Raw genomic sequence first — 72,089 nt, forward strand, 5'->3', positions numbered from 1 at the left:
ATCTCCTCTCCACATCCACTCTCTGTCTCTCATTAGAAGAGAATAGGCTTCTACAAGATGACTCCTATTACACAGTACACAGTCATTTTGTGACCTTTTTGTGGTAAGCCATTTCTCATTTTAAAAGTCTGTTTTACTTTCATGTATGTGTATCTGTTTATGTATGTGAATGACTGTGCCAGTGCCCGCAGGGCTGGATTGCAGGCAGTTGTGGGTCACCCAGTGTGAGTGTTGGGAACTGAAATCCAGCCCTCGACAAGAGCAGAAGCATGGTTAACTGCCGAGCCATTTCATCAACCCTGCATCTTTGCCAGATTCTTGGAAAACCACATAGTGGGTCATTTCCTGCTGCAGGTTCCGACACTAAAACCAGAAATGGAAGTGTCACAAAAGCTGTGGCGCTTAAGTGCTAAACTCTCTGATGTGCTAATGCAAATCTGCAAGGATGCTGGGTAGAAGTGTGTATTTGAATAGTGTTTCTTACAGAAGAGTTTCATTCTCACGTTTGGATTTAGATACGTGTTAGTTTCTTTCCTTTCGTTGTGAGAAAATACTCTGACAGAAAAGCAGCTTAAGGGAGAAACGCTTTTATTTGCGCTTACAGTTCCAGAGGGAAAGAGTCCGGTATAGCTGGCGTGGTGGTGAGTGTGCAAAGCTGCCTGTGACCTGGCAAGGGAAGACGGCTATTGGAGTTCAAAGCCCACTTTGTACTTCCGCCATCAAAGAGGCTCTGTCTCCTAAAGGACCAGCCTAGGACCAAGAGTTCAGACAGGAGCTGAGGGGGGTGTTTCACATTCTAGCCTAAAGTGGTACACCTCCAAAACACTTAACAGTCTTGTGTGACACTATAAGCTTCTTCTGGACTACTTTTTCATGAGAGAAACAGTGATTTAGGTCATCGACATAAACACACTATAAAATCCAAGCATTGGCTTCTGTCTTCCTCCAAACAACCTCCAACAGCATCAGAAAAAGTCTTTTTCCATAAATAACTCCAGTTTCTGAATAAACTAGGAAGCCGTGGACAGACAGTTATGGAACACTATGCAGTGTGGCTTAAATAAGTGGGGCATGTTGCACTTAGCAAATGAGGAAAGTTGAGGAGGCACATAAACTGGACAGGGATAGAGTTAGACCTTAATACTAGTCCCATTGATGGGCTCCAACATCTATAAATGAGCTTCTTTCAAAAGTGTGCTGATAAAAGCTACAAGGTAGCTTATAATAACTTTTAGGGAAAACTGTTTCCTCTCTGTATTGGCCGTGTGTGTGTGTGTGTGTGTGTGTGTGTGTGTGTGTGTGTGTGTCAACTTGACACAAACTAGAGTCATCAGAGAAAGGAGACTCAGTTGAGGAAATGCCTCCATGACATCCAGGTGTAAAGCGTTTTCTCAGTTAGTGATCAATGGGAGCAGGGGCAGCCCTGGGATGCTAGTTCTGGGTTCTGTAAGAAGGTGAACTGAGCAAGCCATTGGAAGTAAGCCAGTAAGCAGCTCTCCTTCATGGCCTCTGCCTTATCTCCTGCCTCTGGGGTCCTGCACTGCTTGAGTTCTTGTCCTGAGTTGCTTCTGTGATGAACAGCAATGCTGAAGTGCCTAATAAACCCTTTCCTTCCCAAATTGCTTTTTGGTCAAGGTGTTTAGTGGCAGCAATAGAAACCTTAACCAAGACACTCTCTGACAATCAGCAAGAAGAACGACTTTTGTTTGACAAAGGAAAGTTAGTTGCTAGTTTCACATTGATTAGTGCAGGCTAGAGTGGTATCCTATTCTTAAGAGAATCAAAGCATGTGAGCCAAGGCTAGAAAGCGAAGTATTCATAATCAAGAACAAGTTCATACTAATTGGGGCCCTTCCTGGAGTTGGAAGGACCACATTCACTTTTTCAGCTCCCATACCAGGAAGAGGAAGCAAAAAGCAAGATACACAGTCAGGTGCCAGGTCTGCCCACTACTGTCCCATCCACCTTTTTCTTGTATCCATGACTGGTTGCTTTCTTCTGTCTAAGCTGTGCTGAGTCCTAGACTTTCATCCTTTTTCTATAAATACCCTCTGGCAAGTCTCTCTATCTCCCATGACCCTAAACGTTATCAACTGGAATATAATTCTCAAAATAGTTTCCATGTTCTTGATCATGGATTCAGGCTCAGTTAGCCAGTTTGTTAAGCAGTGTATTCACTTCTATGTCTGATAGCAAATATCCCTTATTAGTACAATTTATTATCCCCACATTTGAATCCCACCCCTGTATTTTTTATTAACCCAAAATTTTAAACAGTAGTATCATCTCCACATGTTCCAAAATCCAAGAATTTACCCCTGATTCCTTTTCCTCCATTGCCTCACAATAAAATATATCATGAAACTTGGTCAGCATTTTCTTCAAAAAATTTCATAACTCATCAGTATTTCATGTTTTTTTTGTTGCTGTTGTTGTTTGCTTGTTTGTTTTTGTTTGGTTGGTTTTTTTGGAGGGGAGTACGATTTCCTTGGACCAAAAACTAAAGAAGATCGTCTCCTGTGTCTATTCCTGCTTCACGTGCATTCTCTTCCCAGGGAGAACCTTAAGTGAGTTTTCACCCTGAAATTTAAGTCATTTATCGATTTGGTCTGTTCAAAAGTTGACAATGGTCTCCCCAAACCTTGAAAATTCAAACAGTCCTTGACTTTCTCCACACTCTTCCCGGCACGATTCATCCCGCATTCACTTCCCACCCGGTTTCACTAATTTAGCTGGTTGTTATTCTTGAAAGGCTCTTCCTGCTGCTACTGGCTCAGCTGGCTCTTTCTTCCTTGAAACGTCACCCGTGCTGTCAGTCAGGTTCTCTAGAGGAAGGGCATAAATGATTGGATTACATGGTCAGAGCCTGCAGGGTCTCACAGTAACTATCTACACCTTAGAACGCCAAGAAAAACAAACAGTGCTTGGAGAATTCAAGCCCCAGAACAAGAGGGATGGATTCTACAGCCTCAGGATGGAGGCGTGGGCTCCTCAACAGTCGCTGGTGTTAGGTCTCAGATAGGGCGAGGGGGGAGGTGGGGAGGGGTGCAGCAACTGGCTAACTGAGGTGCTTATGTACCATATCAAATAGAACTGGCCACCAAGTTCTTCAAGCATCCCTCAGTCCCTACCTGTTACAGGTATGATTGGCATACCCTACCCGCTACCCTGAAATTTCCAGCCCAGGATCTGGGCTGCCCTCTCCTCTGTGGTTCTTCTTTACATAACCCAGCCATTGGGGCTACCCTTCCTCCTCTCCCCGTCTTGTTTTTCCTGCCTTTTTCTCTTTTTTACTCTTTACTATCCTGGCCTTTTGGATCCTGGTTTTCCTCCTCTCTTCCTCCTTCCATGGCCTGATTCAGGGTCATGTTCTCTGCAGGCTCACCCAGATGTCTCTGCCTCTGGCTTTGCTGTCTCTCGTATCTACAATAAGCTTTCTCCTCCACCATGTCTAGGAGCAGTCATGTCCTCCCGTTTTATCTCGTTTTTTCATTCCCCTGATATGGGCCGTGTTGAAAGGCTGAAGAACATGGAGTGTGCTGCCAATCATTCTATCCATCATGGAGGCATGCATCCCCTAAATTACTATCCCACATGCCAAGTCTCTCTGGGAGCCCTCACAAACTCAGCGTTTCACTAATCCCAGCCCTGGGCTCAAGTCTAGCTAACACTCCCTCTTGTGGGAGTGTCTGTTTCCCCGACCAGATCCTCTTAACTCTGTAGGTTTGCCTGCCTCTGGCTGCTAGGCACACTGGCTCATCCCTCACAGCCTCTGCCTTACTTGGCCTCCACCTCGAGAGGTGGTGTGTTTTCCTGCAATGACAAACTAAAAGGAAGCGACAAAGGCCAGCCCTCTTGTTTCAAGCTGGGACTACATGGTGAAACTCATTTTTTTTTTAGAGCTACTGGTGATGATACCAGCCTGAAAGGACCTGCATAAGGGACCAAATGCCTCCATTTGCTTTCATTTTTCCTTGTTAACTTTCCCTGAGAGCATCCCTCAACTCATTCAAAACTCACATTGGGTTCTACTTACCCCAATTAAGATTCCTGTCAGGGGTTAGAGACGTGGCTCAGAGAGTAAGAGCACCGCTTGTTGCTCTTGCAGAGGACCCAGATTTGATTCCTAGCACATGACAGCTCACAACCTTCGATTCCAATGGATCTGGGATAAGAGCTGAGAACGAGAGTCACGCTCATGCTCTCTGGGACCGTGGGGGAGGCGACAGAGCTAACGGGGCTTGGAGTTCCCCTTGGCCCCTGAGGAAGAAGTTTAAGTGTAGCAGTGGAGAGCTGGTTCCTCCGCAGGACAGGCAGAGTAGCTGGAGGTGTGACACTGGACTTCTGCTTTGAAATCACTGCGCACAGATTTGATTTAATCAGAGGTAAAACAGTCTTCAGGGTGCCCGCTTTAAATATGACCATGCTCCACAGAGTGTGTGGACAACACAAAATGAACTTGATATATTTTTTTCTTTCTTCTTTTTTTCTAGGAGGAGGTCTCAAGGGTGGTGGTGGAGTAGACCTGGGAGGACTGGGAAGCGAGAGTGATTAGGGTGTATTACATGAAATTTAATCAATAAAATGCTATGTTGGATTTAAAAAAAAAACATGAAGAGGTTCTGTTTGTGCTGTGCAGGTTAGAGTTTCTGTTTGTAGTTAAAGAATAAGTTCCTGTTTGTCCTGTGTTAAGTAAGTCCTTGCAAGTTAAGGGGTCTATTTGCAATTAGGAATAAGTTCCCATGCACACCTGTAATCCCAGCACTCAGGAGGCAGAGGCAGGAGGATCTCTGTGAGTTCAAGGCCAGCCTTGTCTACAAAGCAAATCCAGGACAGCCAGGGCTGTTACACAGAGAAACCATGTCTCAAAAAACCAAAAGGAAAAGAAAGGATTAAGTTCCTGTTTCTTAGATCTGTTATAAACTGTGAAACATGTTTCTCAAGTGACACTAAACTTGTAACCCCATTCACATGGTGCATAGCCTTATCCTTGTTCCTTCCCTGTCACTGTGTCTTTCTAACAGTGTAAGCAACCTTGCACCTGTGAACACCTTATCCCTCCTATAAAGGGAACTTCAAAAGGCCGGCAGGGACTGCTCTCTCAGATCTAGACTTAGGGCGAGATAGTTCCTGGTGCACCTCAAAATACTGCTAGCTTTTTTTCGACAACAGTGGATTTGGTCTTTTCTTCTTGCAGTTCTCAGGTTTAACAGTGCCAGGCATGCAGATGATATACTTACACATGCAGGCAACACAGTCATACACATAAAATAGTAAATAAAAACATTTTAAGATTGTTCTCAGAAGGCTCCATCACAAACCTGCTCTAACTGGGTCCTTAGTCCTCTGTCCAGTTTTATGCTATAATTTCTTTTATTTTGGTTTAATGGGCCATTGTGGCATTATCTTTTTTTAATTTCCTTTTTAAAATTTTTTTCTTCTAGACTTCAGACAGAAGTCTAGAAGTCACCTCCCAGAGTGCACACCCACCCATGTTTGCCCACAGACAGAGTAGAGTAGACTGGGGAGCAGTTTTAGACCGACAGGAAGTGTCCAAGCCTTCTCTGTGTGCGTGGTTTTCTCAGAATTGCTTCCTCAAGTGGGGAGGTTTTATTCTTAATAAGACAACCAATAAGAGGAGCAGGTGACCCACACCCCAGGGAGTTAGCCCCGAATCTCACCATAAAATCTGACTGACATTTATAAGAGATGCCTGAAGGAAGCCTAACAATGGAGCCCTTAAAATAATCAAGCAAGAGATTTCCAAGTGCTGACCCGAGGAAGGACTTGTCCTTGAGGCATTGGACATCTTGTGCTGTTTTTTTATCCACTGGGTGCCAATACAAAAAGGATGGCAAATGTCATACAAGTAACTCACTTTGGTGTCTCTGGGGGAAATGATCAAAAGTCAGTATCTAGCCTACATAGCCATGATTTGCTAGGACCAAGGAGCTGGATGCTGCTTCATCTGAGTGTGGGTTTTCCTCATGGCTACGCCTTCCACCAAGGCTTCTTTTGTGCAGTACACTTGGTTTCTGTAAACCTTTAAGTCTCTAATCCCCATAGAAAAAGGTGGGAGTTGCTTATACATCTGGATGCTGTCTGTAAAGACTGTTTTCTTTAGTTAAGGTTGCTATGATGAAACAACATGGCTAAGAGCAACCTGGGGAAAACAGGGTTTATTTTACTCACAGTTCCATATAACAGTTCATTCTCAAAAATAGTAAGGGCATGAACTCGTGCAAGGCAGGAACTGGAGGCAGGAGCTGATGTAGAGGCCATGGAAGGATGCTGCTTACTGACTTGCTCATGGCTTACTCAACCTGCTTTCTGACAGAACCCAGGATCACCAGCCCAGGGTGGCACCACTCACAGTGGCCTGGGCCCTCTTCCATCAACCACTAATTTTAAAAGTTTCCCTCTAGGCTTTCCTTTCGATATTAGAAAGGTAATTTCTTAACTGAAGTTTGCTTTTTTCAGATAACTCTAGCTTGGGCCAAGTTGTCGTGAAACTTGTCAGTCCACCTTTGTAAGAACTTTAGCTTGTCTTGAGCTCTGCTGTAACTGAAGATTATCTCAAGTATCCCCATACATGTGTGCAAAGTGAGGCCTATGCAAAAAGCAAGAAGGCTGAACCCCATGTAGAACTCTGTGTGCTGAACAGCGTTGCCTAGAATAAAGCAGCTTTAGTCAGAAGGGAAGTTATCCTCATCCAACTTCATCTGCCTCTTTGTAACACCCTGGCTACTGGTCCCATGTAGAAACTGTGTTGGTGGATGAAGACAACAAAGCCCAGAGCATCATGGGAGACTGGCTGAGTACCTGTTGTGACTTTAAACAATGGAGCAGGCAGTGGCCAGTGGGTGGATCAGCTCTCTGGCAACTAACAGGGCAGAGATACAGAGAATAATGAATTGTGGTTTGACTTGATTTTCAATTTTCTACACTTTGCTGATCTCAGATAGGGGTGTGTATGTATGGTTGTTTATTTCTTAAATAAACACTCTAATAATAAACACTCTTAAATAAACAACACTCTAAATAACAACCGCAGCATTGGCAATATTCAAAGTTGCTAATCACACTGAATGGCTTCCTTGAATTCTTTAAGTACATTAAGTATAGTAACAATCCCTGAATCCTGGAAAGCAGGCTCTTGAGTGATTTGGGATTCAGGTCATACTTCCAAGATTTGTTTCATGGTTTGTCTGCCATGCTCATCTTATTGCTTGCCCTTTGATACAGAATTTCTGCCAACTGATCCTGGAGGGAATCCACAGCATGCTTTTCAGGCAGCTTCTTGCCAGCCGGACCTCAGCGAGGCATCTCTGTGATGTCTTCCTTTCTATGTGGCATCTCCGTTCACTTGCCATTGATGACTGGCACTCTACATGCCCTGTTCTGGCGTTCGAATGGTGGGGTCAGATGGTCACATTCCTTCACATCTTGGAAGCAGTGCTGGGAGACCAATGCCTGTATTTAGCCAAGTCTGACTGTGTTGACCAAGAATCTCTTTGGCCTTAATAAAAGGAAGTGAAAGACTGACATTAAGAGTAGATGCTGTGGGATTGGCGAGATGGCTTAGTAGGTAATAATGCACACTGTTCTTTCAGAGGACTGGAGTTCAGTTCCTGTACACATGTGGGGGGCTTACAACTGCTTATACCGCCAGCTCCATGGGGTCCAGTGCCCTTTTTTGGTCACTTGGACTTGTATTCATGTACCCACACAAATACACATATTTTGAAATGAAAATTTTAAAAAATATTTTTAATAACAAAGTAGCTATAATTTGACTAACATATAATGGTGATGATGATGATGATGATGATGATGATGGTGGTGGTGATGATGATGATGATGATGATTTTAAAACTGAGAACTTCGTCATCTCTGAGACCAGAGGGAAGCTGTTATAAACGTGTTCATCTATGTCTTCCAGAAATTCTTATGTTGAAGAATTACTGCTTTAGAATGGAGATGATGGTCAATTGCAGAAAATAATTGCTGATATGAGGTCATAGTAGTTGTTAGAGATCATAATCAAATATGATTTGTATCTCCATGAAAAGAAAGCCATGTGTAGAGACAGAAACACTCACAGGGAGAATTCTGCATCAAGACTAGAGTGGGGGCTGAGGAGATGGCTCAGTGGTTAAAAGATTTGCCATGAACATGAAAGAATCAGAGTTCAGGCCACCAGAAACCCCATAAATGATGGGTGGGCTTTGCAGCCTACCTCTAATTCCAGTCTCAGATGGCAGAACCAGGGAAATCCCTAGAGCAAACTGACTAATATAACTAGCTTTATATTTGATTGGGAAATCCTACCTCAATGAATAAAGTGGAAGAGTGACCCAGAATGACTCTTGAGATCAACCTTAGGCCTTTGCATGCAAGTATACAGAGGGGCACACACAGCGAAAGCATGAACACACACACACACACACACACACACACAAACACACAAAGGTGAAAAAAAGAGTTGGAGGTTCCCTACTTCAAGCAAAGAAACTGCCCAGAAGATAGGAGCCAGGCCTACAACACAGCCTTCCCTTGAACCTGCTAATACCTCCATTCCAAAGCATGCTGTCCACAACTACAAGCCAACTGTCTGCTGTTCTGAGATATCTAATTTGTGGTGCATTGGGAGTTGTAGGAAACCCACATAATGCCATCTGGGTTATAGATTTTGAATCGTACATTACTCCGTTCTTGTCAATTGTGAATTTTTTTTTTTTTGTTGGAAAGTAAGAAGAGACATAGACGTAATTTCTGCCTTCACAACTTTGCTGATCAACATAGCTACTTGAGATTTGTCTTGGGGTTCATTTAACATTTAATGATAGTAAAACTCAAATGCAAACCTTCTATTTGCAATTGTGTTATATTGGGTTCTAGTTACAGCCAGGACAGATTTCTAAAGAGTATAGCATGAAGAGAGAGAGAGAGAGAGAGAGAGAGAGAGAGAGAGAGAGAGAGAGGTGTTGAGCTTGTGAGCTTTCTGTGGTGTGTGGAGTTTTCATATATGAATCTACCCTGATCATAAGGAGCCACGCCCTCTCCAGAGGAAAGAAAGCAATCAGCTGAGAAAGCATGACACACCTGGGAGGAACCACACTAGACACCATATGCTCTCTTCTTTTCTTGGTTGTTTTTTAAAAATAAGCTACAATGGGCTGGAGAGATGGCTCAGTGGTTAAGAGCATTGCCTGCTCTTCCAAAGGTCCTGAGTTCAATTCCCAGCAACCACATGGTGGCTCACAACCATCTGTAATGAGGTCTGGTGCCCTATTCTGGCCTTTAGGCATACACACAAACAGAATATTGTATATATAATAAATAAGTAAATATTAAAAAAAGAAAAGTATTGTCTTACTTATAAAAAAATAAGCTACAACAACAAAACTTACTCATAGCCTGTGTATAGCCCTCTCCCAGATCTGACCATCTCAGCCCTATTTAAAACTATTTATATATATATATATATATATATATATATATATATATATATATATATATATATATATAAATTATGAATCCTACACTTAAGAGAACGCCTTTCAGGCTCATCCTGTCCAGCTTACCTGCTCCCAAGAGCATGTGTACTGAAACTGTTCTTCAAACATACTCGAGTTCCCACACTTACACCACGGGTTCCTTGCTCTCTCCCCGTCCACTGTCTATGAGGTTTTCAGGGACTTGCCTCACCTTCAAATTCAGCTCTGCACCATCTCTGTATCTTCCTAAGTCCTCTTCAGGGACACAAATTCACTGTGCAGGTAGCCATGCTGGCCCTGCGCATTCTGAGTAAGTTAGTCTGGCTGCACATCCTTCCTTTCATTAATATTGTTGGTTCCTTTCATTAACATTTGTTGGTCAATATCTAGCCTCCCCCATGTGGTACCACTGACATACTGTATCTTTTGCATGTTAGTGGGAGATACAGCTCATTGATAGCTGTTATAAAGGGAATAGAAAAGGTAGAAAGTGCGCAACAGCCTGGCTGTTTCGAAAATGTTAATAGCGGTCCAAGGTGTGAAGAGTTCGCTGGCCAAGTATAAGATTGCTTGTTTGCAACGCTCCCTCTGCTTACTCCGGCCGATTCTTAACTATGTGTGGTTTCTTCTCCTATATTAGACTTCTTAATAGGTGAGAATACATCTCATTCATTCTCCCTTTTCATATTTCCAATGCAACTCTAGAAGCAATGCTCCAAGGGAAGGAGGGCAAGAATAGATGAAAAGCACATTCCCACTGCAGGACCTCAGTGAGCAAATGGCTTCGTGAGTTCTACAATGCAATGCTGTGGAACAATAAAAGATTTCTTCAGCAGAATTAGAAATAAGAACCCCAGAAAGAAGCCGGGCAGGACAAAAAGGACCTTCTCTGTGTTAACTACCTTTCCAGAGATGAAAAATAGGTGCTAATGTTTCTAAGGTAAAGGAATGCAGAAAGAAAACAGGCATCCATCTCTCATGGAATTCTGAGAATAATTTTAACAGTCAACTTGAGGACCTCAGTAATTTACCAGAAAGGCCAAAATAAAATCAGAAAACATTGGAGATAAGAATAATTTATAAACCATCTTGCAACATTTTTAGATGCCATTAAGACCGTCTAACTCTTTTATAGTACAAGCTGGGGCACTCAAGTCCAAGCAACCAGGCCTGGCTTATACTGGTGTCTGTAAAACAAGAAGCATATTCAGGCTAAAACCCAAACTGTTTTCATTTCCTCTGTTAATCCATTGCAATTAGAACTGAGAGTCATTGTGTTTTCACATTGATGATGATGGGCTAATTTGATTTGTTGTTTTATTACAAGACAAGTCTCAGTATGTAGCCCCTATTGGCCTGGAACTCAAATATCTGCCTCCTGCCTTTGCCTCTTGGGTGCCGAGATTAAATTTGTACTACTTTGTACACTGTGGTCTGGGGGTAGACATGGGCTCCATCATATCATCATAATTGTCCCTTTATTTTCAAATATTTGCAAGCAAACCTCAGACATGATGAGGTCTCCCATAAAGACTGACCTCACTCACCAGTGACATTGTCTCATGCATGCCTTGGTCGCCTTTGTGCCGAAGAATTTTGGAAATGTGTTCAATCTCTCTTTTGCCTTGACTTTATAAATCAGAAGCATTTCCCAGAACTGATTGCACTAATTTTTTTAGATTTATAAAAGTGTCAAATGTCCTTGTAGAACACTGTGTCTCCATTGGCAACTCAGATTGAAAAATAAATAAGGAAAAAGACTGGAGAGAAATAGGGCTTGTTTTCGAGAGGAAATGATATATCTAGCTTGATAATTCTTGCTTATAAAAATATTAGTCAAGAAAAATGTAATTAGATTTTTTATGTGAATTTCCAGACCAAATACTGACACTGTCATATTTCCTGGAGTTCTAATAAAAATGCCAAACATGAAATTTGATTTATGCCCTGTCTTCCTTCTCTCCAGATCCCACTCTGAATATCTGCAAGTCACATCTTTGTCTTCTTCCTGTACCTTGTGAAGATGGTTTAATGAATATTTATTATCTGGCATCAGTCATATTTTTTGGTTTATATATTGGCACATATGGGGAGATGAGAGAACAACTTGAGGGAATCAGTTTTATCCTGTTGGGAGGCTCCTTGTGTGGGATGGAGACTGTTTGTGGACTCAGTTCCGAGAGCTAGGGCTTCGGGTTTGAAGCAATCCTCTTGTCTCATGTTCCCAAGAGCTGGGATTTACAGGCTCGAGAAATTGCTTTGAACAATAACTGTTATGTTATAGTAAAAATGGTAATAAAGGGACTTTGAAGTTAAAAAGAATTTCTTGCAGTGGCCACAGTCTAAACTCTTGTGTAGAATCTTCAGGAAGTTAAGTACCATTATAAGCACAATTTCTTGCCTAAAAAATAGAAACACTAACAACAGAAAGATCCTTTCCAATTTCAGAAAGTACACATGAGCATGAAATGAGGGAAAGTGTGGGAAAGAAGATCAGATATGTAGAAGCCTGGCTGCGTATCATGATGATGAGTAAAATACAGAAAAGAATGGGGGACGAGGAGAAAGGAAGTGATGGGCTTCCTGACCAAGAGGAGAGAAATAAAGGCATCACAGGTGACACTTGCTTGGAGACAGCATTGGAACCATATCATTAAAGATAATATAAAGCTTGTGCCATTGGAACCATATCATTAAAGAAAATATAAAGCTTGTGCCATTGGAACCACATCATTAAAGATAATATAAAGCTTGTGCCATTGGAACCACATCATTAAAGATAATATAAAGCTTGTGCCATGAAATTGGGCTAATGTAGGTGCAAAAGTTGAGACATTGCTGTCTTCAAGGTATAAAGAGATGGTGTGTGAACCTCTACAAGCATCAGGCTAGGTTTGGTCTCTGTTTCCTCATGCAGATGATGCCAGGAGGGAAATCTATATCCTTTCGCTTCTAACACCCACACACTCAATCAGAGTTGGAGGGTTTGTAGTTAGCATTTGAACTGACAAATACCGATTTAACTAATCTGTGCAATAAAAAATGGCTAAAACATACCATTCAATTATAATTTATTTCAAAACATAAAACTTATAGCAATATCTACGCTGCCCTGACCAAGTCTGATCTTCCTTGCAGACTCCAGTGTCCTCATCTAATTAACAAGGAATGTCAGCTAACAAGTCACACAAGTCCTTTAAGAAGCACAGCATCAGAAGTCTGATTATATGTACCTTTTACACACATCTTAAAAATTTAATTGAAATTTGGGGTCTGTGTGTGTGTGTGTGCACGCGCGTGCACGCGCAGTGTGCACATGTGCACATGCACAGCCATTCTGACACGTGAGTGCAGTGCCTATAGATTCCAGAAGAGGGTGCCACAGCCCTAGATGGAGCTCAAGTTCCAGGCCATTGTGAGACACCCAACATGGGTGCCCGGAACAACACTCTGGCCTTCTGGAAGAGCAGGATGTACTCTTAGGCACTGAACCATCTCTCCAGTTCCCCCAGCTCCAACCCACCTCCACCAGGTTCCCTATAGGTTACAACTCATAGCACAGGTTTCTGTTTTCACAGCTGGGAAACACAGACTTTGAGCTCTGACAGCATATCCAGCGACAGACACATTCCGTCACTGTCACGCTTACTGCTAAATAGTTTGACTGACACATTTAATGTCATTGCTTTATTTTACTTTGGCTTTCCAAGCTTCTTTTTAAAAAAATTTCCAGACCTAGAATAAGTGGAGACCTGCTTTAGAGAGCGACTGTGGGTTTACATAACACCACTGACAGGCGCTATAAATGACTGGCAGTGTCTAGCCCAGGCCATGTGAGCAACGGAAAGGAGGCGGCAGTGTGGAACTGACAAGCGGAAGTTTATTTCCAAACTTTGCTTTAAATTTTGCAGCAGTTGTGATGACACAGTCTTGGAACGAGTTTGACTCAGAGACTTATTTCTCAGCTTTCACGCTCCCTATAGAATCAGGTCAATCAGGTCTCCCCATCTAAGGAAGAATATTGAATTAATCCCAAGGCACTAACCAGCAAGGGTTTGACTGTGGAGCCTATATTTGAATTCATTGAAACATCCATAAACTACATATGCCCTAAAGCTGAACCCCGAATCAACCCGAAATTAACGTATTCATTTTACAAAGGGGTAAATAGAACATTTTATTAACACTTGTTTTGTAGCAATGAAATGACAGTTCACATCTTTTTATTCAGCACGGCAAAGGTTATGGTCACATGGTCATACTTCGAGACACAAAGCAGAGGGAGTTTTAGACTCCTAAGGTCAGGAGTGGTTTGCATTTAGAAACAAACTTCATGTTTTATATTTGCAGTAGCAGGACCTCCAGTCAAGAGCACAGGACACGGAACAGATCAAATACCCAGAAGAGACACAGAAGCACACCGGGTGACATTTTGCGTTAGATTGGGATATGCATTCTTATCACTGCGGAATATCGTAAAGGATTCTGATGTTGACTTTTTTAAAAGGAAGAAATCATTGCTACCACAAGCAACACGGGGATAATTTACAAACGGGAGGTTTTATGCTTTGCACTTATTGCTTGGTACACAAATGTTGCAGTTCTTGTGGAAATATATTAAGAAATGATGAGCAAAATGCCTTTTTTTCCCATCTAAAATTCTATGACTCTATGAAAGTAGAAATTGCAATCCCCTAACCGAACATTAGGTGTATGCTGTTTTTGGTTCTGTGTGAAAAGTATTTGTTATGTTTGTGTGAGTGGATATGTATAAGATATACAGGGATATAGATATAATTTCAATATATTTTGTTCTATATACTCAAGACAAATATCTCGTAAATGGGACATTAGGTAATAAAATTGTCTATATATAGAATCTCTATTGTTTATCTTTTCATATATTATATAGCTTTGTGATATGAGTTTCATATAGTCTCTAGTTTCAAGGAAGATTATCTAAATCATTTTCTATATATTTTGTAATTAATATTGCATTTTAAGGGCTACAGCTTCATAGCAAATTTTATTAGATTCTTTATGATTTTATATATATCAATCATTTTTTCCTAATGCAAGTTACAACCAGTACAAAGTTGTGATAAAAAATACATTGAAGTCTATTTCTTCTTATTTTTTTTTTGCAAAAAAAGTTATGTGATATGTTACATGAAAGTTGAATGTTACTGAGATGTGAAGGGTTTGATACTGTCAGGTAGTGAGTGGGAGGGCATGGAGCATACCCCTCCCGTTACAAGCTCTCTTTCATAAAAAATAAGTGTTTGTGCCCAAGCATTTCACAAAACACTGTAAGATAAGCGCTTTGAAGATCACAAAATATCACACACTGTGTACTCTTAACAATAATTCGGTATGAGCTGCTAGTATACAATGTATTTCTTCAATTAAGAGATAAAGCCAATCCATGATAAACACATAATGATCATAGTTCATACCTGATCTAGTCAGCTTTCCAATTTCACCATGTCCGTAGACAGGATTTCCCTGGGATATTTTGCAGTCCAGTGTAATAAATAAATCAGTGCAGTTTGCATGATCAAGTAGCTTTGGCTTCCTAATATCTGTCGGATGACATGTGCCGACTGTCAGTTGTGCCCACTCCCAAGGCGGTGGGGCCAACGAATACCTACTTATTTCTACAGTAAACCTTTAAATCACAAATGAAAGGATGAACGACCTGGATGGAAATGACATAACGCGACAACTTCCACAGATTGCGCTTGATGGGATCTCATGGTCTGTTTTGAATTCATACTTTTTAAATAGCGAGACTTGCTAGGCTGATGTGTTTACATGTTTACACCACATTTTTTAAATTATTCTGTGCAATCACAATTAATTTAATCACAACACTAAAAATGTATCCAGTGACTAGCTTCGTTATGAATAATCATCTTGGCCCTTAAAGGTGTATGCGTCTTGTGCTCCTTCCTGAACAAATTCTTCCTTTTTCTCCCAGCCATTAGGCCAGCCTCCGTTCTCCTGGGTGGTGGCGCCGTAAGACTTGGTGGTACTGTAATTTATATAATTCTGCGTGATGTCCCCTGTTTCTTCATCCAGTTCATCTTCATGAATGAAGCCACATTTTTCTTCACTTGTCTCCTCGGGGTCTGCCCAAGGTTGCTTCTCTCCGGAGGCAAATATGGCATAAAATATGACTCCGCCATAGTGGACGAGCGCAGCGATGAGGAAGACGTACTGCCACTCTTCGCGGGACTGTGGTGAAAAAAGTGGGACTGTGAGAGCGAACTGCATGACTGGAAAGCCGCCCTGTGAGCATGCTCTACCGCCATGTTTCTCGTGATGCTTTCTTCGGGGTTACCTATGCCATGCAAACACTTTCGAATAAAACTATTTGCTTTGTTATTTAAGTTTTTAGGATAAAAGTTTGGAAATAAACTCTTGAATACATCTCTAGTCTGCTGAGTTCAAGAATATTCTCTTTTACATTTATTAATCATTCTTTCGCTTTTTATCTTTTTCTGGTTGGGGATATCCACTATGTAACTGAGGCTGACCTCAAACTTGGTTCTTTCTCCTCAACACTAGAGTAACAGGCATGTGCCATCCCAGCCAGCTCTCCATTGCTTTGTCTTTCTCATTCATTTCCTTCATGTCCATCTATAAAACCTTAAATTTGAAGCTCTATATGTATATTTCAGAACTGCTAAATAATAATATTCCTCATAAACTCCTCAATTCTGAATTGAGATTGATGAATAAAGTTGGGAAAGGCTGTTTGTCTATTCTATAATCTAGGGGCAAAGGGTTGAGGGGCTTGGGAACGACATTCTTGCCACAAAGGTGATATCAGTAATAGGCATTTTCTTGAATGTAGCTTGTGTCTCCTTAACATTCCTAAATAAAAAAACGATCTGTGGGCTATTGGAAGGGCTTGAGAAACACCTTGCTTGATGATTGGGGAGGTTGGACCTTCCAGAAGTTACTATAGAGATCTGTCTCTCTGTACTTCATTTTTGTGCTTCTTACTTAGAAGTGAATGGAACACCCCAAGAATAACAAAGCCCCTTCCCAACCATAAGAGAGAATGTTCTACAATGGAATTGCTCTCCTACCTTGTTCTTGGTCATGGCACCGACAATGATAGGGCAGACCATCCCCGACAGTGTACCAACGCCATTGGAAATGCCCATTAAGATACTGGCGTATCTTGGAGCAATGTCCAAGTGGTTCACATTGAATCCTGAGACAAACACAGAAACATTGGCTCAAGGTGGCATCAGCTTGAAGAAGCAAGGTAGAGAACATCGGAACACATCTTCCCAAAAGATACTGGGTGCACACCATGTGCTTTTCATAACTCCATTCAAAGGCATCAAGAGAAAGAAAGGATGTACCTTTTCCAATACTTATTATGGCTCACTGCAAACATTCTCTTAACAAACTGATCAAGTACAAAGAAAGAAACAGTCAGTCGGAGGAAAGGTGAGCAATAATAATTCTAAGTGATGTTTCTGAATGTTATAACCATTGTCCAACACATAGATAATTGCTAGCAAAATCAAGATGTAATATAGAGAGACAAAGAGGATAACTCTTACCAGAGATAGCAAATCCACTAAATCCTACTGCAAGCACCAAGAAGGAGATGGCCACTCCTCTAGTGTGAGAGTAGCCAACAACCAGAAGCAGGGTGGCTTCCATGCCAAAACCTTTGGAGGCAAGCACAGAAGAGTATTAGTTTTTTGAGAATTGTTTACAATGCATTTTGATCATATTCATCCCCCCCCAAATCCTCCTAGAACCACCTCGCTTTCTTACTCATCCAATTGTGTGTCCTTGTTTAAAAAAAAAACAAAGAAACAAAAAAAAAAAGCAATCAAGTGAAATTTGTGGTGTCCATATATTCTGGGGTATGTAGTCTTCCACTGGATTATGGTCAACTTATTAGGGGCTACACTCTTAAAGAACTAGTTCTCTTCTCATCAACTACCAATTGCCGATGGCTCCTTACCTCGTGGAGCCTCTCTTCCCAGTGCAACAGTGACATAAATATAATTGACTTAACAACCATTGATATGACTTTAATCCTACTCCACAAGATCAACCCATATGTGGCAGGCACCAGGCCAAGAACCTGAGGTTAGACAAGTCCTATGTGAGAACTTTCTAATATTCCTCTGCTAAATCAATATGCTATTAATGACGTACCTTTAAACACATTTATGAACTTATCTCTGAACCCACATCAGAGAAGTTTCTGCTTACAGGAGGTAGTGATCAACACAGAGACCCAAATTGGCCAAGGTTTAGAGAATAAGAGACTACAGAAGTCTTGACACCAAACAGAACATAGGTACTGCGTGTGTGTGTGTGCTCGCGCGTGTGCGCACACACACACACACACACACACACACACACACACACACACACACATCTTCAAATGCTCAGGGATCATTGTGGAACAGGGCACAGAGAGAGTGTAAGAAAGAGGCAGCAGATGACTAAAAGGAAACAGTGTCTTCTCGACACAGCAGGGCAGCTTCACATATGAACTCATAGCCACTGCGACAGTATGCATCAAACCTGTACAAGCCCAAGTCAGACTAAACCTAACAAAATTGCTGTAACTTTTAAAATTATACTAAAACTTTTTATATTATAAAATTATAGTATAATTTATAATTTTACAAAGAAACCAGGACTACTAGTATTTCTCATTTATACCAATATGGACTATATACCTCAGAAAGACATAAGGCTAATAATTTATGTCAAAGATTATTGAGGTATTCATCGTATGCTTCTTAAGTCCAAATTAACCTGAAATTTTAGTGATTAGAAGTTTAGTGACAATGTATACAAATGACTTTGTTAAGTGGGGGGTCTTAAAATGAGTGTTTAAAACCTTGGTTATGGGAAAATGATTTGAAATGAGCTATGAAGGTGCATATCTAACCACGTGTAGAAAATCAGATTCATGCATGTAGATCACAGAGCCCTCAAACAGGAACATATGCTTGCCACTCCACAGGTACTTACCACCACAATTCATGATCTTTCTCACTGTAGTTGTTGAAAGAATTTGTTTGCTTCTCAGAAAATCTGCAATTTGCCCCCCGATAGGCACAATGATTGTCATGACCAGGTGTGGGACCGCAGACAGCATGCCAACCTGACCAAAGCCAGAGGGAGAGAAAAGCAGGACAGAATAAATAGAGTGGGCAATTGAGTGACCCTGGCATTCCGAATCTGTCTTCATCTGCTCCTTGAGTCAAGGAAGGCAAAACACTGTTTCCAAATGCAAACTCGTTCTCCTAGAGTAAGCAGTAATGTCCACAGAGTAAATCGGGAAAGCTAAGTAAATTTACTTTGATCCTTTCTCTGTATTCTTAAGGAAGGAAAACTTTTATTGCTACGTTATGATTCAGTGTGTTCTGAATTCATGAATCAACCCTTCTGAATCTTGTCAGTGAGTCACGCTTGTTTATCATTTCACGTCCTTAAGTGTGTTCGCACAAATGCATCATTGATGAGAGGAAGAATGTGGAGGAAAAGATCTCGGGAGGAAAGAGATGCCTTCGGCCCTCAGCAAGACTGGATTCAAATTTTCCATTTTATTCAAAAGGTGAAAGACTACACATTTCCTTTAAGACATCTCTTCTAAATTTCATAGCACAGATTTCATTTATGAAAACCCCACGTGAGTTCTTCATTTTACTCATTTGTAGTCAAATGCAGTCACATGGTTATACTGTGGTATGCAGCCTTTAAACATTTCATGGAAATTAGGGCAACCCCAAATCTAGCACGCCTTCAATATACATTTTTTTTGTTTGTATTTTGAGACAGGGTTTCCTTGTGTAACAGTCCTAGCTGACCTGGAACTAGCTCTTGTACACCAGGCTGGCCTCGAACTCTGTGCCTCTGCCTCCCGAGTGCTGGGATTAAAGTCATGCGCTACCACTGCCTGGCTCAACACACATTTTACCAATCAACTATGAACAAGAGGCAGTTCCCTAGGTATTGAGGAAGAGGGTATGTGAAAAGAAAATAACACATTTAAATGGGCTATTATCACATGAATAGATGTCCTCACTTTGGACAACGCTGGGCAAGGGAAAGACTGGGATGTATTGTTTGTGTTTAAGCACATCTTCCATGTAGATTTTTGGAGTTATGAAAGGCAGATTCTGTTCTTTGTTTGGAAGTGGCACACAGAATGTTGTTCACATCCACAAATGAGGGTCATGCCCATGCCTAGTTGAGAGAGAAGTGCTCCAGGACAGATTAAACGTTTAAACTGTTGGGTTCTCTCTTCTGCTTAGGGTGGGAATTTTTATAATTTTATTATTGAATGAGGAAGCTGATATTGAAAGGGGCAATTTTTAAACAGTACTACACAGTTCTAAAGACCGAGCTCTTATTGTGCATATGCTCAGCAACTGGGCCACCTGTGGGGGGAAAAAGGAAATTAAAATAGGGCATTGCTGTATAAACTGCTTGTTTGCTTGCAAGTGGGTGTTCAGCAAACGTGGCATAAATAAAAATAAAAGGTAATTGAGTGAATGGAAAATATAATTGATTTTGAGAATAGCATGTTGGAAAACTACAGCGGTCCTCTATTCTCAGTCACCAGAAATATATGTCAGAATACAACATAAACCAGGAGGCTGCTGCAGAGAACACATCCCGGAGCACACAAGTAAAGGTTTTCCCAGAAACCCAGGTCATGCTTTCATTGCACAGATGCAGGCTACCTGCTTGAGAGTACGTTTCCTGTCCGTATGAAAGGTGTTGCATCTGAAAAGAGCCTTACACTGGGCAGCCTCAGATACCTACTGTCCATTCGGGTAAACATTTTTTCCACTTTGCATTAGCAAGGAGCAAAGATAAAAACCTTTGTTTATTACTCTTTCAGCAGAGTCATGAAGACAGATGCAAGAAACTAACAGTTAGAGACCACTGAGAGGTAAGTTTTGCTTTCTGCTTTAGTGCCTGGAAAGATGGGATCCTCCAGTTTCCTAGGCAAAATTTCCTGAGACTTATCCATGTTTAGGTCTTCTCAGCTCTGGTGACTTATTATTATGACTAATTCGTTCTTCACACAGCGTCCCACTCATCTGTCCCCTCTTGGATTGCCTTTAGTTTGCTCATTGTCCGAAGGTTTTAGGAGAGTAAGATGGGGAGTTATCACCTGCAACCTATTCCTCTTAGTAGGTCCTCGAACACTCCTCCTCCCTCTGCTGCGCCAACTGCATCTGAACCATTTTCTGAAGCTGTCAAGAGGCAGAGCGTGAAGCACAGCCTCTCCAGCTGAGGAACTCAAAGGAAACAAATGTGTCCTCTCATTTGATTGGCCCCTGTATTTTGAGGTTTAAAGATGCTCATTAAAATCCTGGAATTGACTGCACTCTGATTTGCCATCCTCAGAGGAGCTGAAAATACTTACGTACATACTATAGGGAAATACACACACACACACACACACACACACACACACACACACAAATGCACACACACAAATGCACACACAACCCATACACAAAGAGTTAACTAATATAGTTCACTTACATTTTTGTACAGTGTATGCATACATTCGGTCCTATATATAACTACACAATACTGTATACAGTGTGTGTGTGTGTGTGTGTGTGTGCATGTGTGTGTGTGAGAGAGAGAGAATGCATGTGAACTCATTTTGTCTTAACTAAGAAAGCATTTTGGAATGAAGATTAAAGTGTTCCCTGTGTGGTTCTATCTATAGGATATCCACTTTAGTGAGATTTGAGAAAGCCACCTTCTATGCAAGCATATCATTTTTTTATAAAATTTGTTTCACTTCTGAAAGATAGTACTAAAGCTCTCACTTATAGATAAGAAAATTTAGGATGTTAATTATTAAAAATTCAACCCCAAGTTGTAGGTCAACCCTTCATTGTAAAGCTTGGGTTCAAAGCCAAATCACCTGGACACGCCTAGATTTCCTACGTCCACCATGATCTCAAATTTTTTTTTCAAGTAAGTTGGAGAATTTAAAACATTATTTTTATCAGCTTAATAAAAAATCTTCAGTCCGCACAGCATGGAGAATGTAAATGCAGCTTTAGCTTAAAAATAGCAAGCTAATTAATCTATCCATATGTAAGTTCATTTAGTTTGTGCACACTGCCCCTGATTTGATTCAGGTGTTTTCAGCTAATTGGAGACAGGAAGATCATGTCATTACCGCCACTTGGCATCTCTCCCCACCCCCATGAGTCCTGGCTTTATTAATAGTCTCCGCGTGTCACATTTGCCCTAGATTGTGAAAATGGACTCACACCTCCAGCAGTCTTTGTCGAGAGGTGTGACACTCTCCGAGGTCCCAAGTCTGCCCTGCGATGTTTGATCAGCTCCAGGGAGAAGAGGCTGGTCTACAGCAGCCATTCTTCTCAGGGAGAAGGGAGCTGTTTCCTTAGAAACGGCCACTTCAGAAGAGCTCTTAGGCCAGCCACTGCCCGGCTTAGGCTTTCTCTAGCCCAGCTCTCAGATAGCCTTTCAAGTAGAGACACAATATGAAGAGCCCGAGCCCAGCTGGACTTATGTAACAACACAAGGGGAAATGGCAAGATCACTGCCAGCAAAGATAAATGGATTCAGAACTCAGCAGAGAGCTGCACACAGAGCTCAGAGCTGGCTCTCAACACTGACCTGCTAAGTGTGTGGCTAGATGTACAGGTCCCCTGATGTATGACACTGTACAGGGGATTGAAACAGAAATGAGTATGTATGCCGTAAGTGTGTAACTAGTTAGTATACCTTTAGGTGATTTCAATAATTACCCTCAGTTCTGTTTTGCCAAGTCAAACAGGAATGATCATAGCTATCCGTCTGGTCTACCGGATGAGGTTATTCGTGAGTAGAAAAGAAACTTCTAAATTTTCTATCCCTACACAAAAGGAGTGTTTAAAGTTGAGTTCTCCATTATAGAAAAATCTGGAAATACTTTTATTTCTGTACCTATAAACAAATTGTCTTACACATCGTGTGTGTGTGAATTGGCAATACATGATTTTTTGTCTATACGTACAAAACTGCATATATTTGGGGGAGAAACGCAGTGCTACGTTTCTGAATAAAACAACGTATCCTATAAGAGACTCAACAAATGAACAAAGTATAAGGACGTTTTCAGCTTTTTTTGTTTGCTGTTTCTTTCAACTGGACAGATCTGAGAACACAGAAGGAGAAGATGCTGATAATAACCGAAGCACAGTTCCATTAGAATGGGTTGTCTTTTTTTGTAGCAGCTTGCTTGCCTTGGACTGAAAGTCGTACTCTTTGTGTGTAGGAAAAGGGCTGCATCATTGCTCAGATCCACTGAGATGTAAGCTACAGGAAGGCAGAGATGGGACTTTTTTTGCCTGGAACCCCAGAAATAAAGAGATATTTCTAGCAGGGAACAGAATAGAGTAAGGGACACACACACACACACACACACACACACACTTTCCAAAAAGTAAATCATGAAGGTTTGAAGACAAAATTTTGGCTAAAGGAAGGAATATTCACTTAAATACAGACATTATCCAGTATTTTAATAAAGTGAACTTGTACATACTTTGCTGATTTCAAATCCAAAAACTTCCTCAAAATAAGCTGGTTGACTGATGAGCAGTAAGTAAAAGGTCCAACTCCTACAGAAGTTTGCAACGATTATCGCATAGACGGGCATGGATGTGAAAAACTTCCTCCACGGGGTCTTGAATTTCTGGAAGCCCAAAGAGAGTGTTACTCTGGCTTAGCATTTTTGGACTTTCTGCTTTCAGGAGCATGGCCTGGAACACGAGTATGGGATGAGATGGCAATGACAGCTTTCCAGTTGACTTAGGCGTGTGAATAATCATTAAAAGAGCAAACACAACTCCAGTCTATTCCTCAGGTTAAGCAGTCTGATTTTTAAAGTATGCAAAATCCATATACAGAGAAAATAAATTCCAAAATTGTGGGTTCTAGTTAAATAAGATTTTAAAGCAGTTCCCCCCCCCCAGTAAAATACTGCCAAATCAATGGCTTCATGAAATCTAAAATCTTGAAAGTTGAATGTACTTGGACAAGAAAGAAAATAAAAGAACATGTTATTGCCCACCCTCTCTGTCGCCGCGACCATCATCTATCTGTAAATTCCCTTGACAGTTAGTGGAGAACTATACATTTTATGACACTGGGGTATAAGTTCCAGAAATAGTTCTGTGGTGTTGAGATTCACCAGGTACAGCCCAGGACATCATGGCCAGCTAATTATGACATTTGAGTCTCTTCAAAATAAATACAAAAATACCTGGGGATGATTTGCTGTGGTTATAATACTTTTAAAACTAAACCTCATGCACTTAATATTTTAGACTTCAAACTATCATAATCACAAATACTTTCTCTTGAAGACCAAAGCTGTAGCTGCCAAAGAAATGATCTCCCAAAATAACCTCATTCACTGTTAATCATGTCCTTGCCATGCAGGAAGCAAATTTTCTCAACAACTTTGGTAATTAGTCCTGAGTGTCGAACCCCATAATTGTTAGTATTAAACTGTCTGTGCTCAGATATTCAAAAATCACTTAAAACATAGAATAGCAAGAACTCACGTTGTGGTGATCAGGAATGTATGTGACACCAGAGACCAGAGAGAGAGAGAGAGAGAGAGAGAGAGAGAGAGAGAGAGCTGTACTAATAACACAGAGTAAGCACTGCAGCTTTTGGTAATGCTTGCTTTGTGAGAGTATGATAAGTAAGCGCCAAGGGATAGGTGTTTTTGTTTTAATCCGATATGTCACAAATGATGAAAGTACTTTACACATAAATAAAAATGGCCAAAGACAGGAATGTGTGCATTAGGATTCCTCCGTGTGTGGAATGGATAAGATCAGCAATGTTTATTCTACTGGTAGAGTATGTCTTTGCTCATAGCAGAATTATCTTCCCTGAGACTGTATTCCTCAAATGGTAAAGCATGTCCCCAACATGAAGAGGAAAGTATTAATTTTGTATAAATATATTTATTTTTTACATCATTTATTTTTGATCTGGCTGCTGATCCCCTTGCTGCTGGTCAAAAAATGCATAGCATTCTCCTGTCCACCTGAGCATGCATTGCTCTGGGCTCCTTTAATTAAGAAGCACCCTGGGCTGCTGTCCCTGGTACTCTTGGTATTCTCTCTTCCCTTTTTAGTTATCTCTCTGGGGCATTTTGAGTGCTCTCCATGGGAACTCTCTGGACACACATTTCTGGGGCAGTACAGCTGCTGATGTCAGAGAGCCATTGTTGGCTGTGTTAGCAATATTCAAACAGAACAACTGTGACCGTGCCACCTGCTCTGTCAAATGAAGACATTTTAATAACTTGAAGTACAAGTTCTAACTCCACTAGAAAAAAATCCTGAGTGAGGTAACCCAGTCCCAGAAAGATGAACATGGCAGGTATTCACTCATAAGGGGATAGTAGCTGTAAAGCAGAGGATATTGAGCCTAGAGTTTACGATCCTAGAGAAGCTAAGTAACAAGGTAAACCCTAAGAAAATCACACATAGATCCACCTGAAAAGGTCAAATAGACAAGATCTCCTGACAAAATTGGGGGCATGAAGTGCGTGTTGAGGGAGTAGGGAAGGCAGAAGGGAAAGTTGAGGAAGGAAGGAAGGGGTGAGGAGAATTTGAGGGAACTGGATAGTTGAGATGGGGTAAGGACAGATGAGAGCAAGGAAAGAGATATTTTTAATTGAGGGAGCCATTATGTCACTAGCAAGAAACCTGGCACTAGAGAAATTCCCAGGAATCCACAAGGATGACCCCAGCTAAGACCTTAAGCAATAGAGGAGCAGGGGCCCCAACTGGCCTTCTCCTGAAGTCAGACTGATAAATATCGTAAATATCACCCTAGAACCTTCATCCAGAAACTGGTGGAAACAGAAGCAGAGACCTGCATCGTAACACTGGACTGAGCTCCCAAAGTCCAAATGAAGAGTGGGAGGAGTGAGAATATGAGCAAAGAGGTCAGGATCATGATGGGGACACCCACTGAAACAGTTTACCTGAGCTAAGGGGAACTCACCAATCCCGCTGGATAGGAAAGGAAAAAACATAGGACCAAACTAGTCCCTCCGAATGTATATGTCAGTTGTATGACTGGGGCAGACTGAGGGACCACTAGCAGTGACTGCAGGATTTATCCCTACTGCTTGTACTGGCTTTTTTGGAACCTATTCTCTTTAGAGGGATATCTTACTCAGCCTAGAAATAGTAGGGAGGGCCTTGGATTTTACCCAAAGCAATGTGCCTCACCCTCTCTGAGGAGTGGGGGGTGGGGTGGGAGGATAGGTGGAGGAGATGGAAGGAGGAGCGGGAGAGGGAACTGGGATTGGTATGTAAAGTGAAAAAAGATGGTTTGTTTTCTTTTAAAAAAAATAATAAAAAAGTGAAAAATGTATTTTGAAAAGAAAACAAGCTCTAATTCCATTTGATCTTATTTTAATTTTTTTTGGAAGTGACAGGAACACATGAAACCTAGTAAGAAGAAAGATAACGTAAAGCAAAGAAAACCAGCCTACAAACCACAATCCCAGAGAACTTAGACAACAATGCAGACACTAAGAGAGACATACAGAGATCTGATCTACATGGGAAGTAGAAAAAGACAAGATCTCCTGAGTATATTGGGAGCATGGGGACCTTGGGGGAGGATTGGAGCGGAGAGGGGAGAAGCAGGGAGTGGAGCAGAGAAAAATGTAGAGCTCAATAAAAATCAATTTAAAAAAAAGGAAAAAAAGGCAATGTGGTAGAGGAGGCGGAAATTCAGACTGTGCTGTTCCTCTAACCCACTGGTTTTCAACCTTCATAATGCTGTGACCCTTATTACAGGTCCCAGGTTTTGGTGACCCACAACCATAAAACTATTTTCATTGCTACATCATAACAGTAATTTTGCTATCATTACGAACTGTAATGTGTATATTTTTTAGAGATAGAGGTTTGTCAGAGGGATAACAGCCCACAGGTAGAGAACCACTTAACCCATCTGCTTTTCTTTGAAAGTGAGGAAGATAGCAATCATCTGGAAGACCATGGAGAAGGGATGGGAGTGGAAGAAAGAGAGAGAGAAAGAGAGAGAGACAGAGACAGAGACAGAGAGACAGAGATTGGTGCCAAGCTTTTACTTAAAGATGAACTGTAGCACAGTTAAGCCAGGAATGTGGGGTGAACAGCAAAATTAGGTATAGACGCCATAATGAGATGCTTACTTCCATTGCGCCTAACAGATTCGCGCTCTCTCCAATGCTCTCTTCTATGTACCTACGTTCTTCGTCCGTAATGGTAGGATGCTTTGCAGGACTCTCGTAAGACACCAGAAGCCAGAACATGTACCAGACCATGCCAAAGCTTCCTGCAAACAAACAAACAAACAAACAAAGGATTAACAAGGAGGGGATCCAAGACAGTCTCAGAAATAGAGTTAACAGTTAAAGGTTGAAGAGACACAGTAATCTCCATGAGGATAATTTGGTTTGGTGTGGGCCCTGACTTTAGCTACTGCTTCCTGTCCTCTGTCTCTGGACATCAGGTTTCTCAGAGTCTGGAACCATGGTTCGTATCTTTGTCTCTAGTTAGGTAGTACTGATATCCAAAGTACTCACAAGCAGCTACTACATGATAGAAGTTGGGAGCTTAGTCACGCATCTCATACTCTGTTCCTGAGCTGTCCCAGGCTAGACACAATGCCCGACAGTGGAAGAATAAGGAACAAGACCAAGTTATTCATTTTGGAGGATCCCATAGAGTGAGAGGTGAATCCTTTTCTTATTTACTCACAGTTTTGAAGTAAAATACAGAAGAGTTTGCTAGCCTAAATGACCACATTAGATGATTATAGACCTCCACGACTAATACAGAAGCCCTTCACATGATGTGCCCATACACTGGGTACACTAGTTCAGACTTCATTGACTTTTTTTCTTGGACTGGTAGGTTACATTCCTGGACCATAAACTGTTTTCTCTCCCTTCCAATTCTCTTCTTAATTTATCACCCTCACCATGAATGTGTATTCTTGCTGTACACTACAAATCTGTAAGCATTAACAGGAGGAGGAATTCCAAGTGATTTATCCTGCATTCCCCACTACTGGCCATGCATTTTTCTTTCAGCCTCTCTTCCTTGTCCCTTGGGTACCAATCTGAAGGCTCCTGAGCTCACTAATGCTTCTTGCTTCTCTGCTTAGTCTCTAAGACATCTTCCTTAATGCTGTCCATAGCTTCTGGTGTTCTCTCTTCCCTTTAATTACTGAACATGGAAACAAATGTGATTTGAGGCCAGATGTTGTGTGAATCTCTGATAGATGCAGTTGCTATGGCAGGATTTTCCTAGTCTAAAATCTCAACTGTGTCATTCGTTGATTGCATAAATCCTTGAAGAACAGACCACTCCAGACATCCACTATAAAATGAAAAAGGTTTTAGTTTTGTGAATCAGGGTCATGCTGCTTTATGCTGTAGCCTGACCTCTAAGTCGGAATCCTCTTGCCCCAGTGTCCTAAGTGCTGGGATTTCATGGTGTACTACAAGGCCCAGTTTTGGCACTCACACAAAAAAGGAGATGCTGTTTACACCTCAAAGGGCAGTGGGCGTCACACACTGAGCACGTACTAGCTGAGCATTCCATACCTTGACGCTCATGCAGTGAGTTCCTCTGATGTGTCTGTCTAGCATGCCTGGAACTGCATGTTATGCTCACTAGTTGAACTTATCAAACACATGCTGGGTGTCACTCTCTTCATCACTACCATGGACCAGAACCAGATTCATGACCTGTGTCCTGAGCCACTTGGGGTTTGTGTAGCTCTTAACGTCTTCCATTTACTCTACTGTCCAAGGTTTACCACATTAATATTTAAAGCAAAAACAGAATGTTTTATTCAAGATCCAGTTTCTGTCACAGACAGCAAGCTAGCATGCTTTGTATGATTTTTCAAATATCCAATGGTTATCCTTTGATTCATAATCAATGGTAAATATTAAATGAGATTTAAGGAGACACAAAGGCATACTTGAATTCGCATTCCTCTTTTGCAATATATTTTTGTTGAAAATAATTTTTCCTTCCATTTTCTGATCATAGTTTCCACTCACCCGACTCCTCCCATATCTTCCCCACCTTCCCACTCACTCAACCCCATGTCCTTTCTTCCTCTCTTTAGAAAACTTCCTTTCAACATTAAGAAACAACTAACATTTGAGATGTGTCTATGACTTTAGAGTCCCAAAATACCTTCAAGTAATTCATAAACTAAGCCAAATCAGGGTGGCAAGTAGCCATACAAAGTACAAACTGTGTTGAGTCACAGACCCTTGTGAAAACCTAATGGAAAAGTTCTCTCTAGGGGCCCAGTGAGATGGCCCAGCAGATGACGACAACTTTTCTAACACAGCTGAGTTCCAGTCCCAGAATTCACGTGGTGGAAGGAGAGAACTGACTCCAATAGTTTTTTGTCCTCCATACACACGCCTTGGCATACATATGATACACATACACACACATGTGCGTGCACTCATACACACGAGAGAGAGAGAGAGAGAGAGAGAGAGAGAGAGAGAGAGAGAGAGAGAGAGAGGCAAACACATAAATGGTTTACACTACAGAGCATTCACAGATCCAAAAAATCTATCCAATTACCCACATCTTCTTTACCCAAAGGTCAACCTCTCATGATAAAGCACTATTTGTCAACATTCTCTAAGAAGATGCATTTGCCATTTTGAGACTATTTCAACACAAGAACAAGTGGTTGTGGCCAAACTCAGAGGCAGCCAGACACCGCTCTACAGCACCACGTGTTTAGTCTTTCAGATCCTTGTGCCCACACCCAAAGACGGTATTAGACACCTTGGAACGAGAACCTCCAGGGCAATCTGGAAAGCCTTCAGCTTCCTACTAGTACATCTTCAGTAGGATATCTTACTTTCAGTGTGGGAATTCAATGGATTTGATTTCTTTTTCCGTGAATGGTTATTATTGACATTGTATCAAAACTGATTGATGAATTAGCAGGACCTCCATCTTCCTGCCGCACACACCCATTCACCCTGAGGAGGCAGAATCAAGAAAGTGGCCAAAAAACAATAGTAGCACGGTTAATAAAACTCAGAGACAGAAGTGGGGGTTCAATTCACAGGTAAGAAAAGCAAAGCAGCCATTGGTTCTTATCTCAACCTCCGTCCAAAAAATGGCGATTCTGCCTCCAGCAATCTTAGAAGGAGCCTGAGAGTGTGAGCTGTCTCCTCCTGTCTTATATTCCCCGTTAGGGCTGGGATTAAAGGAATGTACCACTGGGACTAAAAGCATGCACCACCCGGTATCTATGGCAACTGGTGTGGCTATTGGGATCAAAGGTGTGTGTCACCACTGCCTGGTCTGTAAAGCTGACCAGTGTGGTTATTTTATTCCATGATCTGCAGGCAAGCTTTATTTATTAAAATACAAATGAAACGCACTACACCTTAACCCTCAGAAGTTTCTGAGCAGGAGCCTCTTTTCCCCCCCCACAATCAGAAGCACATTACTTAATATCATATCAGACTCTTAGTTAACCACATTATTGCTCTTTAACACAAGATACAGCGATGGCGGGAAAGTAACAGGTAAAAGCTTTCTTTTCTCTCTTCAGAACATAAAGAGTATTTAAGCTGAGATAATAAATAAATAAATAAATAAATAAATAAATACATTGTAAGCCATCAAGTTCATCTTAGCGTACACATAACTCTATTGTAAACACATGTAACATACCATACACATAAAATACTGAAGACCATCCGGTGTACTGCACGAGGATCCCCGCTAAGGGCATTGCAATGACCGCTCCAGCATAGGAACCTAGAGGGGAAGAGAAGGAAAGTAAGGGAGAGCAAAACAAGTTTTCTCCTTGCATGTGCCAAGACTGGCTCACACAAACACATACAACAGCGTCATCCATGAATGCACACACACATGCACTCTACCCCAGCAAATACATATTCACCCTATGCATCCTTACACAAAACCACAGGACCACACCTCGGATCACACCTAAGTAGCTAGGGCATAGCAAATTTAAAGAGCTGTAGCCGGGTGTGGAATGGAGAGGTGATTAAAAGCACTCATTGCTCTTGCGGAGGACCTGTGCTCTGTTCCCAGAACCCACACAGTGACTGACCACCATCCATACCTCCAGTATCAGGGGATGTGGCGTTTTTTTTCTGACCTCTGAGGGCACTAGACACTAGGTCCACTTACATACATGCAGACAAATATTCCAACGTCAGAAAAAAATTAACGAATCTTTTTAGAAAGGCATGTATTGTCTTGCACATAGCCATGCAGTTTTATCTTTGCATAGTGTTTTCTACTCTTATTTCAAAACTTATCAAAAATGATTGTGAAAATAGTATCTCAGATAGAGACAGAAGCTAGAATATTTTAAAGTCCATGTCTTAATGTGTACAAATTCAGCATTTACAGGTAATAACATTGCTGATAGTTTATTATGGGTGGGTTATTTACAGTAGCTCTGAATTTTAAAGTGAGCTTTATTGTCTCTTGGTTTAGAAATGAAAATTTTCTTGCCTAACTATCCGGTACTCAAAAAAAAAAATCTTTTAAGATGACCAGGCCTTCTATCTCAGCACTCAGGAGGCAGAGGCAGGCATATCTCTGTGAGTTCAAAGCCAGCCTGGTCTACACAGGGAGTTTCAGGCCAGTCAGTTCTACATAGCTATCTCAAAAGTAAGAAGTAAATAAACAGGAATGAAACTACCAATTCATGTATTTGAAAATTTGAAAATGGTCCAACTTCTAAAATAATACAAAGCACAATGAAAAGCTGGTTTAAAGATGGCAGTGAGAGTTACAGAATTAAAATAGTTGTCAAAACCCAGATACTTTATCAAACTTTAACTCATTATTCATTCCCTAACTGTTAACCCACCACAAGTGTGCGATGCTCACCACAAAAGGAGGTGGTAGCCAACCTACTCCTTTCCAAAGGAGGGGCCCACTTGCTCCATATCCCATGACAGGCTGGATAGGTGACACCCTGTAGTGGGAAAACAAATATGTCCACTTAGGATGCAGGGGCACTTGGAAATTATACATCCCCTCCCCAGAGCCTGATTCTAATCAGATGGTACCAACAGGCTCCTACTGAACCCATGATTCCATCTGAGACATTTTTGCCCAGACCATGACTGCACACAGCCTCTTCAGATGACCTCATCTCTTAGGCTTTTCTCTCACCCTAATTCTCTTATCATTAAAGCGGGAGATAAGACTCTCCCCTAATCAGTTTGCATGCAATTCTAAATATCTTGTGAAATTTGGACACCTTTTGTGAGGCACTACATTGAGTGGTCCCCAAATACAAGGACCCTAAATCAGAGTTCAGCTATCTAGAAATTGACATTAACAATAACTGGCCCTTTCTATAATTTGCATTCTATCATATTTTATGTTTCCATTTTGAAAGAAAAAATGATCCTCTTGAAGTCTATATAATTATCTACTTCTATCACATTCCATGTAGAGAAGGGGCAGTTTATAGGTCAAACTTGGGTTTTTTAAAGACGTTCCTTCGAAGTCTTCAGGATACTTCATCAAGAACCGATTGTATAGTTACATGACTAAGAATATGCTAAACAAACACATCAGTGTATTAAAGGAAAATGGACACAGGATAAAATTCTCAAGGAGATTGGAGGGATGACTTGGCAGTTAAGTTGAACCCAAGCTTCCATCCACAACAGTCTCTGACTCCAGCTCAAGAGGATCCAATGCCTCTGGCCTCCTCTGGTACCTGCCCTCATGTGTACATGCTCACATGCAGACATGCACACCTACACATAATCAAAACATAATTTAAAAATTAATTTTTCAAAAAATGCTATTAAGTCCTAGGGATATAGTTCATTGGTGGGGAGGGGGGGCACTTGCCTGTTCAGCATGCATGTATAGAGCCTTGGGCATGAACCCCAAATAGATTGATCCCCTTACATTCCCATGCCTCACTTTTTATTTTAACATTGTGCATTTCAGTTAGCATCTCTTTATCCACGGAGACAAAAGTGAAATGATGCCACCCTGTAGTTCCTACCTCCACAAGCCCTTGCAATATCCTAACAAAGATGACACATCCGTAATGCACTCTGGCTGCCGACGGGATCAACATATTGAGGGTCGAGGTGAGCAGTATTGCAGCCCCAAAGACCCTGGAAGACAGAGATGGGAAGACATGGGACTCAGCAAGACTTGGACAGCCCAAGACTCCTTGGGTCAACTCAAGTGGTTAAGAAAAACTACAACCAGTTTTAAAGTAGATGTTCTCCTAACAGAAGAAAATAATTCTTATGTAGATTGCCTAGCTGTCATGGATGAATCCTTGAATTACCTTAAAGTTACACATTATTTGATGTGCAAACAAACAAATGAACAAACAAACAAACAAACACAAGAATGGGCCAAAAGCAATCCTAGTTCAATGCTCCAGACATCACAAGGTTGGATCTCATAGCAGGTGCTTATCTTCCTTAATGTACCAGTGTCAATTTTCTCTGTTTTTCTTCCTCTTTTTCTTCACTGTGGGATACAGAAGTGAGCAGATTTTGTCTGAAGTACACCCACAGAATCATATATCCACAATAACTGAAGAAAAGGGAGCAGAGAAAAATGTAGAGCTAAATAAAAATAAATTTAAAAAAAGAAAAAATCGGATATAAAATTGTTAAAGTTTTTTTTTCTTTTGGAACTAAAATTCTCGTTTAACTTAAAATCACTTATAAAGATTCTGTACTTTTCTCACTAAGAGGTAAAACACATCAGTGAGAATGCCAGAACTGGCCCCTTGCAGAGAAGTTTGAGGAGCACACTCTTCCCAAGGCTCTAACCCAGTGTCACCAAGTCACACTTGAATCTTTCCATTCAGTCTGGCTTGGTTGCCTCATTGATGCTACAATTTTTCCAGAGATGTATTCAATATTCAGAGATGTATTCAGTTAAAGTCAAACATCAAAGCAGATAATTTTACTTTTTTCTTTTCTTTTTTTTCTTTTTTTAAAGAAAACAATCTTTTTTTTTATTATATATACCAATTCAAGTTTCTACTCCCTCCCCTCCTCCCATTCCTTTCACTTATCCCCCCCCCATCCGCTGCTCAGAGACAATTAGATGCATTGCTTTGGGGAAGGTCCAAGGCCCTCCCTACTATAGCTAGGCTGAGCAAGGTCTCCATCTAAAGAGAACAGGTTCCCAAAAGCCAGTACAAGCCCTAGTGATAAATCCTGGAGCCACTGCCAGTGGCTCCTCAGTCTGCCCCAGCCTTCCCACTGTCAACTCCGTTCAGAGGGACAAGTTTGAACCTATGCTTGATAATTTTCTTAAGATCTGTAACCACATCTGCCTTCCTTTCCTCCTCACTGGAGATAGGTTAACCCCCCTCATGCAAACACTCTGCCGCCTCTTGCCTCAGTCATGGCATGTTCCATTTGGAGTCAAAGATGATGCAGTATGCTACACTTTGGGCTGGGCAGCTGTAAACAATTCTGTCTGGTTGTTCAGCACATTTGCCTTCTTGTAGCTATTTTGGGATAATCGGGATTGAATTTGCTTTCTATGAGCATAACTTCCTGCCATGACCTTCTCTCTGCTGCGAAGAGTTTTAAAATGGTACTGTCCATAAATTAGTTGGAAAGAGGTGAATTCTTATACCTCTCCTTAGTTTGGAATCTCGAGTTCAGGACTACTGACATTCTGGAGGGATAATCCTCAGTTATTGAATGTTGGCTTATGCATGAACTGATGTTTAATTCCATCCTTGAGCTTGACCCAGTAGATACCAATGGCATTCTCCCTCCCAATCCCAACAGACAATGTCTGCAGCAACTATCAGATATCATACAGGCAACAAAATCAGCCCCAAAGTAGAATCAGTTATAAACTATTTGTTGAATGCCAACCACAATCAGAGCTAAATTTAAATCATGCTAAGACCTTACAGGCTGTAACTCCACAACCACTAAAGGTCACATAGACACAGGTATTAATTCACCCACATCATTCCTTGTAGGCGTCCTTTACTACAGAGTCTTTCTATATCCTAGAGTGTTTCTGCTTCTATAACCACACAACAATCTCTGAATGCTTCTAAGTTAGGAATTCCCCCCAACTGTCATTCTAAACATTATCATTGTTTCTGGAACGACACTAACTTTATTCTAACTTATTAGGAGTAAAGTGTATCAAACTTTTTGAAGGTAAATGAGATTAGGATCTTATTTAATTTTAGACAATTGCTAGGCAACTGAGTATCAAAGTAATTGCATTTTGGAGCAGCAGGAGTCTTACCCTGTGTGGAAAGCCTTTGTGCTTCCTCTTGTCACTCTGCCAGGGCTGATGATGCTTTTCCACTCACATTGCACCTGTGTACACTGCTTCAAACCCTTGCTTGGCTGGATATAGAGACGTGTATTGTACTCAGATAGGGGAGGAAGATTCTCAGAGCACTTGCTATACTGCCTCTAACTCTGATTTCAGCTAATCTTCTGAAGAACGGGCTGCCTGAGTTAGACTTTCTTTTCCTCCCCTCATTTCTCAAATAAGGAAAATGCCTCAGAAAAACTGGCAAAGGAAACAGAAAGTAATGAGACTGTGAAGTGAACCTAGGCCCTGGCTCTTTTGATAAGGTTATTACTGACAATCAAGAAGCCTGAAGAAGGCTCAGAGTGTACCAGGAGAAGGAAAGAGAAAAACAAGGAACCTGGACAAAGTCTAACAGAAATACAAGGGAAATCATATTCTACTGAGGGTGACCAGGAAGCTAAGCTTTCAAAGAAAAGCCTCCTGTCCATGTCTTGGACATGAATACAACAAAGGCAGAAATTGCAATAGGAAGGAATGAATCACATGTGCTCAGAATTAGAAGTGGTTGTATTATGAACAATCATACATATAAGCCTCCTGTCCTATCCATGTTTTTCAATCCTCTTCAGTCACCATCTGATCTGTTTTCTTGGGTCCCTATTACACTGTACCACATCTTTGGCCATCTTCAATGATGCCCTGTTTCCTGGTCTAGCCATGTGTCCTATAGTGGTATTTTAGTCAAAGATGGACTATCTACTATTTGATTATGTTGCCTAGTGCTGAAGCCATTTTTTATTTGTGTAGGTGTGTTGTCTGTTTGTAGGATGATAGTGCCAAATCATGCAGTTCTCAGACATCATCTGCTAAGGCATTGCACATGCACAATACATAGTAAATTATGTATGTTATTCTTTAAAGATGTAGCCCTTGCTTGATTGACTACACTCTAGGGTGGTGTAGAAGGTCCTTCTATCATTGTGTTGCTTTCATTGGTTAATAAAGAAACTGCTTTGGGCCTCTTGATAGGGCAGAGCTCAGGTAGGCAGAGAAGACAGAACTGAATGCTGGGAGAAAGAAGGGTGGAGTTGGAGAGATGCCATGAATCTGCCAGAGACAGATGCTGGGAATTTTCCCCAGTAAGCCACATGGTGATATATAGATTAATAGAAATGGGTTAAACTAAGATGTAAGAGTTAGCCAATAAGAACTTAGAGCTAATGGGCCAGGCAGTGATTTAATTAACACAGTTTCTGTGTGGTTATTTCAGGGCTAAGCTAGCCAGGTGGCCGGGATGAACAAGCAGCCCTCACCTTGCAAGGCTGTATACCTGCTGGTATATGAATAGCACAAGTTGGACTGGGTGGGTTGGGGAGAAAAGAGAACACAAAGTTGGCTCTCTTTTGGTGGGAGAAGAGATGCATCTGGGAAGAAGTTAGGGGAAGGGGACAAATATGATTAAAGTGCACTGTACAAAATTCTCAAAGAACTAAGACAAAATAAAAATAAAATGTATGAAAGAGTTGATAGCATAGCAAGGAAGAAACTGTGAGGAGGAAGAACAATGGAGCAACAGAAGACAGAGGGTAGAAGGAAGCTGGATAGCATCAAAGCACATGGGATACGTGCATGGAGACTCATAGCAATATCCATTTGTTTACAAAATTAATATGTACTCAACAATCGCTGTTTAATAAACACAAAGGAACCATGCTAGAATTAAAATAAGAACATTAGTGTCGTACCATGGTTAAGATGGTTGGCTTCAACCCAGACCTACAGGGCCTGGGTTCAAAGGTCACCTTTGCCTTTGTCACGAAGAGATGAACCTAAAGTAGCTTGTGCATGGTTCTGTGCTTCATTCAGTATCTTCAAAACAGGGATGTCAACCAGGCTCAGTGATACAGATTTTTGATTATACACAATGGACATAGTAGAGTGCATCCTAAGCATTTAAGGAGTATCAGCTTATAGAAGGCGAGTGTGGAGCCAGTGAGTGGACATAGCTCCTAAGGTTGCTCTGGATGACAGTCAGGTGCCTGGCACACAAGAATGTATCCACCAGTATGAGCCAGTAAACTATAATGTGTGAATCGGCTCTAGAGTCTCATTTTAATCCATTGACAATGACATTAAAAAAGCTACTCCTAGGGCCACAGAGATGGACCAGAAGGTAAAGTCTCTGGCTGCCAAGACTGATGACCTGTCTCTGACTCCTGAGACTCACATGGCAAGAGGACAGAACTAACTTTCCCAAGTCTGCTCTGATTTTCACATGTGCCCCATGGCACACTCCCCCACAAATAAACAAACAGAATTTTTAGAAGAAGAAGAAGAAGGAGGAGGAGGAGGAGGAGGAGGAGGAGGAGGAGGAAGAAGAAGAAGAAGAAGAAGAAGAAGAAGAAGAAGAAGAAGAAGAAGAAGAAGAAGAAGAAGAAGAGGAAAAGGAGGAGGAGGAAGAAGAAGAAGAAGAAGAAGAAGAAGAAGAAGAAGAAGAGGAGGAGGAGGAGGAGGAGGAGGAGGAGGAGGAGGAAGGAAGGAAGGAAGGAAGGAAGGAAGGAAGGAAGGAAGGAAGGAAGAAAACTACTATCTCTAGTCTTCCTGTACTTCCTGCACAAATAGTATAATCAGCACAGGAAAAGCCTCAACAGCTCCTCAGGTCATAGACACAGAAAGCTGCGAATGCTGGCTTGCACTTGCTGGGTCATTTGTAGAATTCAGGCATCCTATCACTAAACTCAACAGTAGCATAAGAGCAGCAGCGGCGGCATGCTAAACAGTGCCAGAAGCAGAGAAGTTAACAAAACCTTTGAAAAACAACAGCCTTATTGATAGGTAGGTGGTATCAGCAGTGGGGAATGAGGATTGGAGTCTAGTGTACTCCCCCACCACACCACACACACACACACACACACACACAGAACTGTCCCTGACTGGGTTCTAAGAGCATCTTGAGATCACCATCCATCAGAACAGATCATTATAAATACAGTTGACATTTTGTACAGAAAGTCTAGATTTCAGTAAAGAAATTGCAGGTGTAGAGCTGACTGGGAAAAGAAGCTACAAACCAAGAAGAGTCCAGCACTGTGGAGTCTGGCACTCAGGCAAACATAATGATGGGTGAAGGACTTGCTAAAATAAATTCTGAGGCTCAGTGGGAATGTGTGGACCTGAGAACTGCATGTCTCAGAATCCCAGCAATCTTGCTGGTTCTGCTCTGAGCTTCACTGGTTTAACAGTATTAGGTAACCATACTCATCAGAAAAGGGGGGGGGGCATACAGAGGAAGGCCTATAGTATGGGCTTTCTTTCTTCACAGAGGACAGAAACAAGGAAAACCAGAAGCACATGCTGGAATGAAAGATGTCATGTTTGTGTGTCTGTGAGGGCCTGTGCATACAGGGGCCAGAGAACAACCTTGGATGTCTTTATGCAGAAGTCATTCATGTTTAGGGAGACAGAAATAGCCTAGAACTCATCACGTATGCTAGGCCAGTGGGCCAATGAGCAGGCTCCAGGAATCCACCATCTCTAGCTCCCCAATGCTGGGATTACAAGAGCCTACTGTTACACCTAGCATTTTTACCTGTGCTCTGGGGATCAAACAGGCCCTAATGCATGCAGCAAGCACTTTAGCAACCAAGCTGTCTTCAAGATGCAAAAATTAACACAAAGTAAAAGAGGATCAAGAGCCAAATTCTTCAGCTTGATTTTGCCTACGCTGCTAGTCAGAATGGCTAAATAGCAAGCATGTTTTGCTTGAGGTATTTACACAGGCAGACATTGTGCCAGGTAAAAGTGAAGCTGGAGATACAACTCAGTAGTGAAGAGCACTTGCTGTTCTTCCAGAGGACCCGAGGTCAGTATCCAGCATCCATGTTGGTGCTTGCAAGCACTGTAACTCTTGTTTCAGGGCATCTTATGCCATTTCTAGCCTGTATAGGTATGTATGTACACAAATAAAAGTCAGTAAATCTTTTTTTAAAAGAACATAAATTCAGTCATTACAGTGAGAGAATTCAAATACCAACTGGCTCCCTACAGAGGACGCCCTTGGGTGAGTGGTCATCACTGACATTTGGAGGTCTCGCTTTTTGCACCTATAAACGTACACACTGAAGCTCCAGTCAAGGGAGTAGCGTGAAGATTAAACGAAAGTGCTATGGAAGAGGACAGCGCTATTCAGAGAGCTAGTACTCCTCAGCCTCTTCCTCCCATAACAACTCTGCCCCAATTAGATGGTAATGCTATTTCAATGACTGCACAAGGCCCAGTGGTTTCATGTCACATTGAATTTCCAGAAGCATAAAGTGCGCAAAACAAATGTACTAGGAATACCATCTCCCATTAAGCAACACTGGATTGATTGAGATCCATTAGTCTTTTAATCGATGCCCCACCATCTCTCAAACATATAGGGAAACAAATAATGATATTAGGATGTGGATAACACTCTGTAACCCTCTACCTACCTTAATTCCTTAATTCCTTTCTCTCTCTCTCTCTCTCTCTCTCTCTCTCTCTCTCTCTCTCTCTCACACACACACACACACACACACAAAAAAAAAAAAAAGAAAAAAAACTACTTTGATTTCCAATTGGTCTTCTTTGACAGATGTCCCTAAAATTGTTAATGATACATTTTTATAAGACCCACTCCAGAAATTCTTTTTATCTCCATCACTTTCCACATTTGTGTCTTGGAGAATGGAGCCAGGGTATGTGCTTGTTCAAGCTATGTGGCACTTGTAAAATGTTCTGGGTAGAGGCATGTTCTTATGAAATGAGCATTTAATACATTTGTGCAAAGACGCTAACAAAGATGTACCCATGGCCTGGTGTGCAAGCAATAACCAACCTTTGCTCTTTGCACCTTCTCTGCCTTTAAACCAGTTGTTCATTTTTCTGTTTTTTGACTTAAAATTCTAGGCTGTAGTTCTAATGTCTTGTCAATTCTAGAAGACTGAACTACTTTCTTTAGATGGTTGCAGGTTACCAGCCCTGGATTGGAATCTAGGGTGTTCCTGATAACAAAACCTACAAGCATGGAAGCTTGAGTTCAATCTCCAGAAGCCAGAAAATCTAGGGAGTGGGTCTCAGAAATGTCATCATACCTATGGTGAGACAACAAGTGGAGACAGGCAAACGCCTCATAGCTTGTGGGCCTGTACCTTTATGTGAACAGATAACAACAAAGAGATAGTGTCCCAAATGCCACCGAGGGCGAAGACTGGCACCCAAGCCTTTCCTCTGACCAGACCCGCACTGTGATACGCATGCACCTTCACTCATGCACATGAGTGTGTATGCGCGCGCGCGCACACACACACACACACACACACATACATTTCAAGGAAGTCCATATAAACTGGGCATGGTTACGCAAGCCTTAATCCCACACTCAGGCAGCAGAGGCAGAAGGACCTCTTTGAGTTCAAAGCCAGCCTGATCTACACACTGAGACTCTGTTTCAAAACAATAACAACCACAAAAACAAACCAACCACATGATTAAGTTGAGAGAAACAGTGTGCTTAGCAAAGAACATCACTCGAAATCAGAGCTCCTGGGGTCACACCTGGCTCCATCTCTTAATCTTTGGTTGTATTACAGAAAGTAACTCAGCTAATTCTGGGCTTGTTTCTCTCATGAGCAAATGAAGTGTCAAGACACTCATCATACGGGGCCATATGAGAAAGGAAGACAAGAAGAACACACAAGTGCGGTTGTGTTTGCCTCTAATTCAATGTGTTCCTCTTGGGAAAAGCATGACAGCTAGGAAGAAGGTTTGCAAACTGCATTCCTTTTGCTTCCTACCCTCCTATAGCCCTGTAGAGAAGGGGGTAAATCCCCCTGCTAAGTAGCCAGTCACACACCTGGGAAGTTTCCTGAGCACACTTGCTCCCTCCTCCTTCCTAGAGCTCCTCTGCTCCAACTCAGAGGGGCTGACTCCACCTTTCCTTGCTTTTGACTAAAAGCTAGATTCTTCATAAAAAGGAATGTACGGGCTATTTTTAAGTGTGTATGCCTACCGGAGTTTATGTGCATGGCTTGTGTGCAGGAGCCCTTAGAGGCAGGCAGATCACCTGTGACTGGAATCCCAGGCCACCTTGAGGTGCTTAGGGTGGGTGCTGGGAGCCAATCCAAGGTGCTCTGCAGGAACAGCAAGTGCTCACAACTTCTGAGCCATCCACCTCTCCTGCTCCGTAAAAGCTAGATTCTTGTTTATATTTTATTCAACTGTGGAGTCTCTTTCCTTCTTCAGTGTTTACACTAAGTGACATTACTTTCTCAGGCATCCTCAGGCCAGGAACAGATTTTTTCACACCTAGGAACTGGATTTCACAATCCTGGTATTCTTAAATTCCTTTAAAGTGTGCTTTCAATGTTTTTCCATCAATCAAATGCATGTAACAACATGAAACAAGATAGTTTATCTAAGAACATTTTAATGAATTTGTGTTGCAGAAGAATATCAAGGTAATATGACTAACCAATTACATATTTATAAATTAATCTTTGAATTTGAATTTATATTCAAGGTCTTAGTTCTTTTTTTCTGTTTCCTTGGTAATCCTTCTAAATAAAGAAACTAATTTAATGTTGACTGTCTTTTTCTCTATGTGAGGGTGAAGAATGAGCAAGGAAATATTCGACTTTATATTAAAAGTATTTGAAAAAAAAAGAAAATTTACCTAAAATGAATGTTTGCCAATTGGATTGTAAAAGTCATTTTTCCACAGCATGTAAAAATGTATTTATGTTACTATCATTTATTTAAATGTATACTGGAATCCTAACTGTAAATAAAAGCTTCCAGTAAATACACATTTCGACAATGAACTAAAGAACTTTCTTTACTAAATACATTTATAAAATATAATAGAAATATATATTTAGAAAATATATATAATACAGATAGAAATATATATGTATATATAGTGAGATAGATCTAAATTAGACATTTTGTGTTGTTTAGCCTTCTTTTTGATAGCTCATAGCTAACTTCTAACACAGGAACCCACACATGGTACGGTTATCAGTCAGATAAGGCTGTGAGAAATTGAAGCAGAACAAAATGGAATAAAATTTATCAACTAATGTGTAATTATTTTCTTTGTTCTACAAAAGCATTAGAAACTTATGGGTGCTCTTAATTTTTTCAAAGCTCAATATGAGAATCTATGACATAAAATGAAGGACATTTGCTTATTTAAGTTTTTTTTCAAAATTATACGAAAACAGATTAAACTTGGTTTTCTCATTATTTCGCTCAAATAACACGGACAAAATGAATTCTGAGTCCTTTCAGGTGAAGAACTAATTTCTATTGTGTTCCTTTCCATGTTACACTTGTGAACATACACCCTACAGGCACTCACACACACACAAACACGCGCAGGCGTGCCTGCACACACACACACACACACACACACACACACACACACACACACACACACACTACTGCTATTTCTCTTTTTTTAAAAGCGTGTTAATTTTTTTTGAGAATTTCATATAAACCATTTTGATCATATTCCTTCCCTTCCCCACCGCTCCCCGCCCCTCCCCCACATTCCACTTTCCCTTATGCGTGGAATGATCACCCGCTCTACCGTCTTGCGCAGGACTGCTTGTGAATAACGAGGGGAGGAGACTCTGAGCCTCTACGGGGACCCGAAACCTTGCAAATGCCAACAATACCTACATCATAAGAGACCCATGCGTGATTACCATGCACTTCGGCTGCCAGGAGCGAGACGTCAATTTCTTAGTTTTATACATTTCTGTGATCTTCTGCCCCCAATACCCTGGAGAATCACCTGGACCCCAGAAAGATTTGCCCTGCAGACAGGAAAAACTGGTGGCTTGTCACCCTTGCAATGGACATCTGTCTTCCCTAAGTCAATCAACTTGCTGCCATTTGGCTTGTTACTTAAGAGGAGACTAGTGTTCTCACCCCAGGTGTGGGACTAATCCCCTCCTGCAGAGTTTGCAAGAATAGACTGATTCAGGCAGTTTTAATCTATTTAATCTAATCAAATTGGGGCCTGGGCCCCTCCCTTTGTCACATCTGATGCCTGTTCTCATATTTAAAAGAAGAAAAAAAAAGAGGATAGCACAGGCTGGAGGCAGCCCTCTGTGTCCCTTGGTACATCATTAAGTTGTAAAAATGACTTCATCACTCACGACAGAGAAATTAGACTGCCCCAGTGGTGGCATAAAGCAGCGGGAGAATTATCCTACCAGCTGCCTACCTGACTTTCCTGCAAAACGCCCCGCGCTTCCCCCACCCAGAAGCTGCAGTGCGTCTGCCGACTGGTGCAATGTAGAAACCAGAGCCGGGAGGGGGCGAGGGGTTTGTAGAATGGAGAGAGAGAAAGGCCTCTGTCAGCAAAGCACGTGCAAGTCCTTGGAGACTCCTCCCCGCTCCAGCCTATCTTTCCATCATTTATCTTGTGGTAAAGGGTATTTTCTTTTGTTAGAAAAAATAATAAAAGGCTCCATTACCCCAGATACCTAACCTATCGGGCTCACAATGGCAAAGCAGCTAGATGTGTGATCGGCTACTAGGTGAGTGAGATAGAAAAGCTAACCTTTGGCCACAAAAGACTGGGTACCTAGAAACCACTTCCGCCCCAAAGGATGGTGGTCCCCTGCAGCAAGCTCTTTGCTTGAAGTCTAAATGATTTTCTCATGTAGAAGAGATTGGAAATATTTCTCACTGAGGGCTAAGAAACTGCATCTGGAGGTTGACATTTTAGTGAAAGGGTAAGTAGAGACAGAGGAAGAGAAGAGTCAGACAAATAATAAATATATGGCAATTTGATACTGATAGATGGTAGATAATAGATGGATGGAAGACAAAAGTAGATGCTAGAAAAGAAAAAAAGACACCAGTAGATGCATACATAGATACAGAGGTTACAGTAGCTTTGTATGATTGGTGTCAGATCTTAGGAACTCATTCCCAGAGCTCATTCTGTTATGTTATTAGTTGAATATATCATTGATGCTTGATTTCTCAGAAGGAGAAAGACTTAGAAAAAATTGTCCAGGCCTAGATCTGAGATAATGTGAAGTTGTTAACCCTAAAAATGTCATTCATCTCTTTATAAAAATCAAACTGACAAAACATTCTTTAGAATCAGGAAGGCAAGAAAAAAAATCTACTGAAAGTGTTTTATTTTTATTAAGGAAAAGGCACATTGGTAGAAGTTCTAAGGCAAGCATTTGGATGTTTCATCTCCATGCTTTCTATTATTGCCTCTTTTACATTAAGAAAATGCATGGAGTTCTAGAAGAATCTTTTCTTTTTTGCACATAAAACGTCTAAATTTCTTAGAGTCATGGGACAATCTTCCAGGGGCCCAGCTGGGCAAAGGGATGAGTGAGTGGGGAGGAGAAATAAATGCCTCTTTTCTGCAGAAATTCAACCTATCCTCTGAGCCTATTGTGAAGCATGGAATCCATCTCTTCAGAGAAAAGAACAGAATCACACTGTGGCAAAGAAGTTTAGATGCCAAGACACCCAGACACACACACACACACACACAAACACACACACACACACAGAGAGAGAGAGAGAGAGAGAGAGAGAGAGAGAGAGAGAGAGAGACAGACAGACAGACAGACAGACAGACAGACAGATACACAGAGATACACACTTACAAAGAGGAACACACATACACGCAGAAGCACACACACAGAGAGAGAGAGAGAGAGAGAGAGAGAGAGAGAGAGAGAGAAGACAAAAGACACAGACAGACACATACACAGAGATACACACAGAGAGGAACACACATACACACACATGTACACTCTAGAGACATAGATAGACATGTATACACAGATATACACACACAGAGAGAAATACATACACACACACACAGAGAAAGAGAAAGAAACACACACTAGAGACACATAGAAAGACAAAGACACATAGACACAGACATACACACAGAGAGAAGCACACACACACATACACACACAGCGTGTATGCTTCTGCTCAAAAAGAAAAAAAAAACTATACCAAGGATCCCTTGGGCTTGTGATCTCTAATTCATGGATTTATCCCCGGATTTGAGGCATGACAGATTGGAGTCGTCATTCAAGGAGCAGATGGCTCAGTCTGAGGCTGTAAGTGAGCCTCACAATGGAGCCCACAGTGGGATGCAGAGATATGACACTCCTTGTAGAATAAGATTGTGCTCCTGCAGTACAGGAGCCTGATGGGGTCTCTTTGCAAGATGGACATTACCCCCTTCTTGGCTTTATATTTCATGTTTATTTCTGTAAAACGGGGGCCTGGGCCTGATGAACTCTGTCCAGCTTTAGCAGGACCCCTTGTCAGAGGAGAAGACCATGCTGCAAGAAGTACGGCTCGCTTTCTCTTAGCCAAACAAACATTTTAAAAATGAAAACCCTTTTCTTTTCTCCAGCAGAAGTCATTATAAAGACAAAACAATGCACTGTGGATTATCTTCCTTAGAGGACAGGAGAAGAGAGAAATGGCTGAAGCCTTCAAAGCAGAAGTCTAACCCCTAACTTCAATGAATTTCCCTAGATGTGCTTACCCCAGACTGGAACACAAAGATAAAATGCACAGAATTCCCAGCACTCTCTGCAGGTTTGACTCAAACTTCTATTTTAAAAAGAGCCACTTTCAAGTTTCAGGTGAGGCTTGTATAATTTTAGTGAACAATAATCTAATTCTAAATAATCAGTTTGCGAGAATTGATTTTTAAAGCAGAAATACAACACACGAACATGGACGTTACTGTCACAGTAGAAATAGTTCATTTACCTTACTGATAGAAAAACTGAATTTTAAGATTAATGATCACAGAGTATGTCCTTCATTTTTTTAAATTTAGGTTTATATCAGCAACAAGCAGTCATCAATTACATAGTTCTGAATACCTCCCCACATCCATTTGTACCCTCTCCTTTAGCTATCACGACAGCAAAATGAAGTAGGCACTTTGGTTTTGACAAGCACATGAAAGAAGGAAGACTCTTGAGCCTGGAAGTTATTAAGTAACATATTCAGGATCTTGAAGCTATAAGGTTTGGCTTTGGACACTAAATCTCATTTGGTTTCTTTAGCAAACATGCACAATGGTCAGATAATCTTCAAAATGGCAGAGATGTCATCATAAAAATACAAACAAAAAAGAAGCACAGATAAGACTCCAATGATGTAGCTAACCCTGTTGGAAGAAAGAAGGCATTGGACCAAGAGAAGAATAAGATAGCTTTGTGATCCTGCTGGTGCTCAGTGAGAGGTGGACAGGGTAGGAGCAGGTAGGGGAATGTCTGCAAAGGGTTTAAGTAATACTGGCAAGGACAGTTACATTGTTATACACTGAAAATGTTTCCACCAAATGTCCTTGGCCTCTTTTAGTTATATCTTCCCCACTCCCCCGCCGAAAAAACATCTGGTTATGGTCCTGTAACTAAACACTTGCCACAGCCACCTACAATAGCCTAGACACCGGACAAATACACGCCTGGGTGGCTCTACATTGTCAGCATCTAACCCACCATCTCAGGTGCCCTGTACTATTTGGAAGAAAACTGATTTGCCCCAACATTTTTATCACTGTTTTAAATAGGTCCTCATCTTAAAGCATTAGGGATTTTAAAAGGAGTCTCCCTTTGAAAGCTCAGCTTAAGGCCCTCCCTGGAGGTGACTGAAATCTTCTCCCACTGAGTGCAGTGACTCAAGGAGAAACAAAGGGAGGGGAGTGTAAGAAGTGCTCCACTGAACTGAATGTCTTCCCTCCTGACTCCCTCATCAGCTCCTCTTAATGAACAGGAAAGACTTAGAATTTGATCAATAAAATGACCCAGAGTCGGAATCCTGACCAAGAGCAAAGCTGTCTTCACTTATCAAGCAAATGGAGAAGTCCAATGTGCTGTTTATTTTCCATTGAGAAATGAGCAGAGAGCATAGTTAGGAGCTCCCCCGCCCCTGCTCCTCCAACTGTCTCCACACAGATCCTTCCTCACTAACAGCTAGGGCAAACACTTTCCAAAGAGCCTCTTTAAGGCGAGAGGGAAAAGAAGCTATCCTCTGTGCCCCGGGGAATTTCAGCCTAGGAGGAGGAGGAGGAGGAGGAGGAGGGGGGGCGGAGGAGGAGGAGGAGGAGGAGGAGGGGGGGCGGAGGAGGAGGAGGAGGAGGAGGAGGAGGAGGAGAACGGGGAGGAGCAAGCAGCAGCGTGAATGAACAGGCTGGCAGCTCTCTAGTTGCAAAGACCTGCCCCATGGTGTTTTGCCATTTCTGGGAAAAGAAAAATAGCAGGAGATATTCATTTTTCCAATCAATTCTACAAGAGTGTCATGTATCCGTGTGTAGAGAGCTTTCTGGGACAAACTCTTACGTACAGTTTCTAACGCCAGATGAACATTCAAAGCATATTTAAAAACGGACGCATCTGGTTGGCTGCATTATTTATGATTTTGATCATCTTCCCTTAAGATAGGTTTTGCTTTTTCTTATTGATCAAGTATGGCTTTTATCAGTAGAAAAGAAAATGTCCTCGCCATTTGGTCTACTTTCACAGGAAGCTTATGCCTGCTCAGGAGGTTTGCTGAATTATCAAACTGGAGCGAATATGTCAAAGCTCTGAGAAGTGTGTCTCTCTAAATCTGTATCTTCCTGATACTTTGCTACATTGTGAACTTCCTCAGACTGGTAGGGGTTAAAATATCATGTTTGGAGGTATGGAGTCTGTCTTTTGAATATCCCTTTAAAGGTAACAACAATTGGATCCAAATTAGAATTCTAAAGCTTCCAAGTTTTTCCTTTGAAGAAAACCCCCCTGCAATCTGGTACCTAGTCAGCCGCTCATCCTTGGTAAACGGGACTCCAAAGTTTGCAATAAGCTTGCTTAATAAAATAAAATAAGTCGGAAAAACCTGTTTTTCTGCTGTCCCAAACAGGAAAGACTGGAATCCTTGGTGTTTGTTCCTGACAGGAACTCCTTAGCCATTTACCTTTTGCAAGCAGACAACTCAGTCCGCCACAACTCTCAAAGCAAGGTTATCGTAATTATGACCTCGAGTTGAGATTTTTGATATCATTTGGAATGATTTATTTATTTATCCATTTATCAGTGAATTCTCTGTTGTTTTTTCCTGAATTAAAAATATTTCATATATATATATATATAGTAACTTTCGGAAAAAATATACATTTTAAGCAATAATTTTGGGGAAAATTAAGAAACCTTTTATTACAGATTTGCAAAACGCAGAATGTTGCAATGTGTTCTTAATCACTAAGCGTCAATAAAGTGAATGTTTTCTTTAAAAATTTCTTCCTACTAAATTTTTCCTTATCGAGCCCATAAAATTGGGGTTTTTATGTAGCTAGTCTTTTAATCTTGCTTTGTTTTACCGGGGAGGGAGCCACCTTCTGGGTTCGAGTGCTGGGCGCCTTCACCCCTTGTAGATCATACTCAAAAGATATTCTAACTAGTCTCTCTCCATTTGACATTTTGGTCAGCCGCCCTGAAATCGTCTATCTAAACGACTAAAATAAAATTCCAAAATGTTCCTGGAGGCCTAGGAACCATACAGCCTGTCTGCTTTGGAGAATAAGCCTCCCCAGGAGCCAGGAGATGCAGGTGAGCATCCCAAAGCCTAGGAGCTGACCTACAGGTGCTGACCACTTCGCTGGTGTGGTAGAGGAGAGGAGGCGTTACATGCCAGAGGTCTCAAGAAAACCCACGAATTTTTACGTGGCATCTGTAAGTCACAGAACCCGGGGGACAACAATGCTCAGCCTGGGTTCCGACGCAGAGAGACATTTAGCTTTGTTGGTTTGATTTCTCATTAAAATACACTCAGTGAAGCAAACTACACTATTTACTATAGCAAATTACTATGCTAAGAAATATCTGTAGTCCTCCGGTAGTCATGCCCTGCTCCTTGGTATCTTCACTCACAAGTCTTTATACCGCCGGTGCCTCCGTAGGTGAATCTTGGAGGAGGGGTGCCCCTGAAAGAAGGCGCTAGGACCTTGACTCCCGCCACCACTGTACGACTGAAAGTCTGAGGCCCTGGGACTCAGCTGAGCTGCTCGGCTCACTCCCGCCCCTAAGCACGGAGCTCATTAACAGGTGGAATCGCACCCCGAGAGCCCTAGAGCCCGCCTGGCTCCATAGAAACAAATCCTCCAGGCTCACAACACCATATGGGCTCTGTTAGGGGCTAGCCTTTGCCGCGCCCTGACAGAGGTCCGCACCACCCGGCACCTGTCTGAGCACTCCCTTCTTCATCCACTTGTGTGCCTTACATCACCGCCCCATTTTTTGCAGCATCCAACACAGATACCCCTACACACACACACACACACACACACACACACACACGCGCGCGCGCGCAGTCGCATACTATGGGGACACTTCTCTAACAAGCCTTGGCCTACTGTAGAAAGAAGGTCTTGAAAAACCTTAGCCCTTTCAGCCAGCAAGGCTCCACTGGAGTTCTGCAGCGTGGGAGGCGTGTTCAGAGACAAGGAGACGCCCTCGGGGAGTTTCCAAACTCCCCAGGCGGTCTAGAACCTGCGCGAATACGAGCCAGGAGACCCAACCACAGACTCCCCGCAGCTTTACCGGTTGGCAGCCAGCCGCGATGCGATATATCCACCCGGAATCTGGGTGATGATGTAGCCCCAGAAGAAGGAGCCATGAATCATCCCCACGGTTTCAGGGTCCCAGTTGAATTTGGCTTTCTATAGAAACAGAGGAAAACCACAAAGAAACAACAGATCAGGGGTGGCAAAGCAGAGTCAGCGCTCCTAATTCCCTTTCGGAGGTTTGTGTGCCCTGAACCTTTAAACACGCAGGACATTTTCTGCAATACCGAGGTCAGGGGCCCAATTTTCGTTTTGTAACAAAATAGCTGCTGACAAGAGGGACTCCTTTTAAAAGAAAGGTGTTGTGATTCCCAATGAAATACGGGCTGCCAAGCTTCCTCGCGGACTGGACTGTGGTCAGTGAACCTGGGACCTCCTTAATTGGACTAAGACATTTGGATTCTCCGAAAAGAATATTGGTTAAGGTTTTTTTTTGGCTGTTGCCAGCCAGTAAAAATACAGTAGTGGGGTGACCCCCAGAATGAAATGCAACCCTCAAGAGGCACGCAGGGCGGGGTGAAGGCTTGAAGAGATCGGAACGGGTGTCTCTTCTAAATCTGGGTGGGCAGGACAAAAGAGTTTGAGGACAATCTAGCAGAGAGTTTGGAGAAGGTTGTGTGGTGGTGGGGAGAGGGCAGCGGCTAAGGTTCTGTTTCATAGCTGTGTGAATGTCAAGCCTTGACTGCGCCCAGACCACACTGGTCCACAGCACAAGATGCGCCTCTCATAAAACTGGAGCTAAATATCTGCACGTTACTCAATTACTGTAAAGGTCTAAGCTTTTACCTTGCCCAGGTAATCGGGAATGCCGTTATTTCTCTTGCAATGATAATATCCTGAGTATCCTGGGCTCCGGGGCTGGGGGTGGGGACAGGGACTCTAGTTTGGCTCCTTAGAAGGTTCCCAAGTTTTGAAACCAAATGGATAGATCTCTGTGACCTTCAGCTCGCCCTCCCCCAAACCATGTCACTGTTGAATACTGCAGTGAGCACTCTCTTAAAATCCCCCATCCAGCATCTTCTCTTTCAGCCAGAGTCCTATACCATCCCTAAACCTGCTAGTCAAACCTGATATACATATGGTGATTTGACTGCAGGACTTATTGTTTGTTTGAGTTAGATAACAAAACAATTTTTTTGTTTTTTTTTTCCCCTGGGAGGGAGTGATCTGAAGGGAGCCAGGGGAACTTTATGATGCTACACTTCCCAGTTAAAGAAAAATATTTCTTTTTAGATTTAACAGACATTGTTAGCTCTTGGCTGGTCATTCTTTACACAAATCTAGTGAGCTAGACATTATTTTACGCCTTGCAAATGAGCAAGGAAAGGCCGGGAACCTAGCGGAAAAAGGGAGATAATAGCACTCTAGTGGTCCTTTCCAGAATAGCTGGACCTAGGGAAGGTTTAGACAACAGGCAAACCTTTCGGTTCTAGTGGGGAAAACAAGCTTAGACAGGTGAGTGGCTAGCGGAGGAAGTCCCCTCTAGGGCTTTGCCAATGCCCACCTCCTTGATAACTTTGCCTCCGCGGTGGATGGTGCTGTTGTTGACCATGTCCACAATGGCCACACCCAGGTTGCAGCGGATGCCAAAGGAGATGCAGAAGCCAAGGCCGCTCATGATGGCTATGATGTAGCGGCGGGGCAGGCCAAAGCAGGTGCAGTCACACAGTGGAGCCTTCTTTTCAGGCACTTCTAGTGGCTTGCCATCCTCTGTCAGCTCAATGGTCTCACCGGTGTCTTGCTTCTTCTCCAGTACCCTGGGCATCAGATTAAGAAGCAAAGATGCCTATTGTTAGGCACCTCCCCCAGACAGTTTAGGGGACAAAGATGCCCTAAGCTCAGCCAGCATTCAGTTTCCTCAACCCTAGGGAGCTGGGGAGTTGGTCTCTGACCTCTTCTGATTAGTTAGAATACTGGGAATACACAGCTTAGGCACTCTTAAATTGTGTGAAATTCTACACTCCTTCCTGGGCAGAAGCACCCACACTTTAATACCCTCAGGCCTAATTGGGGAACCCCAGTTCTATCATCTTTCTGATCTCCATTCACATTCCCTTGGCCCAAACTTTTGAGGTCACCAGGGTGAAAGGGAAAGGTTTGGGAAAAGAGTGTCTCCTGCTGGATGCCCTCCCTGGCTCATAGGTGCTTTAATCCAGGCTACTGCGGGTCCTTTTCTCAACTCCAGGGCGTGAGAAGGGCCTGACATGTTAGGGACAACTCTATCCAGGTGCATCTCCTTGAGGACCATCTCCTTGATCCTACCCTGTCAAATACTTCCTAATCCTCTACCTTGGTGAACTGCTTCATCACTCCCTCTCCCCCCCCTCTCTCTCCCTCCCTCCCTCTCTCTCTCTCCCTCTCTCTCTCTCTCTCTCTCTCTCTCTCTCTCTCTCTCCCTCCATCCCTCCATCCTTCTCCCCCTCTCTCTCCCTCCATCCCTCTCCACCTCTCTCTCCCTCTCCCTCTCCCTCTCTCTCTCTCTCTCTCTCTCTCTCACTCTCCCTCCATCCTTCTCCCCCTCTCTCTCCCTCCATCCCTCTCCACCTCTCTCTCCCTCCTTCCCTCCTCTCTCTCTTTCTCTCTCTCTCTTCTTTACTCCTGTTAGAAACAAAGGCCTCCGCAGCATATGTCTGACACTTCAGCTTCCTTCCTACAACATGAATAATTAATCAGTCACAATCTTGCGTCATTACTATCTCAACTACAACACACAGAAAAATATCGTGGGCCCATTTCCAGACACAGAAAATTTGATTTCCGGATTTACCAAGGGGCACCCACACCACCTTCTGTACCACTAAGAGGAAATCTCATTTTATTTCATAAGATTTGACTCTTCTCAATCAATTCTGATCCTTGTAGGACTGGGGAAGGAAAAGAGAATTGGAGTGTTAGAATAGCCCTGAGAAAAGAGGATGTTGTTCTCATTTCTACCACATCCATAAAAATTGCTATTTTTTATAAGAGAACAGGTTAAAAATTAATAGCTTTCTCTCAATGAGACTGGTATTTTTGATATATCAACACTTACAATTGGCCAACTTTTTCTCAATCCCTCTTGTAGGTACTTTTAATCCTATACCCATCATTAAATGCTGCACCATTGATCACACAAACACACACACACAACACACACACACACACACACACACACACACACACACACACACACGTGAAGCCTGTAAAATTTTAACATCAATTCCTGACATGTATAGCTTGGACTATGGCTGCCAAGAAACTTGAAGCTCTCTTCAAATTGTATCAAATTCCACTACAGAATAGGTAATTAATGTGTCTGTGGATAGACTACGTGGGTGTTTATCACAGATATGCAACCCAAGTACCAGAAACAAGGCATTTCTTTATACAAAGAAGAAATTTAATGGGTTTGATTATTTCGCCTTCACTTTGTATACCAACATTTACAAAGTTGAACTCTGCACCCGGAATTTCCGACCTCACAGAGGTCTCAAACAGCTGCAAGACTGCAGGGTGCTTGCAGCATCTACTGCCGCAGAGGTGCCTGATGGTGCCTGCAGAAGCCCACCCTAACCAAGCCACTTGAAAAATAGAGATGTACATTGGTCATCTGGGTTACAACTCTCCCTGAAGCCAAGGCTTCATTTTCCACATGTAAAAATGAATGCTTTTCAAAATCTACTTTCCTACTCTCTCTGCTGTCTCCTTTATTTTGCTTATAGCACTAACAAAAAAATTATATCATATAAGATATAACACATTTAGCAGGACCTGAATCATACCAACTATAGTATGCTTAGTGAAATGATTATGAAAAGCATAGGATTTAAACATTTTTCTATTACTTTCAAAATAATTTTGCAGTTTTCGGTTCTGTTTGTTCTTAAATTTTTGTGACATTTCCCACACAAGAGACAGATTCCTAAAAATGTGTAGCAAACAAATAAAAATGCATATGCAAGTATATATGGCATTTTAGGATCAAGAGAGAAGCATCATTGATCAACTATTGATAGATTTTGATCCTGTTTCATTCAATACGGAATTTCCCACGAGAGATTCCTCCCTATGTTATTTGTAGCAGAGATCTAGATTTTTTTTTTGTCATTAGTCTCTGATATTTATTCTTGAAAGGGATTTGGCTTTTGTTATTCACTTGTCTGGGTCAAAGGAATTTAAATTTGGGGAATTTATAAACAAAAGCAGCAGGCTTTCTGAATAGGTGTTGAATGGACATTTCAAGATTGTAAAGGAGGCTTAAGAGTTGGGTTGGAAGACATGAGATTCCCCAGGTAATTACACAAAATCACTCACACACACACACACACACACACACACACACACACACACACACAAAACGACAGGTGCATTTAATGCCACATCCCTGCATTCATAAACAGGTTCTCAATGTAGCCTTGATTCAGCAATGAGCAAGAAAAATACTTTCCCACCATGCTACAATCTCGTTAAATAGCCAAGCTTTACAGAAATGGCCTCTGTCATGGTGAGTGAGCCCCAGGTGAGCATGGGCTTCTTTCTCTTACCTGTAGATCTGGCCGAGGGATTTTCCAGCAAAATTCTTTATCCCCTCTTTCCCCGGGGCCAAAATCCTTTGTTTTACCGACTCCATTCTTGTAAAGACTGGTGTCCAACCTTGCCAGATTTAAATTATGATGGCTATGAAAGGCGAGTTCTGCGCATAGTCTTGATCGGTTAAGGTAGGGCTTTTTCTTCTCAGCAAACAGAGGTGAGCTTTCCAGCGAGGCTGTGAGTTGGAGAGAGGAGAGAGAGCAAGAAAGAAAGGACAACCGAAGAGCTGCATGCAGCCCACGGACTTCCTAATAGGAGAATTGGTACACAGAGTCACAAAGTCTCATTGGAAGGGGAGGATCCGGTGGCCGAGGGCGCGCGCAGTGCCGTGGTATTTGGGCGGGTGCTGCTGAGGAGTGCTTGTTCTGGAAGTCAGCTCACAGAAAAACAATGCAAATCCCCGGTTTTGAAGGCTTATTGCAATAAATCCGCTGGCTTTTAATCAGAGAAATCAGAAACGCTACGGAACCCTGTGTTAGGGGAAAGGCAAAAGAACCCCTACTGTCTAAAACGGTGACTTTGCTGATCAGAGCTCATAGCTCTCAGAACCCTTGGGAGCTTCCCAGGCCTCAGGTGAGCTGTGCTGCTGTTAGCTTCCTGCCTTAGCGTGGTCTCCTCCCATCGCGCCGGCGTAAGTGTGCTCTGCGGCAGAGTGGCAGAGTCGAATTAAGACTGAGGTTAGCTGCTTTTTGTGAACGTGAGTGAGTAACAGACACACAGCTGTGATTTAGGCAGCCTCAGGGGAGCCTTTCCAAAAAAGCTGACCGCGCCCTTCAGTGTGCGCGAGTCGCAGCTAAGCATTTCAGCACCACGGACAGAGGAAGTTCAGGAACCCAGAATGCTGCTTTTGGCTAGCCAGCTTGCCAACTTCCTAGGGGAGCTGGGAGCATAGCCCTGACCAAGGGCCTTTCTAGGGCTCTTCAGGAATGGATGCTATGGAAACCAAGTGGGGAGATGTCATCGTCTGCAGAGTTCTCAGGAGGAAGGCTGCATTTGGCTCGGCAAGGGAGGAGGGCTTTATTAAGCACTGACAAGTTACTCTGTTTGGCCAGCTTGGCCATGCCAGCTCTGACAGCATGGCGGGGAAGCAACACTGCAGAAGCTTCTCCTTAGGTGTGTGGTGTCCTGGGAACACCTGGTATCCCTTGGATATACAGCATATGTTTATGGGATGCATAATAATATTGTTGTGTTTGATTCAACCCCTAAGACGAACAACAAAGGAAGTAGAGAGAAAGAAATGGAGGGGACAAAGAAGGCAGGAGGCAGAAGGAGGATACACAGAAGGAAAATGACAGCTGTAGCCTTAGAGCACTCTGTTAAGTAAACGACAGGCAGTTTGATATGAACTCTTCGGAATCCGAAGCTGTTTTAAATGACCTAATACACAGCTGAATTATCTCCATACAGGTAAAATTTATGCCTATACTTATAATTGTCAGCAAATAATAATTGATAATGTTTTAACATTTTATTTCAATATACTTACATTCTATTGAAATTTTATCTTTCCCCCCTTTATGATACCTTCTCCCAAGGGGGAAGTTATTTTTTGCTGTTGTTGTTTGTTTGTTTTGAGAGACAACCACACAATCTTTCCATCCAGGATGCATATGTATAACACGAGTGAGCTTATTTCATTAAGCAAAACAATTAAATAGTGCTGAATTAATATGAATTATTAACGTCATCCACATGGGTTATAGCCCTCTTAGATGCAGTTCAGGCAAGTGTTTATGAAACAGACTGGCCTTGAGCGACATCCTCAAGGTCAAACTTCGGATGCTATTTGAACCAACAGGGAGAGTGGGTTTCCTATAGGGACTATTGGGTTGCATCCCAGAAGTATAACTGTACATGCAGAATCTCATAAGAACATTTTCTTACTATTTCAAAGGATGTGTGGAAAATGTATTTTCCAAAGATAGGGATGACGAAAATCACAAAGAGAAAAACACCTTTGTAATTGTTAAATCCAGTGCTGGCAAAATTATATTTAACTAGGCAGTATGGCTGGGAAAGGATTTCAGTAGTATATTTTCATTACTTTAGTACATATGCATCATAGGAATATATTATGTATTATATTATATATTTTAAAAAACTATGAAGTCATCTTCAAAAAAGTCTCCCTGGAAGGCCACACAGTGAACACTATGTATTTCCATAGGAGATTGGGTATAAAGAAGAAACCTTTTATCAAATTGTCTCTTCACAAACAAAATTCTGTGCCCTCAGGACTGGTTTTACACAGTCATCTTTATAATACAGCTGTACAAACATTTGGACTGAACTCACTGAAATACATTTATTTAGGAATATCCATAATATGTTCATTGTGGAAGTTTATGTGAAGATGGATGTGATATTAAATATCTGTGAAGCTGGGATGATGATGCAAAAGTGATTCCCCTATGCACCCTTTTCAAGGTCCATCCCAGGTGACTAGAGGTGAATCCACCAAAACCCAACATGGCTGCATCATTCATACGTAGCCCAAGAAATAGTCCTCTGGCATGAAGACATTGCTTCTAGAGTAAATAATTACATTCATTGGCATTGAGAAATACTACCTCGTTTTTCTTCCTTTTCCCAGCAATACTCTGAACTGAAATAAGAGCTAATATTGATTTCCTCATTCTAAAAACGTTTGTTGAAAGCAGAGAATTGGACCAGACCTGGAAACATCCCTTGAAAGATCTCACAAGTCACGTGGCAAATACTCATAAATGTCATTGGAAATAATTATGGATAATATTAGACATGATAAAATAATTCTTTGAAAAGGTGTACAGGAAACATTTTAGGAGGCAAAATACCCTTGTGTGTCCTAATATGTAAAAAGAAATTCAAACCTAGAAAACAAAGACAGCCCCCCATGGCCAGGGAGTTGTACAAAGAGGCCTGGTGATACTTAGAGAAGATTCCCATCAGGGGAGAGATAAAGCATAGTCATGAAGAAGAGGAGGTACTGAGCACAGAAAATTACGAAAATTGCTGCTCAGTCTCCAGAGACTGAGTGATGTCCTCAGGTTCTGCTCACATGAGTAGCTGGCCCCACTATAGCGTGCCTTTTTAGCAACTCAACAGATTTTCTTCTGCCTTCTTTATGTGGTCCAAAATTCCAAATGCTGATCATGAGCTCCTTGGGTCCTAGTAAATTCATTAGATTCATCTTTAGGCAAATATATGGTGATCTTTAGGAATACAATGTACAGATACTTTTAAAAGCCTTCACATCTATGGACACTCTCCTTTTCCATGTATATAAATGCTCTGTCTAAATTTAACCATCTCCTCTCTTCCACCATCTGCTTTCCCTCTGAGGAAGCTTTCCCTACAGGGTTTCATTCATATAACTCATGTGCATAACAGATTACAGTTTATGAATGGTTCACACTCAGGTGACCTCATTCATCCCTGGCAATTTTCTCTGAACAGAGATTTTTTTTTATTTCCATTTTCCAGAGGAGAAGAATGAGGTCTAAAATTACAGTAAACTGTGTGCCTGGTAATGAGGATAATGGAGCAGAATGAGTTGGGGTACTCTCTCATGGTCAGGGATCCTGTTAAAAACAGAGAAATAATTCAGGAGGTCAGGTGGAGCCCTAGATGAGGTAAGCTTACCAAGTGTCCAGGACTCATTTCTCTCTGGATCACACTTTGAACACCAGCAGCCTGGAGGAGGCAGCTGAGAGCAGCTGCCTTGGGGTTGGTTCGGATTTTATTGCTGTCATAAGATGCTCAATGACTTTGCATGAATAAATTTTCCTTTCCATGTGGGTACAAAGAAAGGTTTTCAGTAAGTTATCTCTATTATGTATTCTATTTGCAAAATCACACAGCTTCTGGGTTTTTTTTTTTTTGGATAGGAATCATTTATTTGCTGCTAGTATTAAGGTCTTTCAACATTTAAGCTTAAGGTTAATAATAATATAAGGAGAGGATGGCAAAAAAAAAGCTTAAAGGTAGGTTTCTTTTTGAAAATTCTATCTTCTTATAGAGACTTACTGCTTATCTGTGATTAGATAGGCATTTCATATATGATTGTTCAAATAACTGTATGCATGGATACCTTGGTATTTACATAAGGGATTACCCACAATAATCAGGCAGGTTTACACTTGTTTATGTGCGGAAATACTTGGAAGGATTATTTAAATGTCTTGCAAATGTTGCCCTCTGGTGGAAGGATATGTTAACACATTAAAAACAATTGTAACCTTTACTTATGTAATTTACACTACTGCTTCTTTTTTTCTTTCTTCTTTTCTTACCCTCTTCTCTGTTTTTATATGTTAAAATTAAATTTGCAATTACAAGAATAGAGTCTCTCTTGTGGCCAATGTGTTTGCAATCATCACTGATTACTAACTTTCTGCTATAGACTAATTGACGGCTTGAGAATCTCTCATTTGAATACAAAGGAAATTCTGCTGTGCTAAGTTTTAGAAATGTCAGCTGACCTTACAGAGGGGAGGGAGGGCTAAAACTGACTGAAGAGCAGATTAAATGGTGATGCCCTTGTAAACTGTGTTTCCTCCCAGATCACTGCACACACATTTATTTATGAGTGTATGTATGCAGTGATATATATGTGTGTATATATTATAGGTAACATGCATGAATCATATTGAAAGTCATATATAAGTTGTTCCTAGAGGTGTTGATATCACAAGTCAGCATTATCAGTTCTCCAAGTGTCTCAAATGGAACATTTGTGTGTGTGTGTGTGTGTGTGTGTGTGTGTGTGTGTGTGTGTGTATTATAGGTAACATGCACGAATCATATTGAAAGTCATATATAATTTGTTCCTCGTGGTGTTGATATCACAAGTCAGCATTATCAGTTCTCCAATCTTCTCAAATGGAAAATTTGTCTGTTGTCAACGTTCAGCTCTACTTTAGCTCCACCCTTGGCTTGATCATGGTGAACTCATGAGTTCAGTGAGAAAAGCATAAAGTATAAATTCTCAAAGAGAGAAATATGCTTCAGTTTCCGACAGCTTGGCTTAATTTGCCTCTGGATGCTTAAGTAAATGTTCAATGTAATAACCCCAGAGGGCTTTCCAGTCTAGGCCAAGTAAGCTCCAGGATTCAGGCTGACTCTGTTCTTATCAAGGGTTTTTAAGTGGACAGTTTTCAGTTCAGCTTTATTTAATTTTACTTTGCTGCATTATCCTCAGAGTCTTTTTAAATAAATTATCATTATACAATTTCTTGAGTAATAGAAATAGAAGAAATAATTCATTTTGGGCTCCGTGTGCAGAGCACAACCATGCTGTTGTGTTTAGTGGGCTAATACAGAATCTCCTTTGATTTCTCTATCATCTACCTAAATAAAGAAATGTAAGCAGAAAACGTTAAACAAATACACATTCCCAGGGTTGGGAAGAAGGCTCAGTGGACTTCTTGCTGTTCTTCCAGAAGACCAGAGTTCAGTTCCCAGAACTTACCTTAAGTAACTCACAACCAACCAACTATTAGTCCAGTTCCAGCAGATCTGACACCATGTTCTGACTTCTTTAGGTAACTACATAAGCCTGAATATGTTACACTCAGGCACAAATACATACATTTAATGTAAAATGTCTTTAAAAATATGTGTCATGCCGTGGGTATATATATTTTCATGGTTAAAAATGTATACATATATTCAAATATAAAATACCTTTGTGTGACTCCAATCTGTATTTATGATTAAAAAGAATTAGACATATTATTCCTTCTATACGCAAAAGAAAAATTAATGTATTATGACCCTGGGCCTGGAATAACCCATGATTTAAAACAAACAGAAACCACTAGTCGAAATAATAAGAAGAGCAATTATGTTTCATGCAAGGACAGAGCTTTCTGGGTGGAGCTCCTCCATCACCATTCTCTGCAGAGTCTGGTGACAAATTCCAGAAGGAGTTGGAAATTAACAGTCTTTGAAACCCTAAAATGTATTTCCTTAGAGGAAAAGCTATGGTCACATAAGGATTGACTTGTACAAAGTAAGAGTTAAAAAGAAGCACAAACTCTATAAATATAAAAAAAACACATTCCCATTATTAATGAAGCTAAGTCAGAGGTCATTGCAGCTTATGATATATCTCTTTGATCTTCCTTCATTTCTTCCTTCCTTCTTTTTCTCTTTTTTCTTTCTTCTTTTTTTTGTGAGGTAAGGGCACACTATGTAGGCTTGATGGGCTACGCTGTATTTGAACTCACAGAAATCCACCTGCCTCTGTCTACTGAGTGCTGGGATTAAAGGTGTGCGCTTGGTGCTTATAGTGTTTCATAGGGAATACAACTATCAAGCTACGAAGAAGACATGTTGGTATTTGGCTGTGTCTTTCTCTCCCTCTGGATTCTGTAATAATTTTATTCTTTTTCTGTCCTGGGTTACTGAGTCTCTTCCTTTTGTCATCATACACTGACATGTACTATCTTCCCTGAAAGAAGTTATCCAAGACCATCGAAAGCTCCCACCTGCCAGTCAACGTCTAGAGAGCTTATAATTTCTCTCTACTTTCTGCATTGGTTGTACAACTGACTACAGAGTGTCCAACCCCACTACGATGCATCCCTTACACCCCATCTCAGGGGACGTTGTGGAAAGGGGGCAGAGAATGGTAAAAGTTAGAGGATGACGGTGTCTTTTGTGAGCTAGCATCTTCCGTATATGACAAAGGATGTTGCGTCTATGACATCTTAACAATGTGGCCGTCCAACCAAGATCTGAACAACAAGGATGCCACTGATGTGCAAGTGTGGATGGCCAAATCACTCCAGATCTCACCTTTAGATGAAGAGTTATAGGAAATCAATGGCTGCTAAATCCCCTCCATGGTGAGCCTTAATAGGTTAGATAATTCTCAAGTGGCAAGCCCTAACCATATGTACCTATGAGCAACACTAACGCCAGCAGTTCACACACACCAACACACACAGACACACCCACACATCCACACACACACACACCCCACGTACACCCACCACATATCCCAGTAGTTAAAAGAAGAAGAGGTCATACATTGAAAGTGAGTTGGGGGTACACAAAAGGAATTCAAAGGAAGAGAATGAACGGTATAAATGATGGAAACATATTGCTCATGTGTGAAATTCTCTAAAAAATTCAAGCAAACAAACTCAATGAGTGAATACACCATCAAAAGCGGAAAGTGGAGGTCTTTCCCACTTGTAGAATACTTCCAGTGATGTTTCCCAAACCAAAGACTGAAATGCATAGTTTTATTATAGAACAGACAGTGTAACCAGGATGTAAGCAGTCTATAAGCATAACTAGAGAAAGCGACGGCTCCAGAGCGGTGGGGATCTTTTTCAGCTGCTGCACTCTAGTGGTAATAAAAGAAAAAAAAAGAGTTCTTTGATTGGTCCAGGCAAACCACTCATTATAACAAACATTTGTGGGCAGGGCTGACTTAACAAAAGGGTGTAAAGTGAGACACATTGCAAGTCCCAAGGTCACCAGGACAAGTAAAGCAGTGTTCAAGAGGCAGGGGAGTGAGGTGGTTGTTTTCTTTGTATTGTTTTTAAATATTTTGTGGGGGTTTCTTTTGGGAATTGACACTGCAGGGGTGAAGAGTAGATATGAAGGGACTGGAAGGTGTGCCGGATAGAGGGTGATTCCCAAAGAATTGATAACGATTTTGAATTTTGGTTCCATATTTCATCAAGGGCTCTCAATCCCGACACCTGCATGACTATTCGCTTTGAGATTCACATCTGTCTGTAGATCCATCCTAGAGATAAATGTTCTATTGCCCACCACAAATGCAAGGCCCATTTTCCAGATTTTATAGGTTGGGGAAGAGCAAAGTGCGCCTTATGCAGCACGGAAGCTGAGTGTGCTGGCCCATGGCTGTCACTCAAACTATAACAGGATTTCTAGTATCAAGAAGTTAGGTCAAAGACCACATAATAACAAATAAACAACAAGAAAAGGCTGGGACGATATGTCCTATTGACAGCTTGGGCCAGTAGCCCTGACAGTGCCAACTGAAACTCTTTCCAATGTATGCATAAATCAGACTGCTATTGCTAAAGGGCAGTAGATTTTGTCCTTTTCCACCACCTAGGTCAATCCCCATTTGTCCATTGGTGTCCAACCTGTCAAAATCAAGTCAACAATTTCTAGAACCTGTGACCTTGAAAGCTCTCTCTTTTTGTACCATTTTAAAACCTGCTGTATTGGGAGGAGAGATAATGGTTCAGTGGTCAAAATCACAGGCTGCTCTTCCAGAGGACCTGCCATCAGCCCTACAAGGTGGCTCACAATCTTCTGCAACTGCAGTTATAGGAAATCCACCTCCCTTCTGCCCTCTGAGGACACCAGAGATGCACAGATACACACATACAGGAGAAAGCACCTGATGCAGAACATAAAATAAAAATAATTTCAAAAATCTTCTGTCTTGTTATTTTAGTAAGGTCCAAGGAGAAATTGTTCACAAAGTCATAGGCTCAGTCTTTCAGATTTATTATGAAACAAACTGTTTTGACTGGGTAAACCCCGAAGATAGGCCATGCTTTACTTTTCCAGAGTTAGAAAAGCCACAACAAAGGTTGTCACAGCTTGTACATACAGGCATCCTTGTTGGTCAGCATTGAGGCTCACATACAGCATTCCAAATATTGACTGCTTGTCACGGGCTGTGTGATCACAGGCTCTAGGGATGTTGAAGAGATGTTCTAGGTAGACGCTGTTCCGCTCGTCAGCGTGTCTGCAAGTCCTGTCTGCTTTGCTTTGTGCTCTGCCTTGCTAAGTCAACTAGAGAAGACCCGGTGGCTGTTCCTGGGCCTGTCTATCTCTACCATATTCCTGTTGATGTGATGCCGATGTGGGATGGGATGTGGACATGTCGTGATCCTTCCCGATGGTCCAGCTAGACCCAGTGTCATCAAGAAAGTCCTTATACAGAAACAGACAGGTAATAGTGTCCGAAAACTTGTGGAGGAACAAATGAATCTGGGCATCTCAATTGTTAACTTGGATAAGGTGGTTATTGCCATCAGCCTCAGAAACTGAAAACAAAAGCTGAAAGGCTTAGATGTATCATCAGTATCCAGAACACAGCTCTGCCAAATACCTAAATATTGGGTAAGTAAGACATAGGTCAGCTTCTATTTTAATCTACAAATTTGACTAAATCCATTGGAGTGTATATATGTGCCTATACTATCAGACTAGCTAGATTTGTTCTCTGATAAAACAATAGTAGCAAAAAAAAAACAACAAAAACAAAACCACTCAACAGTTTCCTTTACTTTATTAAAGATATTTTTATTGGCACAATTTTTTCTTATTTTCCTTTTATGTAACTGTGGAAGAAGAGCTGGATGACGCCAGGAGTAGCTCCTCCCCATCGAGTGGCTAAGTAGTGGCTGGGGACTACATACCAGCCCTGAGGCAGGCCACACATCAGTGTTAAGCACAGGATTGCTGCACAGGTATGTATGGAGGGCAGACATATGCTCTGCTCCACACAGGCTGAAACCTCAGGCTGGGGAGCAATGCACTCAGAGTAAAACGGGTTGCTCATTCTAACACTGCTCCTTGGTCACAGCTTTTTCTGCTATAACTTCTCCCTTTCTTTCATTCTTTCCAATATGTTTATAGAGTTGAGAACAGGGATGGTGTCATGTGGGCCTCATATGCTCTGTATAAGCAGAACTTCCTAGAACAAGATCCATCACATCAAACCACCTGAGTGTGATTTGACGTTGATGGGAGTGTTCAGAAAGTAGAGGAAACAAGTATCATGACAGAAAGTTGTCCTTTGGGGGCACAAACCAAGGTACTTGGGACTCCACTTCAGATCAGAACGTCTCAAAGGATGCATTTGAGAAAGGAAAGATATTCTGCTCAGATAATGACACAAATCAAGTAAAATTTCAAATAATTACAAAAGTGCACTGAAAGCAAGGTTCAGTGCTTGCCAAGGAAACAACAGATTCACAAGTTTTTCCCACTGGCCTTATTGGTTGACTCCTCCAGGAGCACCCTCAGCTCACTTCTCTTGTGATTTGTTTTCTGTAGGAACAAGCATTGTTAGAACAGAACCCATGGTTGTAGACTCTACCTTAGGTTGAAATGGGCATATATCCAAGTTCTGGGCAAGAGGGCTCCTCAGGGATCTAGACTGCACAGAAAAAATGCATGGAACAGAATGAGGCAAGGGCAGTTGCCACTTTATACTCTTTCTTTTGAGAAGATGCTCATTAAACATCTGAGTATCTATTACCTTCTGAACTGCTTAGATGGAAGTCAGGGTCACATCCTTGAGCAATCCCATCTAAGCCCATTTTAATGCACAGGGGTGAGACTAGTTAGGGAAAAGGAGATGGAGTGTCAATTTTCACCATGTATGGCCAAAAGCCCAGAAATATGGTGCTAAGCATTGGGGAGTGGTATTGTGTAGTAATAAGGGGCGGCAGGGCTGCGTCCCCAACACCCCAGCCGCCCGGCTCGGCTAGCTTATGCCCCGAAATAATTACACAGACACTGTATTCATTTAAACACTGCTCTGGCCCATTTCTATCTAGCCTCTTCTAGGCTAATTCTCACATATTAATTTAGCCCATTTCTAATCATCTGTGTAGCGCCGGTCTTACCGGGAAGATTCTAGCCTAAGTCCATCCTGGGTCGGAGCTTCATAGCGTGCGTCTTCCCTGGAGCAGGTAGCATGGCGTCTCTGCTGAGGCGTCTGCTCCCGAGAAGGGAGCTGTCGAGTCTGACCTCACTTCCTCTTCCTCCCGGCATTCTGTTCTGTTTACTCCTCCCACCTATCTCCTAACCAATGAGAGCCAAGCAGCTTCTTTTATTTTAACCAATGACCTTCCTCCATCAGTATTGCTTCCTTGATTGTGTTAAGAAGGGATAGTGACTCATAGCAGTTTGCTTGGAGTTTCTAGTTCTACCACTGAAATGCTCAAGTTCCTAGAAAACCCTATGCTCTCATGAGAGCATGGACACTTGGTTACCTAGAGCTAGGGTGACGTTCCTGAAGCGAGTTTGGCAGTAGGCAAGCTTCAGTGCTTTATAGACCATTTTCTCTATATACACGCTATCACAGAAAGGATCATTTATAGAAACAGGGCTTATTCTGTTCCAAAGCTGATAGACTTAGAAGTTGCCTTCTTATAAGCAAAGTCATAAATGAGTTGAAGAAGGTACAGCAGGCTAGGAGATAGAACTCTGAAGAGATCCAGCCTGCAGGTAAGTTAGGATTTACTGATCATTAATTGCACTAACTGATCAATTCATTCATGGGAGTGGAGCCCAAATAGCCTCGTAAGATCCTCCTGGCTCCTCCCCATCTCTCATAATGAGGATCGTTACCTTTCACCATGCACTTCAGACATGAAAGCCGGTACTCAAACTATAGCATACTGGAAACAGGTCCCTGGATTTAATGATTCCTGATGACAGCGGGGGAGATTCTCATCTTTGTTGTAGGTTATGGTGGATGTGGCCATTTTCTCCCCCGAGCTGAGCCTTGGGTCTTTCTCTCATGTTTCCAGGGGTTTCATGAGTTGGTAGGCATTACGTAAACACCTTCAGGCATGTAGCTTCCAGAGAAGGCCTCTAACTAGTACATTATCTGTCTCCCCCAGTCCACCCTTGGCACCCAAAATTGGAATATGTAACATAAAACTATAAGAAATTCTCAAAAAAACAAAAAAAAACTATAAGAAATTAAGGTGAAAACTAACACTCATGATGGCTGAATGAAAAGAAAGGATGAACTGTATTCTTGCTAGACGTGTTAGTTGATTTCTGCTGCTGTGGTAACAACATCATCCAAACAAGCTTGTAGAGGAAAGGGTCCATTTCAGCTGACAGCACCCTGGCCACACTCTGACTGAGGTAAGTCAGGGCAGGAACTCAAAGCAGGATCCTGGAGGCAGGGACTGAAGCAGAGGCCACAAAGGAGCGCTGCTCACTGGCTTGCTCTCTGGCATGCTCATTTTGATTTCTTACACAACCCAGGGCCTTCCTAGGTATAGCATTGCCCACAGTGGGCTGGGCCCTCCCCTACCAATCACTAATTAAGAAAATGCCCTACTGACTGGGCTCCAGCCAGAAATCATGGAGGCATTTTGGCAATTAGGGTTTCCTCTTCTCAGATGATCCTGGCTTGTGTTCAGCTGGCAAAAACCAACCAGGATTGAGGCAACGCTGAAGCTATGGATAAGTTCAAGCATCGTCTGCCTATAACTGCTTTTAATCCAAGAAAATAAATGTCATTGAATATAGTTTTAGGAAAAGTGTCAAATGGTTTTAAGCTATCTTAAAACCATGCTGGTTCAAGTACACAGCTATGATGTGACCTGCAGTTTTTCACCACTTAGTAAGATTAAGCATTGGACTTCCCTGCCAAGAGCGTTGCTGACCGGTTTCTAGCAATACAAACCCCACATTTCCTTGCATGTTTACACCAGCTTTTCTGTGTTTTGAAGGATTTTCTAAATCTTTCATGTATTATAGAAATTGCTGTATAAAATATGAGAATATGGCTAGAGTTTCATAAACATTGGATATGAAATGATAGTAAATTTTAACGTTTAAAACCTGCTGGAAATCTTCTGCTGCTTTCTGTGGAAGTTCACAGCTGTATGGAGCTCAGGAATTACTTCACATCTTTTCTCATTTACTTTATGACTCTACACAACTGGTTCTGGAAGAGACAGGAGGAATACCTTGCTAAAAACCCTCTTCCAGACAAGGGGAAGACCGTTTTCAGCTGGATGAAGTTTTACTGGATCAGATGGCCAAGAGAGGATTGACCAATAGGGACCTGAAGGGACAGATGAAGAAAAGAGTGAACGCATTATCAACACAAACAGAGCAAGGCAGACAACACCAAAGATAAAATGAGCTTGCTGACAAGCGGGGCATCGCAGACAGGCGGCCTGTGACTTAGGAGCTGGGACTCCATTTGTCTTTAGTTTTAAAAAGTATTTCTGTTAACTTTATTGCTTCCTCCCTTCAGCTGAGTGACTCTCTAAAATGCAAGGTGACCTCTGTGTTCGAAGAAAGAACATTCTGTCAAGGGAAGATGCCGTTCTTTGGGCATAGTGCTTCTCGCCAAGTTCCCTTCAGCCTGGAATCCATCTCCAGCAACTGTAAAGTAGACATAATTTTCTACCTGACAGCTCCTGCTCCCTGGGGACATTGTCTATCATAGAATTGCAATAGGGATCTGCTACTGCGGAGGAGATGTTTCTAACTGGAACTGAAGCCACCTTCACTACTCACACACCCTTGCTGGTGTGCCTATTTCCTTCCCAGATGGCTTTCTTTGTCTTATCTCTTCACTGGGTAATGTTTGCCAGAACCCGGAATGGTAAACCATATCACACACCTACTAGAGCAGACTTCATAAATATTTACCTTGGTGATGGAAAGCCCAGCTATGAAAGTGACTTCTAGAGAACAGCTAGTGAGTTCTATTCTTGAGCAATTATTAAAATGGTGTTTATCATATTAATATATGATGTTATAATATGTAATATTATATTTATACATGATAATATATATTATATTTGCATACCATATCCAAAGCAGCAACACTTAAATTGTGTATCTGAAGCCTTATTGAAAGGCTCAGACACCCCAAAAAGAATGAGGCAAGCTCTCAGGCTGTAAAGACATAAGAAATCACTGTGAAAACATGCGATTCCTCCCTCATCCCTTGCATTCTTTCCCTTCCAAACTCCCCCAGTCCCCAGTCTTTAAGCCACTGGGTCCATTTTATTATGTTTTTATATGCATGCATGTAGGACCATGAACTGATATATGGGTAGCCACTTATCGGCTCTCCTCAAAAAAAAAAAAACAAAAAAAAAAAAACAAAAAACCCGGGAACTCACCAAGGCCAGCTGGCCTGGGTCTGAAAAAGCCTGGGATAAAACCGGACTCGCTGAACATAGAGGACAATGAGGACTACTGAGAACTCAAGAACAATGGCAATGGGTTTTTGATCCTACTGCACATACTGGCTTTGTGGGAGCCTAGGCAGTTTGGATGCTCACCTTACTAGACCTGGATGGAGGTGGGCGGTCCTTGGACTTCCCACAGGGCAGGGAACCCTGACTGCTCTTTGGGATGAGGAGGGAGAGGGACCTGATTAGGGGAGGGAGAGGGAAATGGGAGGCGGTGGCGGGGAAGAGACAGAAATCTTTAATAAATAAATAAATTTAAAAAATAAAACAAAACAAAACAGAAAAAAAAACTGGCTCCCTCCCCCAGCAGCTCTCAATTTTCCACCGTTCCTCAACTGGAGTGGGACTTTGTGATCTTTTTCCACACGCAGGTTTAGGGAGGCTCAATATTATGCGGATCACAGTTGCTATGAGCTCACGTGTGTGATGGAAAACCTTGGTCCACTGTATGGTTGTGTAGCACTCTCCTCCAGTAAAACAACCGTCGTACGACCATCTTGATCACATCAGCTCTGTCGGGCTAAAAGAGTCAGTCTTATCTTGCCTGTGGGCTATTGTGGATACTGCCTCACAGAAGAGTGGAGAAGCCCATTGGAACCTCCTGCCTGACTGGGAGTCTAGCCATTCCTCCTCGCCGTTTAAACAGAACTGGTCTAGGGGCTCTGAGAGGTGTTTGAGTATATAGATTGGAGAAGGCTCTCAGAAAGGGGCTTTGTCTGTGATGGCGTGGGGGAGCTAGTTCAAGACTTTCCAGTGTGGCTGCTTTACGGTCACCCGTATTTTCCACTTAAAACTCATGGATTTTGTAGCATGAACTTTGGTAGAACAACACTGGGGTTTCTTGTTGGGACATTGTGAGGGGGCCTAGGTGTTGATTACTTACATCTCCTCCAGGACTACAGATTTGAGAAATAGCTTCTTACATCAGACACTCAATTTTCTTACATGTGATGTAGTAGCATTCAAAAGTCGGAGGCAGGAGGATCCCAGCTTTGAGGTCATTCTTAGCTATATAGTGAGAACTCTCCTCAAAAAAAGGAGCAACTGCCCCTCCGGGTGTACACTCAGAATAAATGACGTGGAAATTGTGCTCATGTGAAAACTTATCCACGTGTCTCTAAATCAAGATGTCTTTCTAATACTCAAAAGGCTTTAGGGGTCAAGGCCCTAGCTGGTGCAAAGACATCCATACCCCTCCTCATGAAGTTATCCTTAGGTGGGGGCTAGTCAGCCAGAGTCCTCAAGGTCTTGGCTAGCAGAAAAACATCCACAGGCCTGCCCCATGCCTTGCATTGCCAGGCAGGTAGGCTCCATTCTGATAAGCATTTAATATGTGGTGGAGAAACTGGAGAGAAAGAAGAAGCAAAATGGTTCGTGTGCTACAGAAAGAGGCAGAAAGGGAGAAAGAAATGAAGACGTTGAGGTTGATATTGGAGGCTTGCTTGCCTCCTGGGGCCATGGGGAAGGTCACGAGGAATAGGCTGCTGGGGAAAATCTGCTTGCCACTCAGGGCCTTGACGCTATCCTGGCAGGGTCACTGCCAAGGGCCATGTCTGAGTCCCTGGTCCTACAGCAGCCAGGGTCAGTGTTGATATCCATGGCTCCTCTTGCCATCGAGACTGTGCTGATTTCAGAGGCTTGGGCCACCACTTGGGGCTGTGTTGGTATCTGAGGGCCATGCTGCCATAGGGGCGGTGCAAATCTGGGTGGCCTTTGCCCCACCCAGAATTATGGTGACAACCAGATCCAGGCTGCTGCTGAGGACCACACATGCAGCTAAGATCTGTGTTTTGATGTCCACCAAAGGCCACATGAAACCTGGCGTCTGGGCTGAAACCTGTGGCCTTGCCGCCATGCCGCTGACAGAGCCATCATGATCCGAGTGGGCAGTGCTAACACCTGGAGCTAGGATGTTGACCGGGTCGAACTGCTGCTTGGGGCCATGTCTGGGTCCGCCATCCACCTGTAGCTGGACTATATTGAAGTCTGTGACCCAGGTTGCTCACACGGAAGCCCGGGATCTGGGTCACAGCCTGTGGCCTTGTTGGAGTCTGGGGCCTATCCTGCAACAGTAGCCATACAGATCTGGGTGGTCTGAGCTGCCACCTGGGGCCACTACGTCATCCTGGCCCAGACTGCGGCTGAGCATCGTGTCTGGGTCCGAGGCCTCATAGCAGCCATGGCATAGATTGTGGATCTTGTTGTCACAGAGGGCCATGAGGGTGCCCAGGTCAGCCCAGCCACCTGAATCCAGATTGGTGTCTGAGGGCCATGATTCATGCAGATCTGAGTGGCCTGTACTGCTTCTCAATGCCATGGTGACACTGGGCCAGAGCTGCTGCTGAGGGACGTGTCAGGGTCCGTGGTCCTACTGCAACCAGCCTATTCTGATGTCCCAGCTTCTGTTACCATTGAAGATCATGCAGACACTTGAGGTCTGGGACCATGTTTGTGTTTGAGGTCACCTGCACTGCCGTCTGGGACAATGGTGACATCTTGACCCTGCTGCTACTGCTGCTGAGGACCATGTCTGAGTTTATGGTCCTAGTGGCTTGGGTCTGTGCTGAGGTCCCATGCTGCCAAGAAAGGTCACATAGAAGCCCAGGGTTGGGGCTGCAACCTGAGGCCTTGGTGGTATCTGGACACCAGAACCATCCTGACCTGAGAGGACAGTGCTTCCACCCAGAGGCAGGATGTGGTCCAGGCACAAGATGTTGCCAAGAACCACGTCTAGGTCTGTGGTCCAGCTGCAGCTGTGGTCTGCATTCATATCTGAGACATGTCCCACCTTAGGTGGCTCTAGGAAGCACCAGAGATAAAATCGGAGGGCCATGCTGAACTGGCCCCACCCTTTGCTGGCACAGGAAACACTGTTCTTGACTCTTGCTGACCACTGAAGCAAGAGAGCTGGCCCCTGCACTTGGGTGAGGTTGTCCTACCCCTCACCACAGGGGAGGGTGAACTGACCCTGAGGGTATGGCATAGGGGAGCTGACTCCGCCCCCTCACTGGAGGCAGGTGGCCCTAGTGGCCTGGACTGACCAGCTCAGATACCAGCCAGGCCCACTGTCAGGCCTTGGTTAGCCCACCCTAACCAACATCTACCCCATCTCAATCTGCTGGAGCTTGTGAAGGAACTGGTCCTACAGAACAATACCCACAGGATCTCTAAGACTCCAGGGATGTCCCAGAGGAGTTCCAGTGAGGATTCAGTGAGGATGGTGTCCCAGAAACCAGAGGCCTTGAAGCAAATCAGTGACTCAAAAGGGTATACTATATGACACACCGAGGCCCCCAGTGCCTCCAGGATGGATGAAGAGGTGTTGGAGACGTGCGGGGGAAAAAAGGGAGAAACAGGGCTGGAGAGATGGCTCAGTGGTTAAGAGTATTGCCTGCTCTTCCAAAGGTCCTGAGTTCAATTCCGCGCAACCCCATGGTGGCTCACAACCATCTGTAATGGGGTCTGGTGCCCTCTTCTGGTCTGCAGATATACACACAGATAGAATATTGTATACATAATAAATAAATAAATATTTAGGGAAAAAAGGAGAAATGAAGTGGGTTTGTTCGTTTTGTTTTCTTTTATCGAGGGACACTGCAGAGGTGAGGATATGGAGGAACCAGGAGGTGACAGAATTGGAGTGCATGATGTGAAACTCCCAAAGAATCAGTATAGAAAAGTTAAATTTAAGAAAAGGCTTTAAGGGCTGGAGAGATGGCTCAGTGGTTAAGAGCATTGCCTGCTCTTCCAAAGGTCCTGAGTTCAATTCCATGCAACCACATGGTGGCTCACAACCATCTGTAATGAGGTCTGGTGCCCTCTTCTGGCCTGCAGGCATACACGCAGATGGAATATTGTATACATAATAAATAAATAAATAAATATTTAAAAAAAGAAAAGGCTTTAAGTGGGTGTGTTCTGTGGTGCATATTTATATCTCAATAGGCTGTTTATCAAATACATTCATGTCTTAATCTCCCAAATGAAGACACAAGCACATCACAGCTACTAGATAGTGCTT

General features: G+C 42.3%; 1 protein-coding gene across 1 annotated transcript; it reads right to left on the minus strand.

Moving 5' to 3' along the window:
- Positions 1–13,651: 13,651 nt before the first annotated feature.
- On the minus strand, positions 13,652–55,099 carry Slc17a6 (solute carrier family 17 member 6). Its single transcript, XM_075952526.1, has 12 exons — positions 54,068–55,099; positions 51,049–51,301; positions 49,522–49,640; positions 32,637–32,751; positions 31,496–31,583; positions 30,299–30,385; positions 26,758–26,900; positions 23,086–23,235; positions 18,525–18,657; positions 17,084–17,194; positions 16,598–16,725; positions 13,652–15,737 (listed from the first exon to the last, which is right to left on the minus strand). Exons 1-12 carry the CDS (start codon positions 54,151–54,153, stop codon positions 15,402–15,404), a joined length of 1,749 nt encoding a protein of 582 aa, XP_075808641.1. The 5' UTR covers positions 54,154–55,099; the 3' UTR covers positions 13,652–15,401.
- Between the last annotated feature and the right edge of the window lie 16,990 nt (positions 55,100–72,089).

Source organism: Microtus pennsylvanicus, chromosome 18, assembly GCF_037038515.1.
Source record: "Microtus pennsylvanicus isolate mMicPen1 chromosome 18, mMicPen1.hap1, whole genome shotgun sequence".
Classification (NCBI taxonomy): Eukaryota; Metazoa; Chordata; class Mammalia; order Rodentia; family Cricetidae; genus Microtus; species Microtus pennsylvanicus.

Coding starts and splice junctions, on each gene's coding strand:
- Slc17a6 (XM_075952526.1), bottom strand. CDS start 54,153: ATGGAGTCGGTAAAACAAAGGATTTTGGCCCCGGGGAAAGAGGGGATA. Junction 51,302..54,067: donor TCCCTCGGCCAGATCTACAG/GTAAGAGAAAGA, acceptor TCTGATGCCCAG/GGTACTGGAGAAGAAGCAAG. Junction 26,901..30,298: donor TTCAGTATTTTATGTGTATG/GTATGTTACATG, acceptor GTTTGTTTGCAG/GAAGCTTTGGCATGGTCTGG.